At 39.3% G+C, this 72,089-nt stretch overlaps 2 protein-coding genes and 1 long non-coding RNA gene across 5 annotated transcripts; 2 read left to right on the plus strand and 1 right to left on the minus strand.

The window, feature by feature from the left end:
- The first annotated feature begins 10,881 nt into the window (after positions 1–10,881).
- LOC110792280 (uncharacterized) lies at positions 10,882–13,261 on the plus strand. The gene is made up of 2 exons (XM_056832069.1): positions 10,882–11,089; positions 11,160–13,261. The coding sequence occupies exons 1-2, from the start codon at positions 10,882–10,884 to the stop codon at positions 13,259–13,261; spliced, it is 2,310 nt and encodes a 769-aa protein (XP_056688047.1).
- A 17,647-nt stretch (positions 13,262–30,908) lies between these two features.
- Positions 30,909–39,506, plus strand: LOC130462765 (uncharacterized). The gene is made up of 3 exons (XR_008923509.1): positions 30,909–31,137; positions 38,112–38,171; positions 39,258–39,506. It is a non-coding gene; the product is annotated as an uncharacterized lncRNA (long non-coding RNA).
- Positions 39,507–55,350: 15,844 nt separating this feature from the next.
- Positions 55,351–58,758, minus strand: LOC130462734 (uncharacterized). 3 transcript variants are annotated; one of them, XR_008923446.1, is made up of 3 exons: positions 57,342–58,758; positions 57,027–57,194; positions 55,351–55,722 (listed from the first exon to the last, which is right to left on the minus strand). XR_008923446.1 is itself a non-coding variant. In XM_056831577.1 (3 exons), the coding sequence occupies exons 1-3, from the start codon at positions 57,485–57,487 to the stop codon at positions 55,647–55,649; spliced, it is 390 nt and encodes a 129-aa protein (XP_056687555.1). In that variant the 5' UTR covers positions 57,488–57,944; the 3' UTR covers positions 55,351–55,646. The 3 variants fall into 3 exon arrangements, 1 of the variants encoding a protein (XP_056687555.1); XM_056831577.1 differs by having other exon boundaries at positions 57,342–57,944; XR_008923445.1 differs by having other exon boundaries at positions 57,027–58,758.
- Positions 58,759–72,089: the final 13,331 nt, after the last annotated feature.

Below are 72,089 nucleotides of genomic sequence, written 5' to 3' on the forward strand. Positions count from 1 at the left end.
TAATATAGGAGTCGTCATTCAGTTTTTAACAACAATGAGAAAAACTGACAAAATCCGATTATCGTGACATAAAGGGAGTGAAATTATGTTTGACCACGACGGTCGTAGGTTCCCTTGTGATCCCTGGTGTGGGGATCTTTCAACATACACCCGCAAGGTAGAGATTGAGGGTTCGGGGGACTGTAACTACCGAGAGGAGTACTCGCTCGTCGATAACTCCAGAGGCAGGATATCCTTACTAGCTCAGCATAAATAATTGAAGGGACATGCGTTAACTATTAAACTAATCTGAGTTGGTTTTAGCAATATGCAACATATAATACTAGATCGATCGCGATTATCTGATTTATATTGCATTAAGGGACCTAGCATGATAATCCAATTTCCCAAAAATATTATATTTGTTAGGCGTGATAGAACAATCAGATTTAGTTAGTTTTAACAGTTCATAAAAAGGGCGAGGAAAGCAATTAAATCATCGAAAAGGGACACATTACGACGCACCCTTGAGAGGTGCGTCACGGTTCTCAGAAAACTAACCACTTTGACTTTGCTATTTCTCCTTTTTATTTAACGAATCTCAATTATGGGACAAGATACGTTCTGTTCGATTTATGGATCGATTGCGACAGAACGCGTGAACAATTTCGCAGCGTGAGGCTTAGGCTAGGGGTTGGAGTCAATACTCAGAATATGAATTGTGTGTGTTCTTTTCACGTCGAATTTGGGGCTGTATTTATAGGGAAGAGTTTGTGGAAAGATAGAATTGCAGAGCCCTAATCCACAAAGAATTAGGGAAAAACACGTACCCGGGTATTTTCAGCGCCCAGGCCTGGGCGCCGAAGATTTCGGCGCCCAGAGCCAGGCGTTGAAAATAGGGTCTGGGCTGTTTTCTTAGTCAGATTCGGATTCCTGAAATCTGTAGTGTTTGAGACTTAATCGAGTCTTTTAGTGCGTATCAATTTCATGACGGAATGCGTCTGGGCCCGTTACGAACTCCAGGCTCGTTAGGATTTTAATTAATATGTAACTCTTATTTTCGAATCATATTAGGAATAGGATTCTCGCAGTTTTCTATCTCATTAGGATTTATGTTGGAGTGCAACACCTAATTCTGACAGGTTTCTATCTTTTATGACTTGCCACTTTTAGAAGCTACCCTTTACGGTAGTTACTATTTTGAGCAGGTTTCCATAAATAGCAGGTTTCGGGTGAAATGAAAAGGGGAATTGAGATTCGTTGATGCGTTGTCAAGTGGAGATTTACGCTTTCATCATCGAACCTTCCCTTTCGGGAATGGGGACAAATGTAGGTGTCTACAGTTAGCCCCCACTTTGACTGAGTCTTGGAGTAAGACGATGGTCAAAGTATTAGACGGAGTGCGTCGCACAAGCCATAGTGACCTGTTTTGGCGAGGGTCTCACGAGCCCCCGAGTGATAACATTTGACTTAAGGGTCATCACTTGAAGTGTCGACATATCCCTCACGTGTCATTGGGATTTGTCAACGGATAGTATAAAAACTTCCTCACTTTGTCATTGGAAGGATCTAAAGAAGTGTAGAAACTCCCTCACTTTGTCATTGGGAGTAGCTACAGATGTTTTCGAAATCAAAGCTATAAAGTGTAATTGGGCCTGGCCAAGCCCAATCACGAGGTAAAAATGTTTTTAAATATTCTCATTTTCAGGGCTAGTTAAACGAGAAAACCCCCTTGTTTTTATAGGACGTAAAACGAAGGAAAATCCGGCACATCGCTCTTTTTGGAAAAAACGGAAAACCAATCCTTTTAATCTTTTGGAAAAGGGAAAACCAGAAAAAGTTATCGCTGCAGCGAGTAAGGACCTACGCGACTTGTGACGTAAACCCCGCCGCCTAAAGATGGCGAGCCTATCCGCTAAGGGTGGACGCCCCGTCCAAAAGAGTGGACGAATCTTGTTTTTGAATATTTGAAAATAAGGACCTACGCGGCTTGTGACGTAGACCCCACCGGCTAAAGATGGCGAACCTGTCCGCTAAGGGTGGACACCCCGTCCGATAGAAGTGGACGAATCTTGTTTTTGAATATTTGAAAATAAGGACCTACGCGGCTTGTGACGTAGACCCCGCCGGCTGAAGATGGCGAGCCTGTTTCATTTTGTTCTTGAAGATTTCATTTTTGGAAAACTGAGGACCTGCGCGGCTAGTGACGCAGACCCCGCCCGTTGAAGGTGGGCGAGCCCTGTCCGCTAAGGGTGGACATCCCTGAATTCGTTTTTTTCGATTTGGGAACTCGCGCGGTTTGTGACGCGATCTTGCCAACTGAAGATGGGCAAGTTCCTATTTCTTTGGTTCTTTGTGATTCCTTTTGAGAATTTCATTTTATTTATTTTGCAAGAGCGAATTCTTTCGAGGGATGCTCGAATTTAGTTGTAACCTGAACGTGGGCTGACAACGTGTTCAGACGGACCTTTGTGTTGTGACCGTCTGCTTTCGTGATTTTGAGCTAGTCTTTACGGCTCGATTTTTGCCACTACTTGGTCTTTGATCAGAGGACCGTGCACAAGTGTCAATGACGACCTTTCTCTGAGGTCGAACCTGTTTTTTTTTTTGAGATATCCAAACATGATATGGTGTGTGGCGCAGTCCGGGAATGTGATTTTGATTGTGCGCTCCTTGTTGGAGTATATATTTTTTTCGCGAGCCCCCAAGCACTGGGGCTCGTCGGTCGTTTTTCTCATCTTGTAATCATGTTTGGGGTCATGTTCGTATGTGCGAGCGACCTTTTATAGTAGTGTGCTACTTTAGCGAAGCCGTGGAGTGCGACTTTAGTTTTCAGGCGACATCCCGTTTTAGCTTGGCCCGGATTAACCCTTTGACTTACAAACATTTTTTATTTGGAAAACCAACGACTTAACGATACACATTTTTGGTGTTTCGAAGAATGACCATGATATTTAACTTGTTTTTGAAAAGTGTACATAAGCATTTTCTGAGACAAGTCTAAGTTTCGACCAAGTTTTAATGTTTATTTTTTTTGCTTATTTGGGAGCTAAATGTGCTTTGGGCTTGATCCTACTTGCAATAGGGCCTCGTGTTTAGCAACACGGTTTTAAGTCCTTTCCTGTTTCGCGTTTTGTGAAATCTGGGCCTTCGGCTGAATTTCTAGCGCCCAAGGCTAGGCGTTAAACATTTCGGCGCCCAGCCGTGGGTGGTGAAAGTCTTTTCCTGGTGATATTTGACTTTCGGATTTCCTAACACGTTTCCGAATGGGATCAGGATGTCACTGGGTGCGTCCAGCTATATATAGGGGCTAGACACGTCCTTATTTTCCACCACTCTCAATTTCTTTCTCTATTTGTTGCTGTGTTTTAATTACTCATTGCTTTTGCCATGTCGATCCCTACTTTCTCACTCCAACGGACTGTTAGGCGTTGGCTACGGGCCCTTACTCCCACAGAAAAGGCTTTGTTAAAAGAATACCACTTAGAGGCACTTTTAGGCTTACAACAAATTAATATTGATTATAACTTTCTGCATGTTGCCCTAAGCTTTTGGGACTCCAATCATCATGTTTTTGCCTTTCGGGGCAACGAAATATGTCCTTTGCCAGATGAATTTGCTGCGATCCTTGGTTATCCTACTAATGCTACTCCTGTTACTCCTGACACTATTGAAGAGGGTAAAACAACCATAGGGGCTTTCCTAGGACTAGATGATAACATGTTTACTGAAATTGTTGTAGGTGATGAGGTTAACTTGGCAAAACTTGTAAAACATCACTTTAGGCCTAGTAAGAATATGACCGAACAGAAATTGAATATTCGAGCCCTTGTGTTTTGCTTGTTGAATCACTATTTGCTGTCGAATGACAATGGTGCATTCGGTGACATAAGGTTGATCCCCTTGATTAGCCAGATGGAAAGTTGTTATTCTATTATGCCGTTGGTTGTTGCCGAGACTTTGCTGAGTGCGGATGAGCTGAAGAAGGATACCAAATTTGAACATTTTAAGGGGAGCCCCCTATTACTGCAGGTAATCGATTTATCCTTGCGCACGTATACACATTTTTTTTTGCGTACACAACGAGTTTCAGCGCCCAGGGCTGGGCGCTGGAATTTTCGGCGCCTGGTCCTGGGCGTTGAAACTGCGCACAAGGAACCGTTTTCTTTTATTATTTTTTTGATCGTGCTCGTTTTTTGCAGATTTGGCTCGTGGACCGGCTTAGACTTTTGGAAGCTCCTGCCGATCCTAAACATTATCGCCCTATAGCCTTGGGTAACCGAAAATACTTGCACGAAGGCCAGGACGAGGCCGAATGGACCTCCTTTTTTACTTATGGCATTTGTTCTATTAAGTGGGTGGTACCATGGTGGGGTTTGACTACTATGACAGGGGGTTCTGATGTATCGGTTTATGTTTCCTTGTTGGGGCTATCTCGTCCCATTTATATTTTCCCTTACCGAGTCATGCGTCAATATGGTTTAAGGCAGACTATCCCCTTTTCTGATACGGTACCACCTAAGGTAGCGGCCTTTTCACAAACACGGGTTCTAGCGTGGGCTAAGTATTATGATGGTCTCCCGCGTTGGGTCGTAGCTACAAATGGCTTTGTGGGTCTTTCTGAAAACAACAAGTTGTGGATGAGCTCCGATGATAAAGATGTGAGGGCCGAGGCTCGTAATGGGGAGCCGGCTGAGCTTTTCATACCTTGTATTCGTGTTAAGTATAAGGGTCTTGATTCTGCCAAACCTCGTACCTATAGTATTAAGACTGTGAAAGCTCGTCCTGATCGAAAGTGAAAGGAAGTTCCTCCCCGTTCCAGTTTCAGGCCTAAAAAGATGCCTAACATGAAGGGGCCTGCTGTTGTTAAAAGAAATGCAAGCTCTCGCGGAGATCGTCGCCGGAACAATGTATGGGTTAGGAAGGCTCATCCGCCTGTAGAAACAGTGGCTAGTCTAGTAAATGATAATAATCCTTCTCCCACCATTGTCTGTGCCCTTGAGGCTGAGCGGGCTATAACTGAGAATGTTTCTGAAGCCTTGGAATCTTTGGAAGTTAGTGTCCAGGAGCCGGTTCTTATGTAGATTGATATTGGGGCAGTGCAGAAGACTGTGGGGGTGGATCCTGCGAACATTGCCCTCTACAAGACTTTATTTGATGATCCGAAAGAACTAGAGTAGTGTGGTTCTTGCTAGGGTGTAGGTGCCCTCTATTTATTTCAGTTGTGTTTGTTTTTATTCTTAGCACTTTGTTTTCCTTCTTATTATTTTTCAATAAAGGCGTATTTTTATTTTTCATTTTCATTTATTTTTGTTTCTCCTCTTTTTTATGTTTTTATATGTCTAACACTTTTGCACAAAGAATATGTTTTTTTTTATTGGACCGAATCCTTGGTAAGGATTGCCTACGTATCTTGTCAGAATCAGGTCGCGCGTAGTTCTAGCTTTAGAATAGGTTCTAGTATGCCGGATTTCGGTAGATATGCCTTGAGGTGGAAGCATATTACTTAATCGGTCAAATGAGTGAAGTATTATCATTATTTTCATCTGCCGTTTTTTTTGCCATAAGTTGCGTAAAATATGAAATTCGACTAATTTGTATGGCTATATTCGTGGTAAGCCTATTTGGATACGTACTGTACCCCCTCCCCCCCAAGTGTTCGTTATTTTTCTGTTGTGTGCGGATAAAATGACGAGCACTTCTGAAAAGAAATTTTTTTGGCAGGCAGAGAGTTTCAACGCCCAGGCTGGGGCGTCAGAAATTTCGGCGCCCAGCCCTGGGCGCTGAAAATGATTTCTGGCGGTCGTTTTTGACGCTTTGCTTCACATGTTCTTGCATTTATTTCTTTTTTTGTGCCTTGATTTTTTGCTCGTATTTAAAGTCAATTTTGAGGTTATTTTGGAGGCTTTTTTTGACTGTTAGCGTGAAATGCATTTTTGTCCGGATTAATTTTTTCTATTCGTGACTCGAAACAGTTTTGAAAATGGAGTTAGGGTGTGGAAGTTATGAAGATCTTTGTGTAGGCTTTTGAGGTGGGTTGAGGTGCGTGTCGTTTTTGAAGAATTGGTGGGGGTTATATTTTATTAATTCCCCTTTTAAGCAACATTTGATTTCGTTTTGGATTTTGATTTCCTTTGACTTCTTTGGGTTGCATGGGTTGATTTTTATGGTTACACTGGTTGACTTTTATGTTTTGGGGATATGAATGGGATGGTGCGGTTTATTTTTTTGGGTTTCGGGAATTAGTCCCCATGGCACTATTTCAAGGCCGACTGGGCCTTGTTTGTTGGGCTTAGAGTAGGCCGCCTCTTTATTTTTGTATTTTGCAAGTACATTTGGCGCTCATTTAGTGTTAGAATAAAATTTTTAGAAGAAATATTACGCCTTTATTGATTTGGAAAGTAAGGAAAACACACTGAAATAAAACTGACCTATATTCTAAAGGGCCTTAGGACCATCTAAAGTCTCTATTATTTTTTCTACCAATCTAAAGAACTACTAGGCGCTTTTTATTAATGGTGCTCTATGTGGCTCAAGCCTGGGGTTTAGTCTCATAAAACTTTGGTCCTTCAACGGTACTCATCTTGAATTCTATTCCTTTTGCATTGACCCACTGATATGTCTTCACCCATCCGTTCTCGACCTCTTCTACTGTTGATGCGGGAGAGATTAACCGGGTTGGATCGAAACCTTCATCTTGTAAAGCTAGGTTAGTCATCACAGTCTCGTTCTCCATAAGCCTCGATTCGTTAATCAATGTCCATAGAGCCTGGTTGTCCAATATTTCAGCTGTTTTAGTCTTGGTGAGGTGGGGTGCCTCATCCAAGATGTGGCAGTCATGGAAAATTTCAAATCCGGGTTTTAGCAAGCCATCCTGAACGAAGGGTTCAGGGAAATCACAGCATGGGTGTTCTTCTCCTTCCCGAACGAACATCCCGTTAAGGGTCCTTTGATACGGGGGAAGGAGGGTGGTTTGTTTGGCTTTGTTAAGGCGTAGCCCAGACAGGCGGTCAGCGATATCTTCCTCCGTTGGTTCATAGCCTAAGCCAAAGGGAGTAGATTTGTTGGGAAAAGGATGGAATGTGCATTCCTTCTTCCTTATGCCCAATGGGGTTCCTGGGAAATAACCTTGAGCTAGCAGCATTCTAGGGATGACCCGGGATGCATGCGGGTCTAGGAATGCTGGATCATAGTTTTCAATGAACTTGATTGATTCTTCCATTTGAAACCCATAAAGGTCGTCTGCAGTTTCGGCCGTTCCAACCATAGTACAACTGATGTCGAGAGGAGGGGCGCGGATTTCTAGTATTACCCCGTTATGGTTAAGTTTAACCATTTGGTGCAGGGTAGAAGCCACACCTCCTAAGTCATGGAGCCAAGGTCGCCCCAATAGGAGGTTGAAAGTGGGCTTGACGTCGATTATTTGAAACTCCGTGGTGCGTGCCACAGGCCCGGTTTGTATGGCAAGGTTGATTTTTCCCAACACAGGCCTTCGAGAGTTATCATAGGCTCGTACCCCTTGTGTGGAGGTTTGGAAGTCATCGCTTCCTAGTCCCAGGCAATGGGCGGTTCGCAACGGGCAAACGTTAACCGCCGAACCGTTATCTACGAGCACTAGGGGGATGTTTTGTCCTTTGCATCCAACCACTAGATAAAGGGCTTTATTGTGAGCACCCCCCTCTTTGGGCAAGTCTTTGTCAGTGAAAACTATGGCCTTTTCTCCAGCATCTCTCGTGACATGGCTAACCAATGAGTCAGGTGTGATATCTGTAGGTACTGAGATGAGGTCGAGTGAGCGAATAAGCTTTTCGCGATGTTCCTTAGAAGTACACATGAGATCCCAGATGGTAATCTCGGCCTTGGTTCTTTTTAGTTGTTTCAGGAGAGGATTCTCAATGACTTCTGCGACGGTGGCATGCCGTCCATTCTCAGGAGTTTGCCTAACTGGGATGTTGTCCATAGGAGGTGGGTGAATATCCGGTTGGTATATTCTTCCGGATCGGGTGAGGTTGTCGACCTCGGGCTCCTGAGGGGTGGTGTCAATGAGAGCATACCCGGGCCAAGTTTCAGTGAAGAGGTCCTGGCCCGACACTTGAGATAGGTAAATATCTTCAGCATCATCATCCCACACACCGCACACTTCTCTCTCGATTCGATCCATAGGGACCACAGCGAGTGGTGCACCTTGAGGCGTGATGTACACCGTGGGGTCGAAGTTCTCTGGTTGGTCGAGAGAGATGTGACAAGAGCCGAGTGGGCTTTTGTTGTTGTTGGGTTTTCCAACGTTAGGGAGAGGTATCACTTCATCCTCTATCATGTCCTGGATCGTATGTTTTGGATTCCAGTAGTTTTCAGTGTCATGCCCATTTCCTTGATGGAATTTGCAGTAAGTACCTTCGACCCAATATTTGCCCTTGACCGGAGGGTCACGGGTGGGGCGTATAGGTCTCAACTTTCCTTGATTGGTTAGTCTTTCAAAGGCTTGTACCAAAGTCGACCCGAGTGGGGCAAACTTTCGGTCTCGGACCCATCTTCCAGGGCTTCTTCGGGCGGGAGTCTCTTCTACAGCATGGACTTCTTGGGCTTGGGATGTGTTAGCCCGATTATAGGTGTTGTTTTTATATGTGGGTTTGCTTTGTATGGTTTTGGCGAGGTCGTCCTCGATCTTTATTCCCACATCATAAACTCTTTTGAAAGTGTCAAGTCCCAGGTACCTAAGGTCACTACTACAAAAATGGCCAAAGAGATCTCTAAGAAGAGACCCTTTGATCGACATAATGGGTCTCTTTAATGAAAAAGATCTCTTATTAGAGATAACAGATCTCTTATGTATTAAATGACCCACTTTAAATTTAAAGGGAAAAAAAAAGAGATCCAATATTTAAATTAACGGGTCTCTAGGTTGTTAAAAAAGCCCACTTTATTTCCCGTACAAAATAAAATAAGAGAAAAAAAGACCTTTGTTTAACTAACCGGGTCTCTCACATGTGTCATGGCCCACCACATTTTCTGAAAAAATAATTAATTTATGCAAGAGATCCGTTGTTTAAAATAACAGGTCTCCAATTTCCTTTTTTATCCCGCGCTCCCCCGTGTAACATACCATTCACTCTGCTTCTTTCTTCTTCCTCGTTAAAGGTTAGGGTTCTGTTCCATTGACGTTCACCATCAACGGCGACCTCACCACCAGCGTTCACCATCAACGGCGACCTAACCACCAGCGTTCTCTACCAACGGCGAGGTCACGACTAGCGAACTACAAACAGGTATTTATTCTCATCACGACTCTTTCTTTTCTTTAATTTTTGTTTCGAATTTCTGAATTTCTTGTGGGTTTTTTCGAGTTAATTTGTAATATCTGCTAGAAAGTAAGTTTTTTTTCTGAAATTTTCAATTTCAATTAAGCTAGTATTGATGTTTAATGGTGTTTGAGCCTCTGCTGTGAGATTTTGGTGGCCATAAGTTTATCCTTAATCATGTTGAATTCCCCCAAAATTTGGGGACTTTGGTGGCCATAAGTTTCGATAAAATTTATGGGTAAATGCGAAGAGAAACATAAGTTTGTTTTTTTTAGAGTTTTTCTACTGGAAAAATGGTTTTCTTGAGTGGCAATTTTTCCAATTTTGTTCTTGGCAAAAAATTTCATTGTTTGGTTGACTATTCTGGGAAGATTGGTCACTTGTGATAATCTCCTAAAAATTGGTATTCATTGTGACCAATTATGTGCCTTGTGTCAGAAGGAGAACGAGACCATTAGTCACATGTTTTTGAAGTGTGAATTTTCTAGCAGTGTGTGGCTTTTTTTGTTGAGATGGTTGGGTATACGCAGAAGGCCTGAGTCTTGAGAGAATGAACTTCAGATTGTGATGAGAAACTGGAACACCAAATCTGGTCATCACCAAATTCTCAGAATGGGTTTTTGTGTTACTGTGTATTGTATTCTTCATACCTTCAAAACAGGCCTGATTGTCCATCTGTAGAATTAGCTTTTGAATGCCCCAGTTAACTGCCATCTCTAGTCCCAATTCTGCCGCCAACAATTCAGCTTTGTATGCATTGCACACTCCCAGGTTGGCTGTAAATCCCCTGATGAATACACCCCTACTGTCACGCAGCACTCCACCTCCACCAGCTTCCCCCGGGGTTCCTTTGGCAGCCCCATCTGTATTCAAAGTAATCCAATTTAGTGGTGGAGCGAGCCAACAGATGTAAACCTCCCGCCTAGCTGGTCTAGTGCTGTATTGCAGCGTGTTTTGTACATCACTGCCAGATATTGCAGCCCATGTTTCTTCCATGCGTGCTCGCAGAAGGGACCCAGTTTCGATTGGGATCTCATCGTGCCTTCTGGTTGCATGTATTTGTAGTTCTTAAAGCTAAAATATTTGTAAATTTTTTGTTCAATTTGTGAAACAGTCTTGTTCACGATGAAGTTACGTCTCTTTTGTTTTTTTGGATTATGTATTTGTTTATGTTAATTTTATTTGTATAATCTGACAATTTTTTGTTGAACTTGTTTGCAGCAATAATATTTATTAATTAATCGATTTTGTTTGTTTTTGTTTTCAGGTCCCCTTTTAGTTTGCTGGTATTGCTAGTTTCAAGAATCAAATCATCCATTTATCCTATCAAGGCGTGAATTCTTCTACTAGGTGAGCATAATCTCCCGACTGTCATTCTCCTCTTCCATTCTAATTTAATATCACTTTCTTATGTGTGAGTTTCTAGATTATATATTTAATACCTTTTGTAGTTTCACAAATTGTTTTATGTGCCAAATTACTTTTTGAATTTTCTGTTCACCTAGTACGGTACAATAAGTGTGTTTTTTTGAGCTAGTCAACATTTATGAATATTTTATGCAATATGTTTTCAATTCCATTTGTTGGTGTGTAGTAAATAGAAATGGACCGGAGTTGGATATCAATGAAAAATCCGGGTGACCCAGAATATCAGGCAGGTGTAAGGGAATTCATTAAGTTTTCAGTTAAGAATGGCGGAGGCCGCTCCAAGCTACCTTGTCCTTGTTTCATGTGCCATAATTTCATGCATAAGAGACTCGAGGAGATACTGAATCATTTAGATAGATGGGGATTTGATAAAACATATACATGTTGGGTTTGGCACGGCGAATGCCAGGATAAAGCTTCTGTCGGTAACTCTGCGACTAATGTTTGTTGAAGGTCGTAGTGAGGGAGATAGGTTAGAGGAAATGCTCCATTTGGTCGAGGAAAATTTTGATGAAGATCCTTCCAAATTTCAGAGTTTGCTAAATGACTCTGAAAAACCTTTGTATAAAGGTTGCACTAAGTATACGAAGTTGTCTGCATTAATTAGGTTGTATAACGTGAAAGCTGGTAATGGGTTGACTGATGTAAGCTTTGATATGATATTGGACGTGTTCAAAGATATGCTTCCGGATGATAACGTCCTTCCATGTCGTACATATGAGGCAAAAAAGTCCTTAAGCGTTATGGGTTTACCTTATGAGAAAATTCATGCTTTCCCTAACGATTGCATGTTGTATAGAAATGAGAATGAGTCGTTACATTGTTGCTCAGTTTGTAATGCCTCGAGGTACAAGAAAGAGGAAGGACGGGTCCCGGCAAAGGTATTGTGGTATTTTCCATTAATACCCAAGTTTAAAAGGCTATTTTCTAATGCTGGAGATGCCGAGAAGTTGACATGGCATTTTGATGGTCTAGAAGATGATGGAATGCTTAAACACCCAGCTGACTCCCCACAATGGAAGTTTATTGATGGGAAATTCCCCGAGTTTGCCAAAGAAAAGCGTAATCTACGCCTTGCTTTGTCTACTGATGGGTTCAATCCATTTGGCTCCTTGAGTAGCACTTACAGTACGTGGCCTGTTGTTTTGATTACCTACAACTTATCTCCCACACTTTGCATGAAAAGAAGGTATATGATGTTATCATTGTTGATTTCTGGTCCAAGGCAGCGTGGTAATGATATCGACGTGTATTTGGCTCCTCTAATCGATGATTTGAAGATGCTCTGGGAAACAGGTGTAGAAGTGTTCCATGCACATCGAAATGAGAAATTCAACTTGAACGCAATGTTGTTCTGCACAATTCAAGATTTTCCAGCATATGGTAATCTTTCTGGTTATACAGTTTACGGGGAAGCAGCATGCCCCATATGCATGGAGCAATTCAAGGGACAATGGTTGTACGGATCAGGAAAACATGTGTTTGATAAAAATCGTGTATTTCTGCCATGTGATCATCACTATCGAAACATGAAAAAGGCCTTCAATGGGGAACAAGAATTTAGAGGGCGTCCTAAGATCATGTCCGGTTTAGAGGTGTTTGAAAAGATAAAAGATATCCAGATCATATTTGGGAAGAAACATCGAAAATTTCTTCCTAAGCAGGGGTTTAAGAAGTGTTCAAAATTGTGGAGCTTGCCATATTGGAGATATCTTTTTGTGAGGCACTCGCTTGATGTGATGCATATTGAGAAGAATGTGTGTGATAGTATAATTGGTACATTATTGAACATCCCTGGGAAGACTAAAGATGGACCAAAAGCTAGAGCTGACTTAAAGAACTTGGGGATCAGAGAGGAACTCCATGTTGTTGAGAAGGAGAGGGGTCGGAAATACTTGCCTCCTGCTGGCTATACACTGTCCAGGAAAGAGAAAATCGAGTTATGTGAGAGCTTGGCGGGAGTTAAAGTGCCACAGGGGTATTCTTCTAACATTCGCAACCTTGTAAACATGGAAACCTTGAAGCTTGTGGGCCTTAAGTCTCATGATTGTCATGTCTTAATGCAACAATTATTACCTGTGGCTATTCGTTCAATTCTGCCTAAAAATGTTCGACATGCCATTATCAGACTGTGTTTATTTTTTAATGCGATTTATAGTAAAGTTATTGATCCTAAAGATTTGAAAGCTTTGGAGGATGAAATTATTATAATTCTATGCCAATTAGAGATGTACCTTCCTCCATCGTTTTTCGATATCATGGTTCATTTGACAGTTCACTTAGTAAGAGAGATAAGGTTTTGTGGTCCGGTATATTTGAGAGCTCAATGGGCTTTTGAAAGGCAAATGAGAACATACCAGGGATATGTCACAAATGCTTATCGACCTGAAGGTTGTATTGCAGAACGACTTTCTTATGAAGAAGTACTCGCGTATGCTAGTGAATTTGTGGTAAATGCAATGAAGATAGGACTCCCAGTATCTCGGCATAGTGGAAGATTGAATGGTCAGGGGACCCTAGGTCGTAAACAGCTTGATATGTCTTATGAAAACTAGCACAAGGCACATTCATATATTCTGCATAATGAGGATGAAGTTGCACCATATGTTGAAAGACACATGAGATACTTGAAGAAGTATAATCCACGGGCGAACCAAAAAGCATTAGCCGAAAAACACAGCAAGTCATTCATTTCTTGGTTCCAAGATGAAGTAACCAGGGAACTTGAAGACCCTTCAACAATAATTTCTGATCGACTTAAGAGTTTAGCATATGGACCCAGCTTCACTGCAACTTATTATTCTGGATATGTTATTAATGGTTGCACTTTTTACACGAGGTTCCAAGATGAAATTAGTACTATGCAAAACAGTGGGGTTACTTTGGAAGCTGAAGCTATTCATTTTGCTAGTGCGAAAGATAATCATCCGGTGTGTGCTACTGTGCGATACTATGGAGTCATTGAGGAGATTTGCGAGTTGCATTACTCTAGGTTTTTTATTCCTGTTTTCGAATGCCAATGGGTTGACAGTAAAGGAGTTGAAGAAACTAACTTAGGGCAAATATTGGTTAATCTTAAAAAGACCGGTCACATGGAGGATCCTTTTATACTAGCTAATCAAGCTAAACAAATTTTTTATATGACTGACCCCTCTGATAAGAGAAGGTCAGCAGTTATAACACCAAGGTCTCGACTTGCCATCGATGCCACTGATGACTATTTTGATGATACTATGTTGGAGGCTAGTTCTTTGACAAGAAAGGTACAAGTTCAGGATGATGATAATGTTGATGATTCCTCGGTGTATGTGAGAGATGACCATAATGAGGGTACATGGGTTGAAGGACAAACGAAAAAAAAGGGAGTCAAGCGGAAGCGTTCTAGTAAACATGTAAATATAATGCATATACAATATATTTTTTGTTTGTTTTTTTTTTCTTTTTGTTTTTCCCTTTAAGTTTCTGTTTTTCCCTTTAAGTTTCCGTTTTTCCTTTTAAATTAACCAACTGAATTTAATTTATGGAATTTTTTGTAGGTTGATGGCCAGAAAGAAAAAGCAAGTATGTCCATCCAATGATGATGCCTCATTGGATCCTGAAAATTCTGAGAAAACGAGGCGTGAGGATGAGAGGGGTCTTACTGTACTTAATCTGGTGGGAAAAGCAATAATGGCTGGCAGCAAACTCCGTTTGGAATGGCATCCAGTAAAAAGACTTCCTATTGGAGTTCACCGATCTCATTTTTCTACCTACATTGGTGTTGTTGTGCGTGAAAGAGTTAACATCACCTATAAGGAGTGGTCTGAAGTTCCAAAAGGACTCCTAGGTGAATTGTACAATTCTATCACGTTAAGCAAACATACTCATCTTTGTTACACACTTCACCAGGGAAACTCCAGTGACTTGCCTTCTGTATGAGCTATAAATTCTGAACCTTGCAGCATGAATCGGTCTTTGTACTCACTTGGCATACGCACTAAACCACAAACCAGTAGTATATACATTTCTGAATTAGTTTTGCAGCATGATTGAAGTTTTATTTGGTACGATATTATTGTTTTTAGTTAAGTTGTCCAGAGATCATTAGGGTATGATGTTATTAGTTTTAATCGAATCTTATGAAACATATGTGATCTTCTAATATGCAATGTGTTGATTTTAATACAGTTCTTGTCACCAGAATTCCTAGTTTCATAATGAATTGCTTGTTTCGGTCTGTTTTTTAATCCCTGGAGTAGTTTTGGAACTCCAGTGACTTGTCTCAGTCATCTTATAGTTGCTGAGATGCCTTGTGTCGCATTCATGTGCGATTCTTTCACTTGGCCTATGCACCAAACCACAAACAAGTTGTTTAGGCTCTAGGTTTAGCCATTTCAACACAGTCTCCAGATCACTTTTGCAGGTTTCTGATGGTTTCTGGAATTGCTTTTACATTTGTGGCCCTTAATCCTAGGTAGGTCAGAAACATCAGTTCCCCTACTTGTTCCGGAAGAGCTCTAATTCTGGTCCCAGAGAGAATCAAGACTCTGAGTAGCTTGAATTGCTTGTGTATTGGTTCGTATCTTTGTGTGTTGTTTGATGTTTATTTGCTGTTACTGTTGCTCTATTAGACTATTATTTCACTAATTCTTAAGCTGTATAAGCTTATATTGAATCCGTTTATTTGGTTGATATAGTCTTTGCACCGAACTGAGTTGCTTGTGTCTTTTGTACTGAACATATCAGGTGAAAACCAGATATAACGAGTGCATGCTTGATTAATAAACTTAAAATATTCTGTAGTTTGTGTTTAATCTCTGAAGTAGGTAGTGAAGCTGTAGTCCTCCTCCAATCTGTACTGAAGCTTCTGGTACTGGGATAATCCATGTTTCCCAAATTGAACTGAAGTTTTATGTTTCGGACTCTCTGTCAGATATTTATTGAATTTCCTGCAAAAGTAATAAACTATGACTGCTAATTTGCTATTGTGATGTTACCAATGTAGTAAAAACAGTCTAAAGCTAATTTGCTTTTGTATCAATGCAAAGGGGTTTTTTTGTCATTGAGAATCGCAAAGGTTGGGTACTTTCAAAAGCTGCAAAGCGATGGAAAGCTTTTAAGAATAGATTAAGACTTCAATGGATGTATTTAGAAGATGGAACGATAAGACAACAACCACCATGGAAATATTCTTGGATACTTAAACCTGATTGGGATAAGTTCGTGGACTACTGCACTTCTGAGGAGTTCAAGGTAATATTGTTTCATCACTTTCTAACCATATTGTCTTTCATTCTATAGAACATGATGTTTGGAATAAATTTTCTAGTTTTCAGAAACTGTTAAGGTGCTCTCTCATAAAACCTTCACTACGTAGTGCTAGCTGCTGATTATCCCCAGTGGGTCTTCACTTGAACATAATACTTCCATCATTTAGTGCTTTCAGATATTCCAACCATCTTCTTTTTCTAGTTATGTAGGCCTTGGATTGTGTTGATTTTAATTTTTGACGAAAAGATGTTCGGAAAAACATTAGATTCTTTTTCAGGCAGGAAATATACGAGTTCATAACCTTTGTCACAAAATAAACATATTGAGAAAATTTTCAAATTCCCAATATAAAATACTTCCCTTAACAGTCAGCCACAATAAGCTTCGAATTCTGAGTGCAAACACTTGCCTTAACAGTCAGCCACAATAAGCTTGCAACTGCAACTAAAAACTTTTTGACTATGATGATTGACGTGAGCTGTGTATTAAAACTCCTCCAATTTCAATTGGTTTACACATCCTTTTACAGATAGTCACATAACAGAACTAATTACTTCATATGAAGTAATTGAGACTAGTTCATTCTCAGCAAACTCTGGGAACCATGAGCTATACAATCCAAGCATTCCAACCATAAAAATCAGGGAACGCTACCTATTCTACATACTCATTGGTATTATTGTTTTGCCAGCCAACAGAAACGTATAATTAAAGTAGGAAAAAATGCTGTCAAAGAAGTCATTTGGCAGGCGGCTTGGAAGCGTCTGGTTGATCCTTTTTTGTTCCAGTAACAGCGGCTGTTGCTGCTGCTGTCATAGCAGCTGCTGCTCCCAACTTTACACCCCCTCCAGCTTTCATTGCACCTTCAAATTCTCATGTTCACCTCATAACTAAAGACCACAACCATATTAAGGATAATGAAACTTCTATAGTATTTTCTGCAAAAAAATGATAATCCAATCGATATCTTTTAAAAAATGTTAAGGTAATAATATATTGCATTTATGCATATGTAATAACTTTAATTGTTGATTAAATTTGTAGGCTTTGAGTGAAATGAATCGTGAGAAGGCAAAGAAGAAGACCTCAAAGTATCGAGGAGGTCGACTTGGCTATCAACATTTTGAAGAACAGATAGTAAGTTTATTTTATATGGTATATATTACTAAGAATATATTTTGGGGTGTTCAACTTTCTCACCAGATACTAACAACAAAAATCTGAATTAATTTTCTACAATGTTAGGAAAAAGATCTTGAAAAGCAGGGAGTCCATGTGTCGCACGTGCCTCGACATCTCACTTGGATTAAAGCTCATTCCCATGAAAAAGATGGAGTTGTAACTTTCGATAATCCAATCGATAAGGAAATTTATGACACAATAGTAAGATATCTAACTTAAGACTTCCAAAACCTGCTTATTTTTCGAATAATTCCTGGAATGCCTCATAAAACTCGTTCAATTCTCAAATTGCAGATGACATTGGAAGCTCAAGTTCAAAGAGGTGAAATCGTTGCTAATGGTCGAGATGATATATTAGCAAGAGCATTGAATAAGCCTAAACATGGTGGTTCAGTGAGGGCCGTTGGATCAGGCATCACAAACAAAGAGTACTTTGGGTTTAACAAACCAACTGCACCCAGCCAATTGCACGCTGAAATGAACAGAATGAGATCAGAGATGGGGACTATGAAAAATAATCAAAATTTATTTATGTCTTTCATGATGTCATTCTTAACCCCGGAGCAACTGAAGTCGTTTCCATTTGGTAGTTTTGGTGGGTAGTTTGGTCATGGTTTTGGTGGGCAGTTTGGTGGTTTTGGTGGTTTTGGTGGGAAGGGAAGTCAAGGTTATGATAATGGTAGGCAGGATCAGATTAGTTTAGGTAGCAATGGGTCTGATCAAGCTGTTTCTGTTGGTGTTCGTTGCAATGGGTCTGATCAAGCTGTTTCTGTTGGTGTTCGTTGCAATGGGTCTGGTGGTCTTGATGGCAATGGGTTTGTTGGTGTTCTTGGTGGAAATATGTTAAGTGCTGCCCAATTAAATAACTTAGATGATCAGGAATTACTCAATTGTTCATTGACACAACTGTTAACTGGAGGTGTTGGAGGACAAGGGTTCACCCACCTTTCTTCAGAGGCTCAATCTCAACAAGCTAAACAAACAATAAGTCAACACGTGCAACAAGTTCATCTCCAAAGAGTACAGGTTGAGCCCGAGCCCGAGCCCGAGCCCGAGCCGTACATTATTCAGACACACCATATTAATGAACCTGATAATCAGCCTACTAGTCAACCTGGGCGTACAACAAGCCATGCGCATCAGAATAGTCATTTGGATATCACAAGCGAACATACTTTTCCCGAGGGTTGGAGTGATTGTTGTCTGGCTATTGTGGGTGAAGACAAAGGGCTTGTAATTGTTGCTAATGGGCAGGTCTTCATACAAAAGACAACAGAAGTGATCAATAATCATGGACAAATAGCTCCCCCTGGTCACCATCGAGTCACTATCACAGAAAGTATTGTGCCGACTGCTCGCTTGCCATGTGCAAACGATGAATTAGAATTTGTCTGTCAAGCTGTGAAGAGTTTTACTGTTTGGCCAGCTCACTTGATTCTTCCAAAAAAGGTATTAACCTTTACTAACCTTATAATTACTTGTAGAAGGTTGCATGGAATATAAAGAACTGATGTATGACTATTGTCTTTTGTGGCTATCTATATGGGCATATCTCATTTATTCATTTGATATATTTTGTTCATATGAAAAAGGCCAATGTGCAACCGGAAAGAGAGGTGACCACTCCATCGCCACGATCGGCATCATCCCAAGCATCAACTACTCATAAGTATATTATCACTGCCGATGATCTTGAAAAGGTATCTACTAGATGGTTGCAAATTTTGAAAGATCAAGCTATGGGAATGAGAAAAAAGGGTGAATCCGTCTACTTGAGTATCCCAAAAAGTGTATTTCTTAATGAACATGCTGTAGATGTTTCACTAGACTATGAAGACATGCTTGATTGGTGTTTCCAAAAAGAGATTGGAGCAGCCCACTTGAATATTTTCATGAAGTAAGTGCATTTTCTTTTTTAAGTTTCTACTTTTGTTTAGAATTTCTTTGTTGATTAACTTGTTTTATGTTCGATTTTTGATGTGGTAAGACACTTGAAAGAACGATGTCAAAACGAAGGAGTTTCCGGTATGTATGGATTTTGTGATAGTAATGTTCTATCCCGGCTCAATCCAACAGTGGAAGAGGAAGATAGATCTGAATATTTAGTTCGTGTATTCGGGTGCAATGAGGGAAAGAATCGTAATCAACTATTCTTTGCACCTTATAATGAGAAGTAGGTGCACTGTGTGTTTTCTAATTTTCTTTTCTTTGGATCTTGAAGATAGTTGAAGTTGTTGAATTTTATCGGTATGTTATTATTTTGTCTTATTATTTGTGTGTAGTCGCAACTGGATGTTAGCAGCCATTAGCCCTTGGAAAGCAGTAGTTTATTGGTTGGATCCGGCCGGAGCAGGGAAGGAGATCCCCGAGTTCACTAAAACGGCCATCAATGAGTATGTATAAAACCTAAGTATTTTCATTTTCCTTAGCGTCTGACATAACCCCATACCTTCCGTGTCTGTCTATGTACCTTCCTCATATCAATTTTTTTTTTGTGATAGTAAGATTGAAAAGTAAGGTTTTTTTTGACAAATTTACTTTATTTATTATCTAACATTGTCAAAATTTATGCATGGCAATTAAAAAATTTAGCAAAATCTATCGAACAGATCTTAAGAAAATAAAAAAGAATCCAAAAATTGGGTGGAAGCAACCACAGGTATTTCATTTGTACTCATGTTGTAGTGAGCAGTCTCTGAATAAGTGCCTGGTTGAAGTAAAACGCGTCTTTGATTGACTTAACTGATGTTGTATTTCTTTAATTACTCATGTTGTAGTGTCCTCGTCAACCTCAAAATATCAACGACTCTGGATACTATGTCTGCCGCTATATGATCGAGATTTTAGAAAAAAGATTATTATGGATTCCTGAACAGGTATCATTTATCAATACTAGCAAATTGTATGCATTTCTTGCTTTTATTCCCAGATTACTCTCTTGCCGAATTTCAGTTGGTTGGTGTTGTTGGATGTACTGGTAACAAACTGTCAGATTTTTTCTGTAATATCCCTGTTTGCTTTGTTGCATTGTTGGGTTTAGGCGTATTGTTGATGATATATTGTGGTGTCCATGGGTTCTAAATACTAAGTCACTACTCCTGGTGGTAATTGCTAAATGATGTGTTCTCGAGTGTTGGTTTTGTATTATCTCCTGCTGTTTTTTTTCGAGTTTTCTTGGTGCCTTAATACTCAGTAACTGATGAACTCGAAGCAGCAGCTGATTGTATGTTCTCTAAACAACACTCCTCCGTTTTCAAGTCACCTTCTGCCATCTTGATTTTTACTACTCCGTAGTACAAATTGCAAAATCAGCATCCTAATTGCAATCACCAACCTAATTTAATTAACCACAAAATTAAACTCAATAGTTAAAGACATATAAAACTGGAAAACTTAACCCAGTATAACCATCTGAAATATCTTGGTTAAAGCTTCCACCCTCTAGTTATCCAAAGCTTAACCCAGTATAACCTGAAATTCCAATATGCTACTCTATCCTAGCCATGACTAGAAGAACGAAGAGTGCAGTCTAGCTAAAGGGGCTGGTAGGAATACTAAACTATATGGAGTACTTCGAATTAAAATCAGAGATATCCTTATCAAAATCTTACTATCATAGTATGAGAACATCGAGTGACTGCATAAGAAATCGAATAAATACAGTAACTACATGTAGTCATGTACAACTTTGGCAGGGAGCCTTAAAGGGAACGAAGTATTAGCACAGACGAAACTGTTTTCTGAAGTGACGTGAATTATGTTTGTGTATATTGTGGTTTTTGAGAGAAATATATGCTGGTTTTTTCTATTGAGGTTTGTGTATGGCTTCATGATCGAGTTTTGATGGTACGGTTCCATGTTTCTTGGTCGTTTAATGGAGTTATATATAAATTTATGAAAGCCCTGTTAAGATTTCTATGCTGGGTTGTTTTTATTTTTGGAGGTTGTTTACAGCACAAAAGATATGAACAACATAAAAGTAAATTTTGATTATGGAAGTTGATCTTTCTTATGTTGAGGAGCATTGTAATACTGTTAGTGTCAGACTTCAAGGTGATAATGGTGTTTTCCCTTCATTTATGTATGTGAATGAATGTGTCTAACTTAAATGACAGACTGTTTTCCTTTCTTTTTCCTGTTAATTTTATTGTAGTTGATAATATCGCATTGGGTGAAGTGTTTTCTGAATAATGGTTATGATTTGTTTTCTCCGAGCAGATAAGAAAAATAAAGGTGATCGATTGAGTGTGCGCAGTTGAGTAATGTAGATGCCATCAAATGTTTATCACTATTTTTCTATTGTTACTATAGGCTAACATATCATATTGGATTAACATACGCAATGGAATGTCATTGAATTAATGTCTTACATGGGTAATGCCATTGCATTTGAGTTGCTTTTCACGGTGTGATTGATTGTAGTTTGATTATTTTGTTTTTGGTTAAGTGCTTAATGGAATAATTAGTATGGTTTGTTTTTGTTTTTGTTTTGCTTTGTTTAACTACTAATTCATAATTATGCTACTTATTACAGTTTTCTGAAGAAACTTATTCATCGGAAAATGTGGATGAGGTTAGAGACATGTGGGTCGAATATTTGCTCAAGCAAAAAGCGGATCAAGAAAACAAAGTTGATGGTATGGAAATTACTCCATGAGTTTCGGTTCTAATTGTTGGTAAATTGGGGTGAATGATTATATTTTGGAATTGATTTTTGTTTTACGTTTTTGGAAATTGCGATGTAAAGTTTGACGCTTATGCAAATCACAGTTTATGTAAAGCTTGCGTTTTGAGCATTACTTGTTGGAAATATTTTTTTTGGTAATATATGGATTATGGAGTTGTTCTCGAATTATTACAAATTATTTCTTATAGCAGGTGTGGTTTTGTGGGTTTGATGCCGGCTGGCCGGTACTTATAGAGGTGTAAACGCAGGTGTATTGTATAGATTAATCGGTGCCTTCTGGTTTTAGAGGTGTAATCAATTGCTGTGGTAATTATTTTGCTATTATCTTTTTTCTATTTTAAAAAAAAAGGGTTGCAAAGAGACCCGTCAGGTGTAATAAAGGCTCTCTAGTTATAATAATAAAAAATTCAAAGAGACCCCATATCTAAGATATTAGGTCTTAGTTTGTAAAAAAAAAAATAACAAAGAGACCCCCTATCTATATATGAGGTCTTAACTGCTTTAATAAACAAAAATAAAAATATTCAAAGAGACCTCCTATCCTACTTATTGGGTCTGAACAATTTAAAAAACAGATCTCCCATCTCTAATAAGAGGTCTCTTTCCCTTCTAAATTATTTTCACCAGCTTTTACATAAGAGACCCTCTTTCTTACGTGGGGGGTCTCTAGATTTTAACAAACAGACCCCCGCTCGATGAGGGGGTCTCTTTATCAAAGAGACCTGTGAGATAGAGACCCCTTGAAAGGAGATCTCTTAAGCCATTTTGGAAGGGTCTCTTTGCCCTTTTTGTAGTAGTGGGTGTTGTCTGTAAGCCGAGTCCAGGTTGTCAATGAATTTTTGGACCAATTCTTTTTCTGGAGGCCTATTGATTAGTTGGGCCGCCTGTTCCCTCTATCTAGCAAAGTAGGTCGTGAAACCCTCATTTTTCTTTTTGAAGAGAACTTCCAGCTCGCGCATGGTGACTTGGAAATCCATGTTCGACGAGTATTGCTTGATGAAGATATTGACAAAGTCTTCCCAAGTGGGGAAGAGCTTAGGGTCCTGGTGATAGTACCATTTGAGCGGCACAGGTTTCAAGGACAAAGGAAAGGCAGGTAAATACATGGACTTGTCCACGCCTTTCAAGTTAATGGCATTCACAAAGCTCAGTAGATGATCACGGGGGTTGTCCGTGGCCTTGAACTTTGGTAAGTCAGATGAACTGAACTTTTCTGGTAGTTTGCCAGGAAAAGGTTCAGGATCGAGGGAGAAGTATTTGCTCCCCATGGTTTGCTGTAGGACCATTTTTTCAATCCTCTTCTCGTTATCGAGGTCATTTTTTGCTTGCGCAGCCGCTAAAGCTTCACTTTCCATTTTCAATTGGCCCATAAGTTGGGTCATTTGGACCATCTGGTCTCGCAAATCTTCGATGGACATGTTTGAAGGTGCGAATCGAGGTTGGGGAAGCGGAGATCCTTGAAATGAGGGACGACGGGCGAAGCTTGGAGTCACTAAACCTGATGTTGGCGATGTATCTTCGAGACGCACTAACCGTTGATTCCCTGATCGGCACCAAGTGGCAGGACCAGTCCTAGGCATAAGATAAGCTAAAGTGTAGGTTCCCAAAGTTTCAAGCATTACTTAGTCTAGACTTCGACTCTCTCTATTGGTTTTTTTTCCTCTTTCTTTTATTGGTACATTTTTTGGTTTCTTTTTTGGTCATTCTTTGAATTTTCGAAACACTTGCCCGTGTGACATTCATAGTCATTAGCGTGTTCGGTTTTGGTGCCGAACATTGTCGCCGTAGGAGGCCTATCAACGACACAAAGAGTTATTTATTTTTTCACGAGTCGCTTATGAAATCGAGTGCTTTTCTTACGCCCGCGTAGCAATTCTTTTTACGAACAATTTTTTTTGCTACGTATTTTCCTTTTGCGCGGGCACCGAGGCTGCTGCGCCTGACCAGAAGGCCAAGCAGTAACTTCAGCGCCCAGCTCAGGGCGTGAGAAATTCTGGCGCCCAGCCAGGGGCGTTGAAAATGCGTCCCTGGCTGGTTCTCGTTTTCTGTTCGTGTTACTTTTGTTTATGCGACTTCGATTTGCATGCTTGCCTAATAACGTCCTTTACGCGTTCTGCAGCGTTTGTGGGATTCGTTACAGGCCATCCCGAGCGTCGCTTTTTTGTGGCGATCATTCGGGTTTGCGGAACACGTATTTCGGTATAACTCTTTGGCAAATTAGTCTATGAATGTTTGGGCAATTTTTAAGGTCGTTGGTTTTCTAGGATAGTTTGTCACACACAATCACATTTTCGCTACACATAACTAACATTCATCATGAGAGGATAATAACATGTCATGTAGTTTATGATAAGCTTCTATGGGTAGTTATTTGCGCCTGGCTTGGTACCGCTTCTATCGTAGATCCAACACATGCCCCGGTCGAGGTAGTGTCTTCAACAGACGAATTTCGCTCAAGAGGCCAACCCGCAAGTGCAAGCCAAGGGGGCATGCAGGCGGGAGGGACCTAATGAGCGAGCGATTGGGTTCGGGATAGGTGTACTACCTGCACAAGTACCGAGTGGGCAACATGCGCGGCGTATGCACCCCCCTATTGGCGAAAAAAAAGGTATCCTTAGTCCCAACTCCCGAGGGAGCCGAGATTCGTTATGCGGTTCTGCCCGTTCACATTAATATGCTGATTTTCAGGTCGTCCCAACTTGATGGGGAAATAAACGCGGGGTAGGATCGTTTCACCCTTCGGCTATTTTGATTACCTACAAGCACGAGTATTTCCTTCACTATCCCCAGTGGAGTCGCCACTGTGAGGGGGTCGAAAAAGCACGAGGCTAATGCGTGACCTCGTCCCTCGTGGGTGTGACGATTCTTTTTATTCAATCAAGTGCAATTGGATTTCCTGTGAGTTTACACCCAATTGACTAGTAATATAGGAGTCGCCATTCAGTTTTTAACAACAATGAGAAAAACTGACAAAACCCGGTTATCGTGACATAAAGGGAGTGCAATTATGTTTGACCACGACGGCCGTAGGTTCCCTTGTGATCCCTGGTGTGGGGATCTCTCAACATACACCCGCAAGGTAGAGATTGAGGGTTCGGGGGACTGTAACTACCGAGAGGAGTACTCGCTCGTCGATAACTCCAGAGGCAGGATATCTTTACTAGCTCAGCATAAATAATTGAAGGGACATGCGTTAACTATTAAACTAATCTGAGTTGGTTTTAGCAATATGCAACATATAATACTAGATCGATCGCGATTATCTGATTTATATTGCATTAAGGGACCTAGCATGATAATCCAATTTCCCAAAAATATTATATTTGTTAGGCGTGATAGAACAATCAGATTTAGTTAGTTTAACAGTTCATAAAAAGGGCGAGGAAAGCAATTAAATCATCGAAAAGGGACACATTAATTACGACGCACCCTTGAGAGGTGCGTCACGGTTCTCAGAAAACTAACCACTTTGACTTTGCTATTTCTCCTTTTTATTTAACGAATGTCAATTATGGGACAGGATACGTTCTGTTCGATTTATGGATCGATTGCGACAGAACGCGTGAACAATTTCGCAGCGTGAGGCTTAGGCTAGGGGTTGGAGTCAATACTCAGAATATGAATTGTGTGTGTTCTTTTCACGTCGAATTTGGGGTTGTATTTATAGGGAAGAGTTTGTGGAAAGATAGAATTGCAGAGCCCTAATCCACAAAGAATTAGGGAAAACACGTACCCGGGTATTTTCAGCGCCCAGGCCTGGGCGCCGAAGATTTCGGCGCCCAGAGCCAGGCGTTGAAAATAGGGTCTGGGCTGTTTTCTTAGTCAGATTCGAATTCCTGAAATCCGTAGTGTTTGAGACTTAATCGAGTCTTTTAGTGCGTATCAATTTCATGAAGGAATCCGTCTGGGCCCGTTACGAACTCTAGGCTCGTTAGGATTTTAATTAATACGTAACTCTTATTTCCGAATCATATTAGGAATAGGATTCTCGCAGTTTTCTATCTCAATTAGGATTTATGTTGGAGTGCTACACCTAATTCTGACAGGTTTCTATCTTTTATGACTTGCCACTTTTAGAAGCTACCCTTTATGGCAGTTACTATTTTTAGCAGGTTTCCATAAATAGCAGGTTTCGGGTGAAATGAAAAGGGGAATTGAGATTCGTTATTTTATAGGAGATGCGTTGTCAAGTGGAGATTTACGCTTTCATCATCGAACCTTCCCTTTCGGGAATGGGGACAAATGTAGGTGTCTACAAAGTTCTTAGAGTTGTTCCTATTTGGGTGAAGCTGCCTAATCTTCCTTTGACTTGTTGGGGTTCAGATTCTCTTAGTAGGATAGGTAGTCTTATTGGAACTCCCCTATTTGCTGATGAATGCACCACTTATCAGCAGAGAATTTCCTTTGCCAGAATTTTGATTGAAACTGATGTTACTAGGGAGTTACCAAAGACTGTGAGTATGCAGGAGTGTGCAGGGGTCTCTTTTGAGCAGAAAATTGTGTATGAATGGCTACCTGCCTACTGTAAGAATTGTAAGGTGGTTGGGCATGTGTGTGGGGGGAAAGGCAAGAACACCACTAGATTTAAGCCAGCTACACATGTTCAGAAGAAAGTAACCCAGATTTGGAAACCTAAACAGACTGAACAGATCAAGCATGTTGAGCATACCATAGAGGGTGAAGGTCCTATTGATGGTGCTGACTTAATGCCACAGCTTGATGTTACTATCACTCCTATTGTGCCTGTTTAAGATGATGGTTGGAGAGTGGTGTCTAGGAGGAAAGGGAATGCTAAGAGTCCAGTGAGAAGTGTTGGGTTAGCCCAAGTTCACAAAAGGGCAACTAGTGAGCTCATTGAGGAGAGTGGGGGAATGGAGGGGGATTCAAATGTTGTAACATGATTATATGCACCTGGAATGTTAAGGGTATGAATGACCCCTCTAAAGTAGGAGAAATAAGAAGGTTTACGCAGCAAAATAATGTGAGTATTGTTGCTTTAATTGAAACTAAAGTCAAAGAAAGTAATGTAAAGAAAGTTCAGAATAAATTTGGGTCTGTGTGGAGGTGGGAAACTAACTATTCTCACTCCCCAAGAGGGAGAATCTGGTTGGGATGGAAGCATGCAGCTGTTACTTTACATATAACTTGTGTCACAGAATAATTGATTCACGCTTGTGTTGTTGATAAGAAGGGTGATTTCAGTTCTGCTCTCACAGTTGTGTATGGTCTTCATTCAGTTGATACTAGGAGACCTTTATGGACTTCTTTGGTTCAGTTACATCAGCATGTGGTAGGGCCTTGAGTCATTATGGGTGATTTCAACTCTACTCTTCTTTCTGGTGATAGGCACAATGGTAGTTATGTAACTCAAGCTGAAACAAAGGATTTTGAGGAATGTCTTGATCACACTGGTCTTACTGAACTAAAAAGTTGTGGTAATTACTTTTCTTGGAGCAATAAGGGGCAAGGTGACAGAAGGATTAGCTCTAGAATTGATAGAGCTCTAGGAAATGTTGACTGGGACACTAAATTTACTGATGCAGTGGTGGATTATTTAAACCCAGGGTTATCAGACCATTCTCCTCTTGTTATGACTTGTGGTTCTTCTAGTGTTGGTGGTGGGAGACCTTTCAAATTCTTTAACTATATGGCTGAGCATGACAAGTTTCTGGATTTTGTGAAAAAGGGATGGGAGATGAATTGTCAAGGTACTTCTATGTTTGAGATCTGGTCTAGATTAAAAAAGGTTAAACAAGAGTTAAAGGCATTGCATCCTCAGGAGTTTGCTAGAATTGAAGAAAGGATTGATAAGATTAGAGAGGGTCTAAAAGAAGTTCAGTCTCAATTGGCTACTGATCATCTGGATGTGGATTCGCATGAAGCTGAGAAGAACCTTGTTCTTAAATTGAAGAAGTTCTTGAATGTTCAAGAAATTGCATACAGGCAAAAGTCTAGAATTCAATGGCTTCATGCAGGAGATTCAAACTCTAAGTTATTCTTTAGTGCTATGAAGGAAAGATAAAACAGGAATAGCATTGATCTATTGTATGATGGTTCAGGAAAGAAATTGGAGAAACTTGATGATATTAAAGCTGCAATAAGTTCATTTTATAAGGAGCTTATTGGCACTGCTGCTTCTAGTTTAACTGGTATTGATGTTCAGATGGTAAGGAAAGGGAAGCAACTTTCAGCTGATGATGCAAAACGCCTAGTTAGACCTACTACAAATGATGAGATTGATGCAGCTGTGAAAGGGATTGATGTAAACAAGGCTCCTAGTCTTGATGGGTTCAACAGCCTATTTTTTCTCAAAGCTTGGGATGTGATCAAAGAAGACATGTATGCTGCAGTAAAGGAATTCTTTAGTTCAGGAGTAATGTTGAGACAGGTGAACAACACTTCAGTAACTTTAATTCCAAAATTCCAAAATGCTTCTAGTGTTAAGGATTTCAGACCAATTGCATGTTGTTCAGTGGTCTATAAAATCATCTCAAAAATTTTGACTTCCAGGATGCAGGGGGTGATTAGTAATGTGGTCAACTGTGCTCAAGCAGGGTTTATCCCTGGAAGGAATATTTCTGATAATGTTTTGCTAGCTTGTGAGTTGATTAAAGGTTATTCTAGGAAATATATCTCTCCCAGATGCATGCTGAAAGTTGATCTCAGGAAAGCTTATGACTCTCTAGAGTGGCCTTTTCTTCAAGCTATTCTTGGTGAATTGGGTTTCCCCTCTAAGTTCATTTGGTGGATTATGCAATGCCTGAACACAGTTTCTTACTCTGTGCTAATTAATGGGATACCTACTACTCCCATTCCTGCAAAGAAATGGTTAAGACAGGGAGCTCCCATGTTTCCTTATCTGTTTGCTATTGGCATGGAGTATTTGTCCAGATGTCTTTCTTCTTTGAGTACGGATTCTAGATTCAAGTTCCATCCTAGGTGTAAGGAAGTAGAGCTCACTCATATGATGTTTGAAGAGGACCTACTAATGTTTGCTAGGGGTGATCTTAATTCTGTTGATGCTATCTTTAGAGCTTTCAGTAAGTTTTCTGCTGCCTCTGGCCTCCATGCAAGCAAATTTGCAGAAGAGTGAAGTGTATAGCTGGTGTTTCTGATCATATGGCTCAACTTATGGTGGATAAGTTGGGGATTCCTAAAGGAAGCTTTCCTGTTAAGTATCTGGGTGTGCCCCTCACTACAAGAAAGCTTAGCTACACTGAATGTAAACCTCTCATTGAAAAAAATGTGGCAAGAATTAAATGTTGGTCAGCAAGGATGCTCTCTTATGCTGAAAGGCTGCAACTGATCAAATCTGTGCTTTTTGGTATTCAACTCTACTAGTGTCAGATTTTTGTCTTACCAAAAAAAGTCATGAAAGAGATTCAGAGAATCTGTAGGTGTTTTTTGTGGACTGGTTCTGATGCTGTTTAAAAGAACGCTCCTATTGATTGGGATCAGTTGTGTTTGCCTAAGAGTAGTGGTGGTTGGAGTGTGAAGGACTTACTATTTGGAACAAAGCTGTTGTTCTGAAACACTGTTGGGCACTCTCTTTGAAGCAGGACAGGCTGTGGGTTAAGTGGATAAATGTTTACTATATTAAAGCTAGTAACTTCTGGACCATGCCTATTCTAAATGGCCTTACTTGGTCATTGAGGAAAATTTGGCAAGGTAGGGATATGTTCTCTCATCAGAGTGGTTTAGATCAATTTGTTGTTGTAGGAAAGTTCAAAATCCAGTAATCGTATAGATTCTTGCATGATGGATCAGAGGTGACCCTGTGGAGTGGAGGAGAATTGTTTGCAATAGTAAAGCTAGACCTAAAAGCACCTTTATTGTTTGGCTTGCAGTACAAAATAGGCTGCCAACTAAAGACAGGCTCATCAGTTGGAATATTAGCATGCATAGTACTTGTGTACTTTGTCAGCTGCAGGATGAATCTCTAAGCCACCTGTTCTTCCAGTGTAGCTATTCCTTTCAGCTTTGGACCAGTGTTATGCAGAAACTTGTAATCAGTAGAGGTGTTTTACCTTGGAAGGATGAAGTGAGATGGGCTGCAAAGAAAAGCAGAAGCTGCAGACAGAAGGATAGCAAGTGTAGCATTGCATTTGTGGAAGTTGTTTATGCAATTTGGATCCAGAGAAATGCTAAAATTTTTAGGAATCATCTTGATCCTGTTTCAGTTGTAGCAAATAGAGTGCTGTTTTGTGTTTTTTGTAGAGCTAAGTAAGTTGTTCTTAGTTTGTTGGAGTGTTTTTGTGTGACACTGGTGTTAGGGTGTATGGTTGACAATGTTTCTTTCTGATTTGGTAAATAAAATTCTAACTATTTGCCAAAAAAAAAAAAAATCAGATACGTTAAAAGGTGAATATAATACACCTATTAATTATCTTATTCAGACTTATCTGAAATTACTAGAGCTTATCGATCTCAACTTACTTTTCATGAAATAAGTAAAAATCTATAACTATAACAGGCCATGCTTACATCAAATTTGTACATATGTACGTTAACCGAGTAATAACTATAATTTTAGCAATAAACAAATAAAATTATTTATGCTGTGCAATACTCCGTATTACTTACCTATTAAGGTGAACAAAACACTATCTTTATAAAACCGTAGTAATTATATGTAAAATATTAAGAATTTGTGTCATAGTATTGATGATTTGATTGTTTTTTCCATAGTGACCAATCTTTACAAATGAAATCCAAATATCTCAAACATGGAAATTCAAATATTGTTGGTGAAACTTAGTCTTACATATCTTTTCAAACGATTACTCACTTGAATTTATTTGAACTTATTTGAACTTTTTTTTAATTATACTTCGAACTTGGGTAGCCCTTTATAAAATTTATTGATTTTGACTAGATTCTTTTTTATCATTAAAACTGATTTTTAGTGGTTGTACACTAATTTTTAGTGATTGAAAACTAATTTTTACTTGTAATAACTTATAATTATTACCATTCTTTTATTATTGTAATTAAAACCAATTATTTTACCATCTATTTTTAAACAACTTTTAAAAACATAACTTTTTAGCTAGTTTTAATTTTGGCGGACTTTCCAAAAAATTAGCGCCTAAAGCTTAAATTTTAAAAAATAAATTAAAAACTCCAAAAAAAAAAACGAAGGGAAATAACTGACACACAAGCGTAAAGCCCTAGGAGCAGCTTTCTCACAATCTCACCGCCTTTATCAAGCTCGTTGTCTTCTCCCCCGCTCCTCCCCGCCTTCTCCTTCCTCATCCCGTTCTCTCACGCCGTGGAATCATCAGGCACCGGCGCTCATTACCACCGACACAGGTACATTATCTCGTCCTTTTGTTAAACGTTACTCTATTGATTGCCCCCCATTTCAGTTGTTTTTACACAAATTCGCCATTTTTTTTATTCAACTAGAATATTGATATGTAGTTTTATTGTTTATATCTTCCGTAGTTGTTTCCTCAGTTCTTAAATTTTCTTCAAAATCTCTCGAATAGTTATTTGATTGACTGTTGTGTTTCAATGTTTTAATTCATAAGAAATCCCTAATATTCTTGTCGATTGATTTTTGTTTGTCCATTTATAGTTACTCCGTATTTGTTTGATTGTTGTTTGTCGATATTTTTATCGAACTAAAAAATTTATTTGATTACTTTATATATTAACTAAAGTGTCAGAGTGTTCCTTTAGCCTCATGCTCATTTGCACATTTATTTGAGATGTTTTCTTATTTTAATTTGGGTATTGATTGGTGATTTTGAATCCTCTGCAAAATGAGCACTCGCTATATATATTGACCAAACCAGCTGAATCAATAAAATCCTTAAATTGAGTAGAGTGAGAATCTGTGACTTTTGTTGTATATTATCCTAGCTATCAGCGATGGTGAATTCATTAACGATCTTCATCCCATTATATGGAGATTCAAGTGTACATATATACATCATCCATTGAAGGGTGGGGATTTGTGTTGATATTTGTAGCATCAGATGCCTTCTTTATTTGGTCTGTTGGTCTTTTTATGGTACTTGCTTGATATTTTCCGAAGGGAAGACATTCCAAAACTCCTAGAGTACATTACCAAGCATGTAGATGAATAGGTTCACTTCAGATAATGTGTTTCTACTGAGGGCATGCTTGGATTGGGTGTAATGGGTTATGGGGTAATAAAAGTCAAATCACCTTAATAAAAGGCCAATGAAGGTGAATTGAGGTGGTTGCAAGGAGGATGGTGTGGTGGTATTGTGATGAGAAGTTGTGGTAGTGGTGGTGTTGTGAGGAGAAGGGAGGAAGGGAGGGAGTTATTACCCCAAATGAGGGTAATAATCACCCTAGTGGGAGGTGGGTAAATATTCCCTCCATAATAAGGGTATTTGTTCCCCCTTTTATTTTCTTCTTTCCAACACTGGCTTAATTTCTTTGCCACCACTTCATCTTCTCATCATCACCTTCAATTACCTTATATTTTTTAGTTTGACTTTTATTACCCCCTTAATGTATTACCCTCAATCCAAGCATGCACTTCATGGTAAAGGCGGATTTAGCATCCAAGTAGCGGGCGAGCAACTCTGTTGGAATACGTTATGAGGTGGTGCACCAAGAGTTTAGGGTGGTGATATAGGGTGTTACAGTTAATTTTTTCTAAATTGTTATGAGGACATGTATATATTTTAAATTTTGTACTATGTAACATAGTAAAATTTGTGATTGTGAAATGTAATCTCTCTATTAATATAAATAAAGTGCTGCCATTTTGAAATGGGAGATTATTTTAGTTTCTCGTTAATATTTTTTTTACAATATTCGAAATTATACAATTCAATTCATTTAGTTTCTAATAAAAAAAGATTTTTTTTTTTTTTTTTTAAGCAAGGATAGAGAACGGTTATCGGTATTAACAGTTTTCTTTGTAGAAGAATATACAGATTTTTCATGAAATACCCCTGAGTTTTGGCGTAATTCACCAAATGCCCCCCGACTTTCAGAAATTCACCAAATGCCCCTCACAAATGAGTTAATACCCAAAATACCCTTACTAATGACGCGCCGTTAGTCATCCGTTAGCCTAATTTTCAAATTCACCAAATACCCCTATTTAATACTTATTTCACCAAATACTCATATTCTGAAACTTAATTCACCAAATATCCATAACTTAAAATTACCCATTTTGATGCTCAACGGCTAGTTTTGTGTTTGAAAATTAGTCGTTACTTATTGTTTGCGTATAAATACCCCTTTTCTGACTGTTTATTGTGGTTTTCGTATTGTTTTGTTAATTTCATATAATTTTTGTCATGAATTTTCTTTAAAATCATCATCCACACCCATAAATCTACATATGTAAGAGTCCCAAACAAATTATATTATCGTGGGAGGAAATTTTCCATCCAAAGCTCTGACACAACACTCAATAAATTTCAATTATGTATCCAATAAGTTCAGGCCTCATTCAGTAAAGACAACGCACCTTAGGTGAGAAAAAGGCCAAAAAAAAAACAATTTTCAATGAAATCTTATGTGAGTGAAGTTGAAGTAATTCAATTTTAAAGCTAACACCTTAATTTTCTTATTGTCCGAATGGTGAAGAGACTAGGAAATCAAGTTAAATAACGTATTAATTTTTATCACAACCTCGATTTCAAACTTGGATTCAAGATGTGAAAATCTTGAGTTTGGAGGCAAATCTTTGTCCCAAGATTCATGTTTTCTCACTGGTACATGAGTTTGGAACATACCTTAGTTTCATTTCTTTTTCTTGTTCCCTCAAATACAAAAATAGACATTTGTCCATAAAATTTGTATCACCATGTCAATAGAACCTATCTCAAAAGAAAAGTGGGAAAACCTTTCTGCTTCGACTGTAAGATTGAGAGAAAGTTAGGAGATGGAAGAAAGGTGTTAGGAGGCAGTAGAGACAGGAGACAAAAAGGGAGTCAACGTTAAATAGGTGGCATGGAAGCGACAGGAGCCGAGGTAGCTGAAACATACATGAGAAACATTGCTTGGTCACATAAAGAATAAGATACAAAAGCAATAGCCATTTTCTAGAAAAGTTACGGCCTTTTGAGGTGTTTTAGGAGTATTTTTTGTTTTAGTGTTGTATCGGAGCTTCAGATTGAGTGTTATATCAGAGATTCATATGGCAAATTTTCTCCCACAATAACATAATTTGTTTGGGACTCTTACATATATATGTGGACTCATTGGGTGTGGATGATGATTTTGAAAGAAAACTGATGACAAAAATGATGTGAAGTTAACAAAACAATAGGAAAACTACAATAAACAGTCAGAAAAGGGGTATTTATAAGCAAACAAGCAACGGCTAATTTTCAAACACATAAACTAGTCGTTGAGCATCAAAATGAGTAATTTTAAGTTATGGATATTTGGTGAATTAAGTTTCAGAATAGAGATATTCGGTGAAATAAGTATTAAAATAGGGGTATTTGGTGAATTTGAAAATTAGGTTAACGGAAGACTAACGGCGCGTCATTAGTAAGGGTATATAGGGTATTAAGTCATTTGTGAGGGGTATTTGGTGAATTTCTGAAAGTCGAGGGGCATTTGGTGAATCACGCCAAAATTCGAGGGTATTTCATGAAAAATCCGTAAATAGTACGGTTGGGTTTGCTAACCGTTTCCAATCTCTTCTTCAATTTCTTATTTAATGAAAGGAATAAAGAATGGTCCTCTATGACAACCGTACTCTATGGCTGTGCATATAAAGCCCCCATCCACCCGTTTTATAAACTTTATAGCGCGCTGAGTTGAAGAACGCCTCTAAGGCGTCCTATAAAGCCTATTTCGACAGTACTCTTTGCCCTTTTTTGATATATATATATATATATATATATATATATATGTATATATATATATATATATATATATATATATATATATATATATATATATATATATATACATATATATATATATATATATATATATATAGATCAAATACTATGATCTAGATATTCAATACCATGAGGGAAAAGCCAATGTAGTTGCGGATGCTTTGAGTAGGAAATCAAGCCATAGTGTGAATGCGTTAGTAGTTGCTAACGAGTTGTGCAAGGATATACAACGATTGAATCTGGAGATAGTGAATGGTGAATGTCTGGAAGGGATGATGAATGCCTTAACTATCCAACCATCAGTGTTTGATGAGATCAAAGAGAATAAGGCTGGAGATGTTAAGCTAGAGCGAATAAAGGAAAAGGTTTCGCAAGGAAAAGAGACGGACTTTAAGATCCACGAGGATGGAATTTTGAGGTACAAAGGACGGTGGTGTGTGCCTCAAAAGTGTGGTGAACTGAAAGAGAAGTTGATGAAAGAAGGTCACAATACGCCGTATTCTGTTCACCCGGGTGGTGACAAATTGTATAAGGATCTGAAGAAGATATATTGGTGGCCAAGAATGAAGAATGAAGTGGCTGAATTCGTGGCAAGATGCTTTACTTGTCAAAAGGTTAAGATTGAGCATAGGAGACCTCAGGGAAAGGTCAAACCTTTAGAAATTCTGAGTTGGAAATCGGATTGTATCTCAATGGACTTCGTCACTTGCTTATCCAAGTCGAAAAGTGGAAATGATACAATTTGGGTAGTAGTGGATAGGTTGACTAAGTCGGCAGTGTTTATACTAATGAAAGAAACCTGAAAAATGGAACAACTTGCCAAAGCCTACATCAAGTATGTAGTGAGACTACATGGAGTTCATAAATATATCATATCAGATAGGGATTCTAGGTTCCTTTCGAATTTCTGGAAGAGCGTACAGAAGAACTTTGGTACGACATTGAAAATGAGTACAGCGTTCCATCCAGCCACAGATGGACCAACCGGAAGGACTATCCAAACCCTAGAGGATATGCTTAGAGCTTGTGTGATAGATTTCCTAGGTGGATGGGAAGATAGGCTAGACCTGATTGAGTTTTCATACAATAATAGCTATCATGTAAGTATTGGAATGGCACCATTTGAAGCCTTGTATGGGAGAAAATGCAGAAGTCCCTTATGTTGGAGTGATATTAGTGAAACCGTTGTATTAGGTCCCCAAATTATAGAGGACACAATGAACCAAGTTAGGACTATTCAATCCAAAATTCAAGCCGCGCAAGGTCGTCAAAAGAGTTATGCAGACTTGAAACGTAGGGATGAAGATTTCCAAGTAGGCGAAAAGTGTTGCTGAAGGTTTCACCAATGAAGGGTGTAATGAGATTTGGGAAGAAAGGAAAGCTAAGCCCAAAGTACATAGGCCCATATGAAATCCTAGAACGGATAGGGAAGGTAGCATATAGACTTGCTTTACCCATGGACTTCCATAGAGTGCACAATGTATTCCATATATCTCAGTTGAGAAAGTATGTCCCGGATAAGTCGCATGTGTTGCAACCGAAGACCATAGAATTGGACCAAAGCTGAACTTTTGAGGCAACACCAATCAAAATCCTAGACAGTAAAGTGTGTAGTACGCGAACTAAGGATGTTAAGATTGTCAAAGTGTTATGGTCTAATCAAGAGTTAGAATAATCTACCTGGGAAGCCGGGGACGAAATGAGAAAGAAATATCCTGAGATTTTTCCCGAGGTTAGTTGAGTTACGGGGCCGTAACTCGTTTTTTTAAGGGGGTAGAGTGCGGTAGGGTTTCGCGCTTTTTATCTTATTTTCCCTTATTTTATGCCTAAATTAGTGCTTTTTAGTGAAGTTTCACTTTATATTGTCATGTTGAATTACTTAAAGAGTACAACAACTAAAAACTTTTGCAAGAAAACGCATTAAAGTATCATACAATCTCAAGTTTTAATTTTCAAATTGTAATTTTCGTGCCTAAGTATCGGGACGAAACTTATTTTAAGGAGGGTAGACTGTAATACCTCGTATTTTAGGAACTTATAAATATATTTTATTAAATTTATAAAGTTTTTTATGAATTTGATTACATTTAATATGATTTAAATGTATTTTATTTTAAATAATTTGATTATTATTATTTATGAAAACCGGATTTATTAAATAAATTAAATGAATTTATTATCTCATTCGTTCAGGAATTTATTGGGTCATGTTTAAATACATTCCGAGCCCAACCCAATTCCGTTGGTGAACTTTTAAGCATTTAATTCTAATTAAACCCAAACATCAAGCCCAACTCGATTTCCTAAAACCTAAGCCCACAAGGAATGGGAAAGCTATAAATATAACCCTCCCTCACAATTGATCTCCTTCACAAAAATCAGAAATTTCATTAATCCTCTCTCTCCTCCTCTGTGATATCTCCTCTTTGTTCTCGTCTCCCCGCACCCGCACACTAGCCGAGCATCACTCCTCGCTGTGCCTCGTGCCCTCGCCCCTCGCCCCTTGCGAGCCGCTCGTGCCTCTCACACAGCGCACTGCTCACCAGCGACCCTTGCTTTCTCGCTCTCTCTCGCCTTCGCTCGCGCACAGGAACGCCTAGCGTGCTGCTACGTGGTACTGTTGTTTTTGCGTCAAGCGACGAGCTCCCAGCCCAGCCTAGCCGACGCCTCGCCTCGCTGCTTCCCTCGTACACGCGTGCCTCACCCTCACTCGTTGATGCTCTCTCGTGCGCGCTAACCCGATGCTCGTGCGTTGTGTGTTCGTTGCTGCTGTACCGCACACGACACACCCCCTTGTGTGTTCGTGTGTGGTTTGTGTTCTGTATACTCCGTATATTTTAGCCCCTTTGCGCCCAATCACATTAATTTCGTGATGGCACGGTGCAATTGGCCGGTTTGGTATATTTCTTTTCTTCCTTACCTATTCTATTTCAATATCGTATTCTAAAATTATAATATTATTTTTGATTTTGATTATTAAATTGCTGGAAATGGTTATGAACACCGTATTGTTATGTTTTTCGCATTTGAATTCATGAGGATGATTTTGATTATATAAACTATTATTTTCAGATTTAATAATTAATTAAAGTGTCAATTGTTATGACCAAAACATGATTTTTATGATTGTTTATTGCGAAAGTTTTAATCCCAACTTAATAGGCAACCGATTTACATAATTTAATGTCAATTTAAATTATGGGAATCAACTAAATTTTTCAGATTTATTATAAGGCCCTAAAGTGTTGGTTTTAATGATTTTTAAGGTCAAAAGTCAATGTTTTTGTACTAGGACTTGAATTGACCAATTGAGACTATTAATTTAATAAAGTACGATTAATTCCTAATTAAAACAACGGTTTTAGAATCTATAAAAGTTGCTGGAAATTTAGTAAACATGGATAATGATTAAGTTCCTTATTTTAATTATAGGAGGTGATTTCTAGCTTTGAATCGTGATTCGCAAAGTGGCCCCGTACTTAGGTATTCAAGGTACGTACATGACTAGGGTTACCACCTATCCCATGAGGATTATGTGATGTTTATTGGTTGTGAATCATGTGGATTCGAAGTGTTGTGAATTCATGTTTGATGTGTGAACAAGCATGTTATGAGTTATTATTGCTTTACGAAGCCTTGTGACTAATCATTTTGTGATATTTAATAATCGTTGAATTATGTCAAGAATGTTGTTCAAGTTTAGATGCATGTTTGAGTGTTTAACATGCAAGTTTATGTTTATGCTATTGTACGGAATGTCTAGCATACTTTAAGCCAGGTGGTTATGCCGCAATGCATTATTTTATCCTACCGCCGTGTAGAGTATGTTTGGGAAGTCTATGTGAATTGAACTAAGGACTATTCGTGCTATGGGCACACCCCGCTTGTTAACTGGCAATGTTGGGTTATTCAACAGTATTTTGAGAAGGAAAAATGGGAGTAATATCACTTGAGTCCTATGTTTGATCACAAGTCCTAAAGGATTAAAATGAAGTGTTAATGTTTGATTGATTGCTTTGTTGTTGAGTCATGAGTCGCCTTGTACATAAGATATTAATTAACGTAAAGTGCAACTCGGAATAAACTTCAAAACTCTTGTAACGTATATACCTTGAGTATGAACAATGGGGGGAGTCTTCCTGGAAAACTTGTACTCCTTGAATGATACAAGACGTTGTTTCATTCTTTCTTTTTATGCTTTTATGCACTGGAATTCCGTCAGTACGACTGTCGGTAGGAGTCCGACTCTTTATTATTTTGGTGTATGGTTGGCTCCCATCACCCTTTTCTTTCTTTTTGAGGATACTTTCTTTTACCCGTTCGAAGCTACTTCTTAAATTAAACTGTGAGTCAAGAGTCGTGTCAAGGGTCGTGTCTTGTCTCCATGTTTCCTTGTTATTAAATGGCTTTTGCATGTGGGTTATTATTTCGTTCAGTGAAGCATGTTATGATAGAATGTTATTCTAGCTTGTTCGTACTCAGCTTTTGCTGACTTCGTGCTTTATGTATTTCGTTCATGGCCTTTGCCTTAATGAACCTATGATTATCCACCATTGCATTTGCGTTGTTGGGGAGTAGAATCTTTATAAACAGGTTTGTAGAGATAACTTGCGGCTGAAGTTATCATGAGAATTGTGTGAGAGATTATGTTTTCTCTTCCCTACTTTATAAACTCTACAATTAATTTCCATGTCATGACTATAAACTTTATGTAAAAGTTAGTTAATGGATTTCTAAACTATTTAATGTTTGGTTTTGGGCCTTAATGGTTCCAAGTTGTTTAATGACCATTAACTTTTTATTTATTACTTTTGAAAGTTAGTTAAATTCTGCTGCGTAATTCTGGTAAATAGCCTTAGCCGTTATCACGGTGGCGGTAATATCTTGGTAATTTTTTCATATTAGTCGGAAATGGGAATTATCAGGGTATTACACCGAATTTCAATCTCATCCACGGTTTTATCTTTTTTAAGAATACTAGCTGTAGTGCAACTCTCGTATTTTCTTATCAAGGATCAATCATAATGCAATGCAATAACTTGAAATCTATCTTATATAGTTACTAAACCGAGAAGCGGTTAAGCATGGAATTTACTATAAATAGCAGTTACTAAAAATGAAAATGGCTTTTGGGATAGTCAGTCAGTCATAGATTGTTTGTCGCATACTTAGAAAGGCATAGACAACCAGTGTTTGGTTTGATCATCGAACACACCTCTTCGAGCCTAGGGACAAATGTAGGTGTCTACAATCAACAACAATAAATAAATAGGGGGGGATAGGATCACCTTGGCGTAAACGTCTAGATAACATCCCAAGAAATCTATCCATTAATCTTGAATGCAAATAAAACACACTAGATAGGAAGTCCATAATTCTTTGTACCCACTTATCAACACAACCCAACTTATACATCACCTTATCCTGAAAAATCCACTCAAACCCGTAGTATGCCTTTTTCATGTCCAATTTCAGAGCTACGGACCCCTCATTACCCTCACCCTTCCTTTTCAAAGAGTTGAAAATTTCAAAAGCAACCAGTGCATTTTCTATTATCAGTCTCAAAAAACTATGTTTCACATATATAATATTACCCAGAAACGACTTTAATTTATTTGTCATAGTTTTTGAGATGTTTTTTATAAAACATTGCAGCAACATATATGCATAAATTCCATAATGCGCTTTAGATTTAGACATTTTGGGATTAAGACCTACAAATATTGTTTACCATAGTTAAGTCCACCTATCCACGCCACCATTGCCTTACAAACATGATTATATCACTACTGTGAATTTTTTTTGAAGAAATAGAGCATGAATGTACCGTACATCCGTGCCTGGGGCCTTATTTGGATGCATTTGAAACAACGTAACTTTTATATCTTTATCAGTAGCCTCCGTGTCAAGAATAACGTTCATATCCTCTGTCATTACACACTACATACCAGCCATAGCTTCCTCAAACTCAAGTGGGACATCAGAAGAGAAGGAGTGCTAAAGTAAGATGAAACCATAGACTCCAAATCATCCTTTTTAGAGCATCATACGTCATTATCATCCATCAAGCCTAAGATTGTATTCCTATGCTTCCGTTGGCTAGCCTTGTCGTGAAAATAAGAGGTATTTTTATCCCCATCACGTAACTCATTTTCCCGAGCCTGAGAATGCCAATACGACTCTTGTTGTTGCTATAGAGTATCTAATTCAGTCGTCAAAAAATTGCATAAGCTTAACATTGCAACATCTGGATACTTTGTTTGTGCCAACTTTAATTTCCCTTCCACTTGTTTTATTTTCTCCTTGATATTCCCGAAGGTTGTTGTTTCCCATGTACTCAAGCTTTATACTCACCTAGCTATACACTACACAGAGAGATCACCCGCACACCCAGATCACGCTTCCTTCACTGTCACCTCACATTCCAGTTTCGATAGCCAGAAAGCCCCAAACTTGAAATATTTCTTATATCTCCTTCTCTCGTATTAAATGATAGTTGATACTAGAATGAAGCATGATTATATCAATACATAGGGAAATTATGAACATTATAATTCAGAAAAGCCTCACACCAAGTAGAGTCAACCCAAAAAAACGGTCAAATTGTTCTCTCACAAAAGTAGTCGGAGTAGTACCACTTTTCCACGTAAAAATACTATCATGAATCCCAAATCACGCAAATCACAAGCATCCATCGATCCTCTAAAAGAATCCATAAACCTCTCACCACGAGTTGCGAGAGGGTTATGAAAAAATTGAGCCATCTTTAGTTTGCTAGCTTCTCTTAGTGGATGGTGCAGTGAGAAGATTCTAAGTTCAGATTTACCGTTCGTTAGGTATGAGAGGTTCATAGGGATAAGGATATGAATTGGGATAGTAATACGAAATTTTATCATAGGAAATTCATTAATTTTAGCACCATCCCTTGTTTGACATGATGGTGGATATATATTAGGGATGAAACAACAAACTTACTATATTACCCTATTTATTAAAATAAAAAAATAATAGCTTTCCTTTTCAAGTCCCCATTTTTGTGATTACAGACACAATACCCATCTTCTTCAAATTTTCCTCTATTTTCAACTCTCTATCTTCATATCTTCATTTCTCTTACATTTTCAGTAAATATTAGTGTTCAACCTTTGATCTCCATTTCCATGTAATTACTTCTTCTCCTATAACATTCTACATTCCTCAGATTGATTAAAACAAAATTTAAAATAAAAGATAAAATTACACTATCTTACAAATTATGGATTTTTCAGATTTCACAAAGTGAATAGTGTATAGTTTGATGATTAGAATGAGGAGAAAATATTATTGGGATGAATGGATGATGGTGTTGTATAAATAAAAGATTCGATTGAAAAATCTGGTTCACAATAGCAATAATATAAAAAAAGGGGTTGCAGTTTTCTTAATCGGTAAAACTGGAATATAGAATGGGGAAGCCATTGTTATAAAGGTGGGACTGTGATTTTACATTTTAATGAGAAATCCCCATGTTTGTACCTGCCTCCATCAGGTACAAGATTGGAGGAATAATAGCCTATTTTATCCGTATCCATATCCCTATCCTTACAAAACATCAATTCCATCTAATCAAACATAAGATAACGGAAAGTTGTGATAACTAATCCTTATCCCTACTCAACATCTTTCTAAACAAACGATAGTTTCAGATCATGACTAGAATGTGGTAGTCCTAATGCAAAGATCAATGTTTCTAACGATAAATCAAAAACATAATTCTTTCAGAAAAAAATGTTATCTTTTTTTTATCAAAACACAAGTAAATTTTGTTTTAGAGTAACTTCAATGGAAAGGAAATTGTCAAATTAGTTTGATACGTTACATAAGATTTTAAGCTAATTAATTAACTTTCTATCTTGTTTGTATTCTAACGACAAGCTTATTTACTAAACTAGCTCAATATTTAAATGGGTCCACTTTTATAACTAACCATTTAATTTTAATTATTACTTATATAGTTATATCCCTATTGAACCACTTTGTTTCAAGCAAATTAGCTTGGCCAAGTTAATTTATTAAAATCACTTCAATGGTTAAACTAGTAACTTGAAACTTTTGAAAATTGCAAGCAACTCCCTAAATACAACCATTAGAGTTGTTATATAATCTCCAAAAGAGAACTGATAAAAATAACAATTTACAACAAATTATTTGTGTTGCAACTATTTTTTAATTCATTAAACTATATTGTTAAATTGTAATTTCTATTTTTAAAATTTTAATTTATAAGAATAAAAGGAAATGTGTATTTACTATACTACAAAAATAATGATATTTCCTTATTTTTTATACAGACTATAGTATTCAAATATGTTCACGGTAAAAAACAAATTGTTGAGTCACCGCCTCTTTGGAAAATTTTGGTACCATTGGAAGAGATTCATAGGATTGTGACACATTTTATATGTTACAACTTGCAACCTTTATCATCACACCTCACAAAACACCAATTAAAAAAACTTGTCTAGATAAAAATCAAGACTTCACAACATCTAAAACACAAGCCAAAATAGCAAAATCATTTAAAAGACACAACTAGTTTAACCAATTTCTATTCGTAGTACGGAAAAGTTAGTGATCACTTTCTTTCCTAGAATGCTTTATATTATACGAAATATTATTTACAATTTCCTTGATGGTGTATTGGTGTTTTTGAATAGGGTCAATTCATGTGTTTGAATGACTAAGAATTTGAAATCTTGAAAGCCCATCATTTTAAGAATTTTAAATTACAAATCAGTTGTTGTCATTCGAAATTATCTACATCGAAGTTACGCTCACATTGCATTATCCGGGCTATACCCCCATCATCTTCCCCAACTCTCTTTCTCTCTCCTCTCATGAATCCATATTTGAGTTTTCTCTCTCCTCTTTCTTCCTTTGACCATAACCACCAGGTACTCGCCAATTTTCCATACCCGATGATCTTATTATGCACAAGGTTATATCGACAATTGTAGCTTGTAAAACTAATTTGGGTCCAATGTTTTCATGGAACTTGAGAATTCTATGAAAAATAAAACTTGTGGAAAGGGGAGATTGAATTGCCGAAAAATTTTGGGTTTTATTTCCCTCCAAAAATATAATTGGTTTTTGGACATTATCTGATGAAATTATGATAAAAAGAGTGTTTTTTTTCGGATGACGATGAAGATATTGTATTTATGTCTTTATAATACAATGAGAAATCAAGGATAAACCTATGGAATGTATTTAATTCAAAAGTGTTACCAAACACCATGCTTACTTGATATTATGGATTTAAATTTTTGGTAACTACCTTAAAAATATAATACACAACTTTTGTATTCACTACCTTGTGAAAATTATATTATTTACTACCTTAAAGCATATTTTTGTTTGTAATCACTACCACTTTATATTTTTATCATTTAAAATTAAGATATGTCTTTCATTTCATAATCGTTTCAAGTAATTCAAAACTCGTTCTTTTCATTTATGTGTAAGGATTCCATAGAGATCTTGCTTTTAAAATTTTGTAAAAGGTAAACAGAAATAAAAAAAATTTGTAAAATTTTAAAATATTTGTGAATTATCAAACGAATCTTTTTGTAATGTCGTTCCAGAATTTGAAATGATGTGATCGAAATTAAATCAATGTTACCAAACATACCTTACCGTTTTTACAGTTGAATCAATATGCAAAATTTTGAGGTTCCAAATGGCCTGATTCATTACTTCTCTAGAAAACCACTGCTAACTGCAACATCATATATGGCCCTCTTTTCACGTCATCCCTAAAGATATGCGTCATAACCGCTATAGATCACAGACCGTATCATTTGTACAGGTCACCTCTCTATATATATGGACCGTCATTAATTGTATAAATGTACGTGATCACAACCAATCATTCTAGTATACATTAATTAGAGAGAAAACTTCATTAATTGACTTAAGAATCAGAGGGGATCATCGAATAACCCCTGAGTTTAGTTAACGCTTTCATTGTGTAGGCTATAGTCGGCACACAAGACAGATAAAATCGTATCAACGACACTATTATAAATCCTTAACCGGAACAATAATTTTATCAATTATGACAAACACATTACCCTTTATTATAGGTAGGGTGTATCCAAAAGTAAATTTCTTGAAATTAATCATTGAAAAATATCTCAATGAGTTGAACAATAATGAATAAATTACATCCATCCATATTGTTGTGGGCAAAATTACCGTGCCTTCGTGTACCAATGAGGACGTGACACATGGCACGTATTGCGCCCCCTAAAGCAGAAATCATACGAAGTCTACTCCGAGGCATGGGTATTAATCTAGGTATCTACAGTGTATGTATTTAAGTGTGTATAAATGTATGTATAAAACCTATACCTGGAAAGGGGCTTAATTAGTATGTATCCCAAGTGAATGACTAAGCACAATAGGCCCAAACAGCCCACTATTGCCAAAAGAGGCCAGAGAATTGTAAGGAGAAAGGACACGTGTCCTCCTCCCATTCCCCAGCCAATCATGTAAGGGGAATATTAGGTCATTCCCCCAAAAACCTAGTACTATAAATATTCCCACTTCCCTAGAAAAAAGGGTCACAATCAATACATTCTTGAGCAATTACTGCTCTGCCTTCTCTCTACTTTCTCTCTCTATAAAAATACAATCTTGTTTAATCTGTAAAAGTTACCAAGAAACCTCCCAGGTATCTCACCGGAAAAAACCCCACAACATTTGGCGCCGTCTGTGGGGAGGTACGGTAACATGGAAGATCAACGACAGGACAACGATGCTGGGCGGCCTACACGCGTAGAGCGGCCACCCCTCGAAAGAGAAATGCCGACTGAACATCATACGCCGGCCACAAGGATCACTGAAGATGCCGCACGTACATTTGCGGCCGGGCACACCCCTCGTCACACTGCCGAGGTAGAGGTGCTCAGCGAGGAGGACGACCAGGCCAATCGCACCCCTCCTGGAGGACACCTGGATCCTCGGGTGGATACGGTAATAGAGGAGAACCCTGATATGCCTGTCTCTGTGGGTGCTCTTCGGGCTATTTTGGCCGAGTTCCAAGCTGATGTAGGGAAGACAGTTAATGCTGAGGTACAGAAGAGTATGCTGATTTACACCACTGCTGTGGCTGCAAATCATGAGAGGCCGGCAAGCAATAGGCCAACACTTTCTTTACGCCCCCCAAATGTCTGGACCAGGCTGACAGGCGAGGACCTAAGGAGACAGCCGCCAACAAGTCAGCCAAATCAGACCATGTCTTACCTACCACGCCGAATGCCACGGCGGCTGGTCGGAGAAACGTCCCGAGGACGTGAGCAGCCACGCGCAGAGCAGTTGCCCGACTCTGAGTCGGAACTTTCTGACACCGGGTCAACCCCCGTCATGCCGGATAGACCTCTCCCTCATCCAACTTATACGCATCTGAGCCAGGCACGTCCAGGGGCCACCCGTCCAACCCGTCAAACTCGCGGACGCGAGTCCTCCCTGCGGCTACCTTACTCCAGGCGTCAAGACCCTGTATATCACATTCAGGAGGGGGTGTCCAACATGGCATTAGGGCACACCACCCCTTTTGCAGACTCTATCATGAGAGCCCCGAGGGAACCCAAAGTCAAGCCGCCCAACATTGATGCTTACGATGGTACCACAGATCCGGACATGCACCTCTTGGTTTACCGGCATCACATGTATGTCCAAGGAACAACTGACTCAACTTGGTGTAAGTATTTCCCGGGCACACTCAAAGGAGTAGCCTCTAAGTGGTTCGAGAGACTTCCAGCCGGAACTATTCGCTCTTTTTCGGAGCTCGAGCTATTGTTCTCTACTCGGTTCATGGCTCACAAGGAAGAGAAGAAGACGAGCATGCATCTGAGTAGGATTCAGCAAGGGAAGGACGAGTCCCTGAGGAGTTATGTGAAGAGATTCAATCTAGAGGCAGGGCAAATTCCGGATTTGCCAGATGGTGTTGCATTCGATAACTTCATTCGAGGGCTTAAAAAGGGCTCTTTCAAGTTTGATCTGGTAAAGAAAAGCGTCCGAACAATGGCAGAAGTGCTGGATGAGGCGGAGGCCTTCATTCATGCAACAGAGATTTGCAGCGTCCCGAAAGACCCCAGAGGAAGTGATAACGCCGAGCTAGCGGCAAAAAAGGAGAAAATTGAAAAGAAGAACCGGCCTAACGGGACGTGGGCTATTGCAAAAGAATCAGACAGGGCCCCCGGAGCGGCAGGTCAGAAACGGCCCAGAACTTATGATCGGGAGCGTTTCGAGTATAACACAGACATGTACACAATCCTGATGGACGTCGGGTCCAAATATGACATTGATCGTCCATTTCCCATGAAGTCACCACCAGAAAGTAGGGACCCCAAACTGTACTGTCACTTTCACAGTGACATCGGGCATGACACCAATGAATGTAAGAGCTTGAAAAGGGCATTGGATGGCCTAGCCACCAAGGGGTTCTTAAAAAGTTATATCAGCAGGAACACGGGAGGTTCTGGCAAACCCTTCTACAAGAAAAACAAATCCCCCCCCTCGGAGGAAGATGGGAATCGTACCGACCCGGAGTGCGTGGCAGTCATCTCAGGAGGATTGGCCGCCGGCGGGCCGACCATGAGGGGCCAGAAGGATTATGCCAAGCGACTGGGACAAGTGATGCTGTCCGGCAAGGCCACAGTTGACCCGTTTCCAAAAGTTGAAATCGGCGAGGCCGACCGTGGGAAAATCTCCACCCCGCATGACGATCCTTTGGTAATTGAGTTAAAAGTAGCTAACCTAAGGGTTAGGCGTATTTTGGTTGATACAGGAAGTTCGTCGGACATAATTAGTCTAGAGTGCTTGAATCGGCTGCAACATGATCCCTCAAAAATTGAGAAAATCCACTATCCCATTATAGGCTTCGGAGGTAGTGTCATCCACCCAGTCGGCATAATTACCCTTCCTCTGAGGATGGGAAATAAAAAGGAATCTCGGCAAATGGATGTCCGTTTTCTCATAGTGAAAGATCTGACGGCATATAACATCATCTTGGGGCGTCCCACGTTGAACAGGGCAAAGGCTGTCATTGTGACTCATCTGATGCTTCTTAAGATCATTTGTGACGATGGGAGCGTCAGCACTATACATGGTGACCAGCAACAAGCTAGAGATTGCTACCTAACCACCTTGAGTCCAGAAGCATGGGGGACGGGTGAAGAGAAAGGGACGTCGAGCAACAAACGAAAATGTGGCGACACGCAACCCAAGGTCGTCAAAGAAACATTAACTATCTCAGCAGGGCACATGGAAGAGAGACGCCCAGAGCCTGTTGGGGCCCATTTCAATGTGGTTTTAAACACAGACAAACCTGACAGAGTAGTGCCCATCGGGATTTCTCCTGACGACCCGCTGGCGGCAGAGTTGGTCCACCTTTTGAGAGAATTTGAAGATATCTTTGCTTTCACGGTGGACGAAATGCCGGGTATTGACCCTGCTGTGGCCGTCCATAAGCTGAATGTGGACCCAACCGTTAAACCGGTTCGTCAGAAGAAAAGGAACCATGGGGAAGATAGAAATCAGGCGGCAGCCGCGGAAATACAGAAGTTGATGGAGGCTGGGTTCGTCAGGCCTAGTCAGTACCCCGACTGGGTTGCTAATGTGGTCCTCGTCAAAAAACCTAATGGTACCTGGAGAATGTGTGTTGATTACACCAACCTCAATAGGGCATGTCCAAAGGACAGTTTCCCATTGCCCAAGATTGACCGGCTCGTCGACTCTACAGCGGGGCATGCCATGATGAGCTTTATGGATGCCTACTCAGGGTTTCACCAGATTCCGTTGTGGCCTGACGACCAGGAGAAAACGTCATTTGTTACTGAACAAGGCCTTTACTGCTACAAGGTGATGCCGTTTGGGTTAAAAAATGCACCGGCCACTTTTCAGCGTCTTATTAACACTGTGTTCATTAAGCAGCTCGGCAGGAATATTGAAGCTTACATTGACGATATGATCGTAAAAAGTAAGCTGAGGGCGGCGCATATAACTGATCTCAGAGAGACATTTGAGACTATTCGAGCTTACAACATGAGGTTGAATCCTAAGAAGTGTGTGTTCGGGGTGACGGCAGGCAAATTCTTAGGTTTCTTGATTGATGAAAGAGGAATTGAAGCTAACCCAGACAAAATCCAGGCAGTAATTGATATGAGCTCACCAAAGACAGTGAAGGAGGTCCAGCGGCTCACAGGTTGCTTGGCCGCCCTGGGCAGATTCCTTTCCAGGGCTGGAGACAAGTGCCACTACTTTTTTAGATCTGTCAGAAAGAAGGCCAAGTTTGAATGGTCGGACGAGGCCGAGGCGGCATTGGTCAGATTAAAGGAGCACTTACACACCTTGCCTCGTCTTGTTAGTCCCTTGCTAGGAGAGACTTTGTACATGTATCTCGCCGTGTCCGAGCACTCGTTGAGTGCCGTTCTACTGACAGAGAGGGAGGGAATACAGATGCCGGTATACTTTGTCAGTCATGTTCTTCAAAATGCTGAAGTTAGATATCCTACAGTGGAAAAGTTTGGCTTAGCTCTGTTCATGGCCAGCAAAAAGCTCCGTCCTTATTTCTTAGCTCACAAAATTGTGATCTACACCGATCAGCCGCTCAAACTGCCCTTCACAAAGCTGGAGGCGTCAGGACGAATGCTGAATTGGGCAATAGAGCTGAACGCCTTTGATATCACCTATGAGCCGAGGAAAGCTGTCAAGGGGCAGGCATGTGCCGACTTCATTGTTGAAATGACGAGGCCAGACTTTGCCAAGAATACAAGCACAGTGTGGACAGTGTATGTAGATGGCTCATCCACACAGAATGGATGTGGAGCAGGGATAATCTGTCACTCCCCAGAAGGAGATACTTTTGAATATGCTATGCGATTTAACTTCCAGGCGTCAAATAATGAAGCCGAATATGAAGCCCTGCTTTGTGGCATTAAAATGTGTAAGGCGGCAGGCGCCGAGGAGATTGTAGCACTATCTGACTCCCAACTGATTGTGAGCCAAGTTAATGGGACCTACGAAGCTAGGGATCCGACTATGGTCAAATACATGCAGGCCGTCCATCAGGAAGTAGAGCCACTGAAAAGTTTTGAAGTAAGGCAAGTCCCTCGCTCGGAAAATAACCAAGCTGATGCCCTGTCAAAGTTGGCAAGTTCCGCGTCTTGTGATACCCCTCGGCACGTGTTCTGGGAGGTAAAAGAGCACAAAAGTGTTGAGCAAATGGAAGTGGAAACTCTTGACAGAACGTCCACATGGATGGATGACATAGTAAACTTCAAAATGAATGGAGTCTTGCCCGAAGACTCAAGGGAAGCGGCAAAACTTCAAAAGAAATGTTCTTGGTTTGAAATGTGGAACGGCACCCTCTACAAAAAGGCCTACTCCCGTCCTTTGTTAAGATGTGTAACACCTGAGAAGGGGCAGGAAATTTTAGAAGACCTTCATCAGGGGTTGTGCAGCTCGCATATTGGTGGAAGGGCTTTGGCTGAAAAGGCACTTCGAACCGGCTATTACTGGCCGACCCTTAAGGAGGACGCAATCTCACTGGTCAAGAAGTGTGACAAATGTCAGCGCTTTTCTCACCTAATACATCAACCGGCACGAGTTCTGACGCCCATTATAAGCCCAATTCCATTTGCTAAATGGGGGATGGATCTCCTAGGCCCATTCACGACCGCACCAGGAGGAAGGCGTTATGTCATCGTTGCCGTAGATTACTTCACCAAATGGGTGGAGGCAGAAGCGCTCAAAAACATAAAAACTGCTGATGTGAGAGCATTCATTTGGAAGAACATCATGACTCGCTTTGGGATTCCACAGGCTATAGTCTTCGATAATGGGCCCCAGTTTGAGACGCCTAAGCTGAAAGAGTGGCTGGCAGATCACGGTATACACACCTGTTTTGCATCAGTCGGACGACCCCAAGCCAATGGTCAGGTTGAGGCATTCAACAAAATTATCTCTGAAGGAATTAAAAAGAAGCTTGACGAAGCCAAAGGTCTATGGGCTGATGAGCTGCCAAATGTCTTATGGTCCATCCGCACCACGGCTAAGAATTCAACCGGTGAAACGCCCTTCTTGCTAGCCTATGGCGCCGAGGCTGTCCTACCCATAGAAATGTGTGAGCCAACGTTGAGAGTCATGCTGTATGACGAAAATGCTAACTGGGAGACAATGAAAGCAGCCTTGGACTTTCTGCCCGAGGTTAGAGGAAATGCAGCGCTCAGGCAACAGCTGTACAAGATAAGGATGGCAAGAGAATACAACAAGAGAGTCTCTAATAGAGTGCTCAAAGTGGGAGATTTTGTCCTCAGAAAAATGGAGTCCACAGGACGAGCAAATGAACAAGGTAAGCTGACGCCCACTTGGGAGGGACCTTACGAGATCTATGATGAAGTTAGAGATGGAACCTACCGCATTCAAGACATGCAAGGCCGCCCTATTTCACGCACTTGGAATTCCGACAACCTCAAGAAATATTTCTTCTAAGATATGTGCTAAGCCTTGTCTTACTTACCACGATCCATTGCCCAAGGGGCGGCCTCTAATGGTCATAGTAGGGTAGTAATTACTTTTGTAACCGGCTAAATTCGCCTTGCAAAGTTATAAATAATACTACTCTATTTGTTTCGTAATATTTATTGTTCGCACAATGAATATAAACATATATACTCCAATGCATAACCAAAGCCTAATTGTATGACGGCCTGAGAAGTGGCCCAGATTAGCAAAAACTCAGCAAGACTAATTGTTTGAAGCCTAAGTAGTGGCCCAGATTAGCACCAAGTTGTAGGCTGATCACCTATCCAACTACCCTCCTAATATAAGCAAGCCGCTGGCCGACCAGTATAGCATAATACGTGCCAGCGGCATGAACAACTTTGAAACATAGGTTGTTCGCTCAAAAGCCCAGCGGCATGAACAACTTTGAAACATAGGTTGTTCGCTCAAAAGCCCAGCGGCATGAACAACTTTGAAACATAGGTTGTTCGCTCAAAAGCCCAGCGGCATGAACAACTTTGAAACATAGGTTGTTCGCTCAAAAGCCCAGCGGCATGAACAAACTTTGAAACATAGGGTGTTTGCTAAAAAGCGCGGCGGCACGAATGTTTGGCCGGCCAGTCCGTTTGACGAGCATGTCTAGCGGCAATCATACCTATTGATTGACTTGCGTCAATCAATATCGTTATAGACACGCTCGCCAAAGAAAGTGACGACCAAAGTAGGGCCTAGCGCATGCTCAGTTGCCAGCGGCACCAAACACTTGGAAACAAAGGTTGTCCGCTCAAAAGTTCAGCGGCACGATTAACTTCGAAACAAAGCCTAATTGTATAACTTCGAAACTTTGAAACATAGGGTGTTTGCTAAAAAGCGCGGCGGCACGAATGTTTGGCCGGCCAGTCCGTTTGACGAGCATGTCTAGCGGCAATCATACCTATTGATTGACTTGCGTCAATCAATATCGTCATAGACACGCTCGCCAAAGAAAGTGACGACCAAAGTAGGGCCTAGCGCATGCTCAGTTGCCAGCGGCACCAAACACTTGGAAACAAAGGTTGTCCGCTCAAAAGTTCAGCGGCACGATTAACTTCGAAACAAAGGTTGCTTGCTAAAAAGCGCGGCGGCACGAATGTTTGGCCGGCCAGTCCATTTGACGAGCATGTCTAGCGGCAATCATACCTATTGATTGACTTGCGCCAATCAATATCGTTATAGACACGCTCGCCAAAGAAAGTGACGACCAAAGTAGGGCCTAGCGCATGCTCAGTTGCCAGCGGCACCAAACACTTGGAAACAAAGGTTGTCCGCTCAAAAGTTCAGCGGCACGATTAACTTCGAAACAAAGGTTGCTTGCTAAAAAGCGCGGCGGCACGAATGTTTGGCCGGCCAGTCCATTTGACGAGCATGTCTAGCGGCAATCATACCTATTGATTGACTTGCGCCAATCAATATCGTTATAGACACGCTCGCCAAAGAAAGTGACGACCAAAGTAGGGCCTAGCGCCTACTCAGTTGCCTGCGGCATTAACGTGCTTAGTGTACTCTCGGATGCACCTTGGCAACCATACCTATTGATTAAGCCTATTAAGCCTATTGATCAAGGAATAATCAAATTATGAAGAGCAAGTAAATGCGAGATAGGAGAAACATCAAAAAACCTATTTACTTATAAAACAACGCCCGTAGAAAGGCGTGTGAAAGTAGCTCAGAATTCCTGACCAGGAAAAAGAAAGAGAATTGTTGTGTGCTCAGCAGGCACAATGATACAGACGCCATCAGCGCCAAAACTTTACAACATAATTGTTTTTGCCCTTAGGCACTGGAACGCTTGAATAAAATTTTTTAAAAAAAATAGGAAAGGAAGCAAATCAGGGGGCGGCCGCATCGTCCTCGTCATCAGATGATACAAACTCAGGGGGCGGCTGACCAAGACGTTCAGCAGCCAACACAGCGGCACTGTGCTCCATTCGCCGCTGGAACCACCCAAGATCATACTCTGACATGTGGCTCTCCCAGGCGTGCTTAACAGCGTCCTTGGTCGCTTGTTCCCCCTGATCATAGGATTCCAGAAGACGCTCACGCAAGGTGCGAACTTGCGATCTGGCCGTCTCTAGCTCCCCACGAAGATGCTCGGCTTCCTCAGCCGCCTCTTTGACCTGAGGGTACTCCCGCAACTGGTCCTGAAGCGCCCGTATTTCCGCCGCCGCTGTCTTGGCTTCCTCGACCATTGCCACCATGTCCTTGTCCTGCGCCAAGATCTTCTTAAGCAGCTCGGCCTTGTCAGATCTCAACGCAGCCACCTCCTTCGCTTGAAGGTCTATGGTCGTCTGCATCTGCAGGCGGACCTCTTCAATGGACTTGAACGCATAGTCACCATGGTGGGTGGACTCAGCCACCTGAGCTTTGAGCTCCTCAGCAGTGCGGGCCTTCCAGCTCTTGCAGAATTCCATGCGGCAGAACAACTGCAGAAGAAGCTACATATTAGTAAATGACTCTAAAAGGGAAGACAAGTACAAGCAAGTTGGAAATAGACTTACGTCGAGAAGAGTGGCCTGGATCGCACCAAACTGGGCGTCAGTCTTGCGGCCAGGAAGAGAAGCAACATACTCAGCGGGGACGGCCTTAAAAACCTTGCGGCATATAGCCACCCTATCCTTTGACGAATAGTGTGGAGTAGCAGGTACGTTCTCATCCTCGGCAGCAGCTGCATCCTTCCCTTTGTCTTTGGCTATAGGAAAAACAATGGCCTTAGGATGACGCGGAGAGTAAGAAGAACTGCCAGAGGAGGCTCGATACGTCTGAACGACGTTCGAATAATACTTACCGCCCGAAGACCTAGCTCGGCGGGCCACCTCCGCCGGTATCTGAGAGCGGACGTCGGCCGGGATTCCCGAAAGAGGGTCCTCCACCAAGTCCACCACCAGAGACGGCTTGTCCACGCCCATCTCTTCGTCATCAGGGCATCCCCCCTCAGCAACCTTCGACTCGTCTTTCTTCACGAGACGGCGAGGTAGAGGTTTTGGCTTCTTGAAGGTACTCGGAGTCTCCGAGCCAGCCGGCACAGCTCTCTTCTTCAGCTGGGACAGAGTCGTCCCCTTCTTCTTCCCTGACGCCCTAGCCGCGTCCTTAGCTTGCTAAAAAAGAAAGGACAGTCAAATATTAGGCCTCGTCATATATCGCAAGTCACTCACAAGATAGTGGCTCGTCATTAAAAAGAACGCCCGTTTTAAAAAATGACGAGGCGTACCTTATCAATCACAAGTCACTCACAAGATAGTGGCTCGTCATTAAAAAGGACGCCCGTCTTAAAAATGACGAGGCGTACCTTATCAATCACAAGTCACTCACAAATAGTGGCTCGTCATTAAAAAGGACGCCCGTCTTAAAAATGACGAGGCGTACCTTATCAATCACAAGTCACTCACAAGATAGTGGCTCGTCATTAAAAAGGACGCCCGTCTTAAAAATGACGAGGCGTACCTTATCAATCACAAGTCACTCAACAAATAGTGGCTCGTCATTAAAAAGGACGCCCGTCTTAAAAATGACGAGGCGTACCTTATCAATCACAAGTCACTCAACAAATAGTGGCTCGTCATTAAAAAGGACGCCCGTCTTAAAAATGACGAGGCGTACCTTATCAATCACAAGTCACTCACAAGATAGTGGCTCGTCATTAAAAAGGACGCCCGTCTTAAAAATGACGAGGCGTACCTTATCAATCACAAGTCACTCACAAGATAGTGGCTCGTCATTAAAAAGGACGCCCGTCTTAAAAATGACGAGGCGTACCTTATCAATCACAAGTCACTCAACAAATAGTGGCTCGTCATTAAAAAGGACGCCCGTCTTAAAAATGACGAGGCGTACCTTATCAATCACAAGTCACTCAACAAATAGTGGCTCGTCATTAAAAAGGACGCCCGTCTTAAAAATGACGAGGCGTACCTTATCAATCACAAGTCACTCACAAGATAGTGGCTCGTCATTAAAAAGGACGCCCGTCTTAAAAATGACGAGGCGTACCTTATCAATCACAAGTCACTCAATAAATAGTGGCTCGCCATTAAAAGGGACGCCCGTCTTAAAAATGACGAGGCGTACCTTATCAAGTGCAAGTCAATCGCAGAAAAGTGGCTCGTCATTAAAAAGGACGCCCGTCCCAAAAATGACGAGGCGTACCCTATCAATCACGAGTCACTTGAAAAAACGCTAACTAAGGGGCCCGTCAATAAAAAGTGACGAGGCCTACCTTAGCAAACACGGGTCAGATATCAGGATATCGGCTCGTCACTAAAAAGACGTCCACTATAGACGCTGGACGGGAGAAGTTTAACTTGCAAAAAAGAAAAAAAACGACAACCTAAGAGAATACTCACCTTCTCCTCCAACTCGGCCTTGGCTTTCTGCATCTTGGCCTCATAGATGTCCGCCATCCAATCGGTCATATCGCCCTTCCCAATATCCGCCGCCGATAGCTTGCTCATTCCTTCCTCTGTGAACAAAAGAAATCCAAAGTTAGAAAAAATGAATAGACCAACGCAGAACGGCACATAAATTGGCATACAACCTCGAGTCATGGAATATCCTAAGCCTACGGCCGCTAGAAAGGCCTCGTTCCGAAACTGGCTAATGTGCGGCAACCACTCGGCCGGCACATGGAAACTCTTATCCACTGTTAAGTGGTAAGTGTTGGCCCTGAACAGGACCATTATCTGATCCCACTCTTCGGCAGTAAGGGGGGGAAGGGGCTCGTCACGATCCATGAAGTTGGCGTCACAGTTCCAACGGCTCATTCTCTCATACATCTCCTGGTCGTCAGTGTAAAACACGACCCACCTCTTCCTCCACATATGCCACTTGCTGAGCTTGCCGACCACTGTCTGGTAGGTACCACGGCTGCTCAGATTAAACCACCCTTTGGCGGCACTGGGGGAACGAGAGAGGGAGACCAGATGCAGAAAGGCGTTGAAGGACGGCTCCACGTCGTTCAATGCACATTTGGCAATGTAGCCAAAGATATCCGCCCATGAGTTGGGGGTCAGCTGGGCCACCCCAATATTGAAACCATCTAACACCTCCACAACGAAGGGGTGTGGAGGGAATCTCATGCCGAGTTTGATTGACGCGGCATACACAGGGAATTCTCCCTCGGCAAGCAGGCTGACGGTCGAGTCCAGACCGGCCGGCACGCGCATTTGGTACCCTTCCCCCACGAAGAGGTCATCCCTCATCTTGGCTCCGTGCCTGTCTAGCCACCGCATCCAGCCCACGTCTGGGTGAATCTCTGACGGAAGCAATTGGGCCTCCTCCCGTCCTCTGGGCCTAATAAGCTGGGGAGCAGCTTCTTGTTCCTCGGCGGCCGATGACAATGGAGCGACGCTTGGCTCCCCCACTGCCTGGCTCGCTGTACCCTCCGACGAGCTTGCCGCCTGCTCCCCCGCCTCGACGTACTCGTCGATCTCTTGAAAGAGTTCGGCAAATTCTTCGTCGACTGCCGAGGCGGTGGAAGAATATCTCTCCCTAGGAGGTGTCGATGCTTCTTCCCGCAAGCGCAGGCGCGTCGGATCTGCCGTTTGCTTGGTTCTAGCCATGCCTTCTGCATAGTGAACGAAGCACGGCTTAGGGGTGACCAACAATGAAGAAAAAGACGCGATTGGACGTCCGCCCCGACAAAAGATGAACGGCGGAAAAATCTTAAATAAAACCTTTAAACCCTTACCTAGTACTAAGAGGTCGGCCGCTAACAAAGGGAAAAATGACGAGAGGATAACAAAAACAAGAAAGGCGAAAACTAACCTTGAAAGATCTGCGAAGTACTTGGTGAAGAACAGGATGAGTTTCGCGAAGAACGAGATGAGTTTCGCGAAGAACGGGATGAGTGTGACGAGGAAAAGGATGAGTCTCCTGGTGGCCGGAAATCGCCTGATGGTGGTAGGAACACGCCGGAAATCGCCTATGAAAGCTCTGTGAAAATGAAATGTAAAAAAATGAAATTTACCCCCCCTCACCTCTATATATAGGGAGGGGCAAAATGGAGAAAGGTGACACGTGTCACCATCTCAACACCTGACCCAAAGATGAAGATGCAAAACAAGAGTCAAGAAGCGATACCCGGAATGTGTTTCCAGAAATGCCCTTCTTGAGGGGCAAATGTTGTGGGCAAAATTACCGTGCCTTCGTGTACCAATGAGGACGTGACACATGGCACGTATTGCGCCCCCTAAAGCAGAAATCATACGAAGTCTACTCCGAGGCATGGGTATTAATCTAGGTATCTACAGTGTATGTATTTAAGTGTGTATAAATGTATGTATAAAACCTATACCTGGAAAGGGGCTTAATTAGTATGTATCCCAAGTGAATGACTAAGCACAATAGGCCCAAACAGCCCACTATTGCCAAAAGAGGCCAGAGAATTGTAAGGAGAAAGGACACGTGTCCTCCTCCCATTCCCCAGCCAATCATGTAAGGGGAATATTAGGTCATTCCCCCAAAAACCTAGTACTATAAATATTCCCACTTCCCTAGAAAAAAGGGTCACAATCAATACATTCTTGAGCAATTACTGCTCTGCCTTCTCTCTACTTTCTCTCTCTATAAAAATACAATCTTGTTTAATCTGTAAAAGTTACCAAGAAACCTCCCAGGTATCTCACCGGAAAAAACCCCACAACACATATAATAAAGGTTTATGATATAATCTTAATTTCCTAGGAATTGACAAAAGGGTATAACTCATATCTCATGTTACAACTCCCACCTATTATCCTCCCTCCTCTTTTTCCATAACAACAATTTGGTAGCTCACGTATGGCTTCATCCAAACAAATTTTGCAAGCTTTATTCGACAAATCTTGGGTACATTGAGTTGATCCATATAAGTTTGTAAATGTATCGAGCTTCATGCTTCCAAATGAGAAACGTTCCTTAGTGTTAGCACTCTCGAGAGCTAACTTACTCAATAATCCCTTAACGTTTTGGTTAAATAAATTAGGATCATGACTTACGTTAGCAACATTCAACAAATAAAATTTGTTTTTGGTATCAATTTTACCAAAGAAACTTTGGTCTAAATACTTCAACAAACAATCGTCATACCATATAATTGCCCCTTTGTTATAAGGGCAAATATTGCGAAGTTCTATACTAGCATGTCGAACACATGCGTTACACTTCGGGGATTTCACATCTCCTCGACAGAGAGAAATTCCAAAGAACCAAGACGGACGTATTCGAGATACTGCGCGTGAAAATCCCAAAGGAGAAATATCTCTCTGTAAATTATCCAAGAGTGTGTTAAGGTTCTTTTCATAGATGGTATTGGAAGTGAAATTCCCGGTGGTGGATGAACAAAAGTGATAGAGAGGGTGTACCGCTGAAACTCTAATGCTAGTTTGGAGAAGGAAAGTAAAGGGTAATAAAAAGATAAAGTATGTTATATGAATGTGTGACATGATGAAATGTAATTCAATAGATATTTGGTAGAGATTTTGAAGTTATATAAAAAAGCTATTCAATATATAGGCACTTTTTTTTTATAAATAAAGATATTAAAAGGTAAATAATACTTCAAAAGTTTGATTCAGATTTACATACAGATTATTAATATATGCCGTACTTTGTTGAATTTCTATTTTTGGAGGATTTAAGATTCAAAAGTTTCTAATTTTGTTTTTAGTTTACTTAGTTTCATCTAATTAGTGGTTATCTTAAAATTAACTTTACATTTATTTTCTTTTTTGTGAAGGAAAAATCTACTTTACATTTCTAATATTCCCTTAAAAATTTATCCTCTAAAAGTTGTGTGATTATACATAATTCAAACTTAATGAAACTAGTGTCAAAGGACAGCGCGTACGCGGGCGATATCTTGGGGTAAAAAAATGTTGTTGAAATATATTAATAATTATTTATATAAGCATCAAGTTGATGAATGATTATCTACAAATATCATTCTTAGGAATTAATATTTAAATTTAAATTTTTGTGTCAAGTCTTGTCGTATTATAGATATGCAATATAATTGGACTTAGTAAAACATATGTAATGCTACTATTTGACTCGACATTCATGCAAACAAAATTATAATAACTAAAAGATTAACATCCTACGCTTTTCCTTTTATAAAATTACATAATATAAAAAGATAAAATTATCAAACATATTAATTAATACATTACGTGCACATGCTTTCTTGTTAAAGGGTTGCAAATGGAAGTCAGGAAACTGAGAATGGATGAAAGAAAAGGAAGAGTACTAGTGTATAAGGGTAAATCGGTCATTAAACTATTCTTAAGAGAAATTGATGTTTTTCAAAGAAGGGTTTGAGGGGCAATACAATAAATGCACTGTTCCAAATTATAACTTCTTAATTTTAGAAGGGTTTAGGATTTTTGTAATATTGTTTCTAATTAACTATATTGCTCTCCTTTTAATCTGAGTATTTATTTCACATTTTTAACACTAGAGGTTTTCTAAATATATAACCCATTAAGTTGTGTTCCAAGCAAACAATTATAACGACGACACTTCATATTTCATTAAGTACAGTTAAATTAATAAATATATATATATATATAAAATCATAAAAAGGACAGAAAAAAGGAAAGGGTGATCGTCAAGAATAGAAAATTTAGTAATTATATTATACTGTGTTTTAAAGTTAGCAGGAGGAATTAAAGTGTATTCAATGTTTACTTTACTCGACAGTAAAGAAAATAAAGGGAAAAGGAAAGAATGATAGTGAAAAAAAATCAAATAGTTTAGGGCTGGTGCAACTCGTGGTTACAATTACATTATTTACTAGATTAGGTCTCGTGCACGAACATATATTCAAAAATTATTATTTGACCATCTGTTTTTGATAAAATATTTAACTGAAATATTTATCTATTAAAGTTAACGAGTAATTAATAAATCTTGAACGTACACATTTATCATCAAATATGAAAATTTCTCCCTATACTTTATTATATATTTTAGATGTTAAATATGACAATGTGACCAAAATATTTTATATGCTTACTATGTTAATTTGATCAAAATATTTAGTAAATATATTTTCTATAATTGATATGTCGATTTGACTAAAATATTACCAAAATCGTCTAATACTGTCATATTCTATAATCTTATATTTTTTTCTGCATAGAATTTTATACAAACGGAGAGAAAATAAAATAATAAATAAAGTAGATATGTTTTTTAGGAAAGTGGGTTTTTTTTTTTTTGGGGGGGGGGGGGGGAATCTTGCACAATGAAAAGGTGTGCATTATTTCTGATGTATATTTTAATACATAAAATAAAGGACTGTATTGACTAGGTATATTTCACAACTTTTTAAGTGATGTCAATTTTGTGATTCTCTGCAAACTCTGAAAATACAAATGATAATTAAAATAAACATAAAAAATGAATTCGAAACCTTATTAATATTGTTTTCATCATGAAAAGACATCATTGGAGTTTCACCGACATACATTCTTCAGTAGGAGGATATTGAACAGCTTTTAGCTAAGTAGGGTCGAATTCACAGAGAGTGACTCGTACAATTAATCTAATCTTCTGTAATTTTCCAAGGATGTTATTGATCAATTAATTTGAACACCAATAATTAAAGGGTGATTAGACTTCCACAAATTCCATGAGCTACATGAATTATTTACTATAGTGTAACTAATCAAGGAACTAAGGTGATCTAATGCCACAGAACAAATACCAACTCTCAATTCCTATTAGCGAATCAACTTCTCAACTACTCCCACCATATTTTAATATGAGTTACACTCTATGAAAGCGGTCGTACTTTAATAGGAGTTACACATTCTAATTTTGGTATGTCGTGGTCCTTGTACTCCTAATTATGTTAATCTACTGTCCCCAACACCCACTTTTCTTATGGCCCCTGAATTGTGACGAAGTTCACCAAGTAACCTGGCCTGAAGTTTCAAAAATTAACCAAATACCTATATTTCAAACCTAATACACTAAATACCCTCAATGACATCATCAACCCAATTAACAAATATTATTATTTTTCTCTCTCCTCATTCCTTTTACCCTTTTCTCCATTTATGCCATGGAAACATCCTCCAAGGGATCAACACCGTCCAACCAAACCACCTCGTCTTCACCTTCGTTCTCGTTTCTGAAACTGCCCACATTTGACGAAATGTTGAACTCAATCCCTCACCACTAAATGACAATCTATCCGTGGTCTATTTAATATCCCATATTTATATTATTTTATCAATAGTTTCAATATATTTATAATTCAATTAAACATTTTTAAATAATTTATATGATTATTAAAAATATAAATTATAAAGGATATTTTAAATGTATTTAATATTTATTAATTCCATTTCCTCAAGTGGAAATAGTTTTATAAAAAGGTTGAGTCTATAAAGGGGAAAAGATAAGAATCATCATTGATGGTGCTAAGGTCTACAAATTTAGTTTCCTAAGCCTACTTGAACCCTGAAGGTTGTAAACCTATAAATATAAAGGAACCAAGTAAAAAATAAACCTTAAAATCACGTTTTCCTCTCACCCAAAAATCTCTCTCTCTCTCTCTCTCTCTCTCTCTCTCTCTCTCTCTCTCTCTCTCTCTCTCTCTCTCTCTCTCTCCTCTCCTGACCAGGCGCGAGCCACCGCATGAGCCCGCAGCCGCTGGTGTTGCGTCGCGCCCTCGCCGATCACCGCAGCCCACCACCGCAGTCAGGCCGCGCGTTGTCTTCCTCCCTTTATCCTATTATAGGTTCTAATTGTTTTATATATAACAAAAAATAAACTTTTGATTAATATATTTAAATATTTTCAGGTTAGTATAATAATTAAATTAATTATACTTTATAGTTTGCACGCATAAAAATCCAGATTTATAAATTAATTGAATTATGCATGTATTTAGCCCTAAAGTATGAGTTTGTAATGTTCTAAATACATGATTGACATAGGGCTTACGCATAATATTTAATTAGGGATAAAGGAAGATTAACTAATTAAGGTCTTAATGACACTTTAGTGTTTTAAATATTTGCTGGAAATTTAATAAGGTGTGAATAATGATTAATTTATTATTTATGTTAGGAGGAAATTTTGATTAGTTAATCAATTGAGCAAAGTAGAATTTGAGAACATACTCAAGGTTCGTACATGTTCAAAATATGCTTATGTGTGTAGTATCATGCATATCAAGTTATATTTAATCTTGTAGTATCATGTCATATGTGAATGTGGTGGTTACTTGATTCAAACAGAAGATTATGATTCATATTATTGACTAATCATTTTTAGTAGAGCATGTGGTATGAATTCTAGTGTGTAATTCATTCTATAGTCAAGGAAGTTGTTTATTGCATGTGTGTCAAGGTACTCCATGTAAAGAAGAAGTTTTATTTGCATGTTTGTCAAGTACTCCATGTAAAAAGGGTTTTTGACAAAGATACTTGATGGTAAGTAAGGGCTCCGTCCACTAAGTAAATTAAGGTCTTATAGGGAAGGTTTTATAGTTATGATAAGAACTAAAAGCTCTAGGAACGTATAACTAGAGTGAACATATGGGGAAGGTCCTTAGGCGCCGTCCTTTGGCCATCCGTTGTGGTTCAGGACGCTTTACCATTTATTATTATTTGCGTTGGGATTCCTTCATAGAATTGAGACATAGTTTTATATCACGGGTAGCTTCCATGCTTTAGTCCTAAGAGGACACGAGGAGAGGGAACCCGATTCAATTCTTAATCCAATCAAAGAACTTTTATATTCCATCTAGTAGCAAGGAAGAAGTTCGTTTTAGTAGCGAGTCAAGAGTAATCTTATTTATTAAATGATGTCATGCATGTTGAATTGTCAAGCAAGTAGGTTGTTTGTGAATATAGTAGTTGTTAATTTAAGCATATTAGTCACATTTCTATTTCATGTATGTACTCGGCTTTGCTAATTCGTGCTTTCTTGTTTGTCTTGATCATGGTCTATGATAGGAGAAAAACTAGGTTGTTACTAATTTTCCCTAATCAAACAAATAAATACCTAATTACCCACTAAAACAAGTTAAGCGGTAAGAAAGGGTCAAACTACAAGAACTAAGGGGACACCAGAAAACGCTATTCAATTTAGTACTAAGACGATGGTCAATACACAAATAAGTTGCAAGAAAATAGACGAGGGGGTTTTTGTTGGTTGAAATCCTAATGGTAAAGATACTAGGGAATGGGATTTCCACAGTTTTAGGAAGATGAATTAACATGGCAACTCACAACTCTCATAACTAAGGATTGAATCATGAAAGGGACCTATGCGCCCTATAAATATGACCCCCAACTTTCATTGGTGATATTCACATCCTACAAGCGAACGTTCCTCGATCTATGGTCATAACACTTCTAGGACATTCATCAACACTTTGGTCATCTCAATTCCGAAGTGAGTGAATATCCACATGGGTGAACATATAATCCTACCTAGCCCCGGACTTTCACCGACGACTAGACTACATAATCCACTTAGTAACATCCTACAAGAACGGGCAATCAAGACCCTCAGACCCTCCTTGGTGCCACTTTCAAGCCTCATGAGGGGTGGAATCGAAAATAGCATGAGAGAGAGAGAGAGAGAGAGAGAGAGAGAGAGAGAGAGAGAGAGAGAGAATCCAATTTGATTCATCCAAACCTAACATTGGGGTCACCCAACCCCTAGTTGGTTGATTACTCACACATAATAAAATTAAGGGCAAGCAATGTAAGAAATGAAAGCAAGTTAAATTGCAAGAATTAAATCAAACAAATAAAATAAAAATCCAAACATAAAAAATAAAACCCTACTTTCTTTCCCTACAAATCTCCATTCTCTCTCTAAAATCCTCCCATGGAGGCTACACCTCTAAATGGGGTAGAAGAGTTAATAAATAGTTACCATTTGAAAGTATTTTTAATCAAGTGATTACAAGTTAAAAGAAACGCTAAAACAAAAGTTAAAAGAGCCGTTATAATTTGGCTGGGAAAGATGCATGGCCCGTGTAGAGTTGCACGGCCCCTGCTGAGATTTACTCATTTGCTATTGCCCCACGTCCCCTGGTAAAGCTGCACGGTCCTTACTGTGGTCTACGTTGTACTAGCTCTTTTAAAAACGTCATAAATCCATTTCTACTCATCGGAAAAGGGCATGTCACCACTCTTTGGAAAGTTATTGAGATAATCTATCAATTCCAATTTGAATCTCCTTAAAATCTTGGTTATATTAGGAGTTATGGTCTTATGGAAAATTAAATTTAACCCTTGTGCAAGTACTCTCCCGAATCATTCCGCAATGACTTTAAATTATCCGGAGAATTTCTCCTTTGTATAAAATATTTTCTTGGCCCATGTAATTGACCTTGTGGGAGCTTCCTTTTCTTGATCACCCTTAAAGTCTTTTGAGGATGGTGATGAGAGGGAACCAATGAAGCCTCGGGGTTATGCTCGTTCCTCATGAATGTGTCTCTTCTCTCTTTTGGATTAGTGGGACTCTTTATTCCAACCTGTCGCCTTGACTTGACCTGAAATTAGAGAGATAGAATCTCTCCATAGAAAACAAGCAAAGAAAGGCAAATAAATAAGATTTGGTCTAAATGCAACCCATATGCACCCAAACTATAATAATATGTACATAAAAAAGTCTCTAATGGCTCCAAAAATATGCAAATTACCGGTACATTAGCGTATTCCTTGTTAACCCTGTGATGACCAATATTTTAGTCTTTTAATTATGGTGAGAAGTCAACAGGTGTCTGTAGGGTGTTTTTTTCGTACATTGTATTTTGCTTTTCGTAAAATTGTATATTTTGTATTTTTGAATTTCGAAATTCAAGTTAGGGGAATTTGATAAACCCGATTAGGACACATCAAAAACCTAAACTTTGGTCGGTTTATCGAAGAGGAAAACTCGTAGTTTTGACTTGGTTTTTTTACAACCCCACCCGATCAAAGGGAGCCAAAATCTAGAGTTGTCCTAATGATGTTAACCAGTTTTGAAAATTTGAAATATCAAAACTCAATATATAAAAGTCTACATAAAGACCCCTACGACTTTCAAATGGACCAAAGTTGACTCTCTTTTTGGACAAGGCATTGAATCTTGAAATCGAATGTGTGAGATTCAGGTACGGGAGCAAACCGCTTATTTTGGTAGGCTTTAGAAATACATTCGAATACAAGACAAGGATTGTTTTGAGAAATCCTAATCATGGCACTAGGTTGGTTGAATCATGCATTTTAGAATAATTGAAATTGCTAATTGTACGTGGTCACTTTGCTTTAAAGTTAATTTAAGGAACCCAAGGCCGGTTTTTTTAAAAATTATCTTTGTTAAGCCTGATGTAACCTTTTGTATTTTGTTGTATTTATCATGTTGGGTGATGAATGCAATAAACAAGTAAAGCGTCATCACAAGTAGAAAAGTAATTATTGAAATGCGTACAATACCGTTTAGGTGGAAAACCACATCACCTTGAAAATGACGAGTAAAGGGTGCGATATTGAAATTGCAATCATAGTAATAATAAGATCAATAGTAATAGCAATCATCACTTAAGCATATTAAGCGGATAAAGGTGCATTGTTGAAATTGCAATATTGAAATAGCACTATTGTATTTGAAATCCGAACGCCAAGCAACTTATTAATAATGAGTGTGCCCGACACGGATTCAATTCTCTAAAAATCTTAACCTTATATATATGAGTTGTTCATATTAAAGTGTCATTGATTGTGAACATTGAAATAGAAGTTGAAATAGACCTTGAAATGGAATTTGAACTTGAAAAGGGAGGTTCAACATCAAAGATTAAGAGATTTCATGCTAGAAAAATCTCATGTTTAACATACTCCATGATTTAAAATGTTCTAGTTTAAAGAGAGTTTTCTCTCATTTAAACATCATTGAAATTGAACATTGAATTTTGTATTCTAAACTTGAATATTCATATGTTCTAGTTTAGAAAAGGGATTGCACTTTTCGTAAACATCATTGAACTTTTAAAAAGGTTTGGATTTTGTAATATTGTATGATGATATTTGTAAAGAGAAAATATTTCAAAAGTTAAAGTTCCTCATTTTACTAATCATTTTTGAAAAAAAAAAAAACTTGCATTTGAATATTGAAATGGTGCTTGGAAAATCATTTGAGAGAGATTTCAAGAATAAAATCTTCCCAACGATTGCACCTTTGTATATCTTTCCTAGTTTGTGATAAGTATGAACTCAAACACAAACATCGTTGGAGTTTGGATCTTGGATTAGAAAGGTATAAGATTAGAATATATCATAGTATTTTAGAATAGGGATTCAGATTACCTTTTTAGAGTTAGGTTATGCCTCCGATTTGAACTCCCAATTGCTCTTTATATTAGGAAAATTGTAGGATTTTTGAAGTTTTAAAGATTGAATTATATTTTGTATTGATTTGTGTTGAGAGTAAATTTCTAGATTACGACCTTGTATTAAAAATCCCTCTTCCTTTTCTGGTGAAACTGAGGGGTTTATATATGAGATCAACCTGCTAAAGGACAAAGCAAGCCAGCGCCTGGGCAGCGCCCAACGCTAATGGCACGTGCAAATGCCGACAAAAGAAGGACGATGACACCGACCTTCTTGATAGTTGGCATCGTAACTCTTGTACAATTTTGCATTTAGCGCTTTGCTTGGAGATTAAGGCAAGGGTTTGCGGATGAAAAACCTCCTTTTTGTATTCGGGATTTGAATTTGTACTCGATTTTACGGGAGGGGGCCCAACATGCTTGATTTTGTGGGTCGGCGCCCATTTTTTAGTTGCTTAATGGCATTTTGATTGGAAATGGCCTTGTAAAACCAATGGAGAGGTCCATTGGGTGAGATTGTGTTTGGATTTGAACTTGAATTTTGGAAAATGAATTTTGTATCGAGTTCGGAAATGGGAACGGGCTCGGGAGTTGGACCTTGGATATTGGGTTTTGGAATATATCTTAGCAATTGGGACTTCTGCACGGAGTTGCACCTGTAGGGGAATAAAGTTAAATACATATAACATGTGAGGAACAATCCCCAAAGCCAGGAAACATGTATAAAGCACAGATTAAGCAAACTTACATTCGAAGCGTGTTTTCCCTAGTTTATGACTCACAAACACGAACAAAGAACTCCAATCGTCGTTCCTCTATTTGGTCCACCGACACGTTCAGATCTGTCTTGAGATTCGTAGCTTAGACGTCACTCAAGAGTTTGTGCTTTTGGGAAGAACACATCCATGGAGGCTAAGAGAGAATTAGGGTTTCTCTCTCCTCCTTAGGGTTTGATATGTGTAATCTGAATTTTGTGTTAGAAAAATATATATTTAGGTTATTAAAATAACCTAGATAATAAGCAAGCCAACCGACCAAGGCCTAAGGCCATTGGCCGTCCAGCAAGTCCACGAGGGGCTTTATACGCGCATAGCAATATGGGCCGCGGGCCGCGAGCAGCAGCTTGCTTTGTGCCTTGTCCGCGCGCGCCACACAGCAGCGAGGCCTATGGGCCAGCGCTGCATCGCTATGCACGCTGCGCCCATGGGCCTTGCGCTTGTGCGCTCCAGCTCGTGGGTTGCTTTCGTATTGCGATTAAATTATCCTTCGACAATTTATTTATCGTTTCGTACTTGACAATGCAATGTCGTACTATACGATTATTCGTCTCCCTTACCTTACGAATATACGCAATACGATATACGATTTCACGATCCAATGTTTAATAGTATAATTATGTTTTTTGGAACTAATTTCCCGAAAAGCTATTAAATGAATTTCCGATTCATTTAATCTGGTGATCTGTTACATGCCAATGGTGTGACCTTATAGGTTCAGTCATGAGTAAGCTGTGAGCCTAATATAGATTAGAATTCACTGATCAGAAGCATTGCTCCAGCTAGCTGTTCCGATCACTTGATCTCACTGAGTTAATTGCTCGTAATTAATCTGAACCTTGGTATTGGAATAATACACCTTGGGTGAAGGACATATTTTCTTCAGTCTCCCACTTGTCATTCAGAGAAGTGTGCATTCCGATTCCTTTGTCTCTTGGTGTTACTTACTGAGCATAAGGTAAGATACAAGCCATCCTTATTAGGTCCAGAAGTGTTTCTCGAATTACTGAGTTCAACTGTTAAACTTTTACCGAAGGTTAAGCCTTAACCATTCTGAGCACGGCCATCCATTTTCCCAATATCTAACTCTTCGAGAGGCCTTGTACAACAACAACACCATATCCTATCAAAGATAGGAGGACAATCCCTTCTTGTAACGTATGAACAACTTAATTTGATTCATAGTACGCCTAATAACTGCTTTTATAGTCTCCTTTTACGATGCGATGTTTAGCGAGCATCAAAGCGAACTAATTCTCAAACAAGCAGCCATAACTACTCAGGTTCCGAGGAATAGGTTCCCATCACCATTAATGAGAACTAATTATGACATGACTTTAATCTCTTAAAGTGTTCTCATGGTCAATCTGATACAAGATCCAATAAGTATCTATGCAAATGATTTCTGACATCCAGTCCATCTAGTTCAAGAAACTGAACTATAAATCAACTTGCAATCTAATCTTCATTAGTCATTGGTAGTCCAACCTTTCAATGACCTGGATTAGGGATCCTTTTGTGATTTCAATATTCAAGTTCACTTATTGGTGTTTCATTGTCAAAGAATCCATCTTGACATCCCATGTGAATGTTTTGAATCACTTGGACTTCATCATTTAATACTAAACCAAGATTAAATGATATATGAAATATAATTTCATATATAAATGATAAATGTTTAAACCAAATGCTTACCATTTTGTGGGCCTCTAGCCCAAAATCAAGCATTTAATGTTTTACAGATATAGGTCTTTCACCTAATACTTAAAACATTCATGGAACTCAAACTTGATTCCATTTCTGCATATGAGTGTGGTATCTCATTCGATGCAGAGGTTTAGTTTATCATACTTTGCTATTCTTAGCATCTTTTCTATCGAAAGCCTTTCGATGTAAGATGGAAATATCTTTGAATATGTTTATAGAATGATATAGTCTTTCATTGATGTTAGAATGATTCTCATATTCAAAATAGAAAATCATCCAGATAGCTGACTTGTGATCAACCTGAGTTCGTTGAAGAACTCCCACTATAAACAATTCCCTTTCATTGCTTCTTAGGCAATAATGAATCCATTCAATTATGTAGAATTTCAAATGATGCTTCCCTTTTGGAATGCTCCAACCAGTTCACAGAGATGTGGGAGATACATCTTTCAACTGATAACTTTGGAAACTAATCATTGATTCAGTTTCCCATGCTTCACATATGGTTTAGAACCTATGTTACCACCATTTAATCACGACGCCTAATTGCCCGTGTATGTCTGTGGTTTTCCTAACAACAAGATTCAACTTTTGCTTAGGCAAATGCATGTAGCATCAAAACTTTGGTTCATCTTCACTTCCTCTTATCAAGTGCTCATCCTACATATCCAAACGTATTGGATTTTCTTGATATTGTTCTAATAATCTTAGATTCTAGATCAATAGAGATTGGTATAAACACATCGCGATCCAATGTTCACGAGTTATCTTGGCAATATATATATCACATCATACATGATTGATTAATTGTAATGCAAAAACCATTCGCATTTTAAAATCTATCCATGTAACTTTTAGCTTTATTCTGTTTCAAGAGATACTGAATCTTGCTAAAATCTTGGCATTGCCATGTGATATAATGTGAAGGCACCTCTTCAAGGTCCTTCATACTTAACTTTAATAATAACAGCCTAGCTTTATACTTAGTTAAAGCATTCATTACTTAGACTTACTCATATGGGCTGAGAGTCTCTTTTGAGTCTCTCAATTGTGTTTGATTTAGTAATTACTTTTACATAATCCAAACAACGCTTTAGATACTATCCAATAGATCTTTAACCTAGTATGTTCTAAGTTTCGCCATGGTTCTAATATTGACAAATAATTTCAAATCTAACCATTTAGAATTTGAATGTCATTTTCAATAGAGAGATATGTATCTCATATATATAGAACCAATAAACTTGACTTAGCTCCCACTAAACTCCTCATCTACTAGATGATCCATATTTTCATAAAGCTATGATTGCTCAATAGCCTTGTTGAAAAATATGGTCCAATTCCCACTTGCATGCTTTAATCTACGAATAGATTTCTTAAGCTTGCTCTTTTATCTAGCATCCAAAACTTTTACATTGTGTGATGTACACAATTCCTTTCTACAATTCCAATTGAGGAAGGTGTTTTGTTTTCCAATTGCCATATTTCCATATGCAATGATTGCTAGATTTATCCAAAATAGTTCAAGCATTCCGACTTGGTGAAAAAGATTTCAACATTATCAACGATGTGAAATTGTTTATAATCTTTAACCACCAACCTAGGTTTTCTTTTGTATGTGTATACAATATCATCTTTCTATGTTTTAAAAACATGTTTGCAACTAATGGGAGTGAACCCTTTATGCAAATCAACGCTGTATGTTTAGAAAACATGTTTGCAACTAATGGGAGTGAACCCTTTATGCAAATAAACCAAATCATAGATTTGATTCTTTAAGATGAAGATACTTCGAATTAAATGGCCTCAAACCATTTTATATGGCCTCGAACCATACTTATGTTTCTGATGGCCTCAAACCATACTTGGGAATTTTAATTGTCGTAGCTAATCTGTAAGTCGTATGTTCTTGAAGCACTTCCAAAGTCTTCATAGTTTTCATTCCTCAGGATATCTATGTATCTATCTTGGTTGAATTCTATTCCTTATACGATTTACATACGTATTGAACATCAAACATTAGTGTCTATATAAAGACATTACTCAACTCCTTTGAGTATTATGATTCTCTTGAAGCACGTCCAAAGTCTTCCTGAAGCTCTTCCAAAGGCTTCTAAGTAAGGAACTTTTCCAAAGACTCCTAAGTATCCTACTTTTTTTGTTGCTTGACTCGAAGTTCTTTTAAGGCTACTTCGAGGTCATTTTTCTCCCTCTTGCCTTTTTGGAAATATGATGGTTTCCTAAAAGACATTATCTAGAGAAACAACCATATGTTCTCAAATTTGTGATGGAATCAATACCTTTTGTTTCTATGAGTCGCTCATAAAGAAACATATATCTATTCTTGAGTTTGTTTGATGTAAACACTAACTCCCACTGGGTTTGACAACCCTAGATATATATGCTGAAAAGATGTACTGAACCGAAGTTCAATCCTTATGACGTTTTATCCTTAGCTTTGACAACTTTGTTTAGTGTGATAGTCACTTGAGAGTATCATTTAGAAACTATATAGGAAAATAGTCGTGATTATCATTAATCGAATAGATTCCTATTTCTCCATTTGGACATACCATATTCTTATGGAGCTTCGATTGTAATAATGCCATATAAAAAATCTAGATAATCTTTCTTGGCTCATGCAAACATCACCTTGACCCAACCTAGATGTTGCAAAATTCTTGCCAAGTTGATTATATAATCTTTTGTGAATCGCATTGAAGCATTTCACATATTTCACGTTGAGTAAATATAGCCATATTTTCTCAAATTCTTGTGAAATAGGTAAGGCATAAAATCCATCTTTGGCCCATGAACATAGTTGTCTAGACTCTTCTAACAATAGTCCATTCCAATGTCATGTTCAACAAGCAAGACCCACGTGTCTTAAATTACCCAACTTTCAGAAATCCATGCCATGGAATCTTAGAATGTTGTCTTGTTGATATGGTCGTATGACATTGCCAAAGATATGTGGAACACAAATCAAAATATTTGATTTGAACCTTTTGTAGTTTGAGTGTG

Source organism: Spinacia oleracea, chromosome 6 (genome assembly GCF_020520425.1).
Source record: "Spinacia oleracea cultivar Varoflay chromosome 6, BTI_SOV_V1, whole genome shotgun sequence".
Taxonomy (NCBI): Eukaryota; Viridiplantae; Streptophyta; class Magnoliopsida; order Caryophyllales; family Amaranthaceae; genus Spinacia; species Spinacia oleracea.

Coding starts and splice junctions, on each gene's coding strand:
- LOC110792280 (XM_056832069.1), top strand. CDS start 10,882: ATGGACCGGAGTTGGATATCAATGAAAAATCCGGGTGACCCAGAATAT. Junction 11,090..11,159: donor ATTTGATAAAACATATACAT/GTTGGGTTTGGC, acceptor TGTTTGTTGAAG/GTCGTAGTGAGGGAGATAGG.
- LOC130462734 (XM_056831577.1), bottom strand. CDS start 57,487: ATGCCTCGGAGTAGACTTCGTATGATTTCTGCTTTAGGGGGCGCAATA. Junction 57,195..57,341: donor TTTCTGGAAACACATTCCGG/GTATCGCTTCTT, acceptor TCATTTTCACAG/AGCTTTCATAGGCGATTTCC. Junction 55,723..57,026: donor TACTTCGCAGATCTTTCAAG/GTTAGTTTTCGC, acceptor TTTTGTTCACAG/AGGAAGGAATGAGCAAGCTA.